Genomic DNA, 65,346 nt, shown 5'->3' on the forward strand with positions numbered 1-65,346 from the left:
TATATAAAAAATATTAGATATTCGAATGTATTTTAAGAAATCACCTAATATATTGTTAATGGTTTTTCAAATTGTTCTTATTTGAGAATTTTAAAATTGAATTTTAAGGTAAATAATAAGTTATATATAAAAAATTAAATCTATTAAAATAAAAAAATTGAAAAAGTAATAATTTAATTGGTTTTAATGGAATCGAAATTATATCAAATGGAATTAAATTGTGTTAAAATTTAGAAGTAATTTATTTAAATTTAAAGTAAATATATTTTGAATATTACATATGATAATTTCTATTTTATTTTTTTCATTTTTTTTAGTTAAATTAAAATAAGTCATTATGCATGTTAAGTCTTATTTTGTAGTTTTTCTTAATTATAATAATTAACAAGTTTAGATGTCACTTTTAAGTAATTAATAATTAAAAATTTCAAAATATATTTAATTTCATTTTTAATTAATAATTATGTATTTAAAATATATAGATATTTTTTTAAAATATAAATTAGAAATATGCTTTTTGATGAATTAGAAATTATTGCTTCAGTATAATTTTTAATTAAATTATAAAACTTAAAATATTTATCACTTGACTATAGGTATTTAAAATAAAATTTAATTTATTATATAATTATATTAAAAGCTTTAATTAACTTGATAAAATAGCAATTTTATAACTTTTTAAAGATATTGAGTAATTGAAATTTTTAGAAAGTTTATGTTTAAATTTTTAAAATAACTATTTAAGAAAAGAAGGAATATTAATAATAGCATAGAGTATTATTAATTAAACAAAACTATTAAATTTAAGTTTAAACTTACAGTAAAAGCAATAAATTAAAAAAAGTATATAATATTACTAAAAAGGCATAATTATATAAAAAACGATGAAGCTTTATAATTGATAAAATCTTGTAAAAATTTAGAAAAAATAGAAATATGTTTTATATAATATATATATATATATATATATATATCATATATATATATATATATATATATATCATATATAAACCTTTTTATTTTAAAGTTAAAACAAATTAAATTCTTAATTAGTATATTAAATACAATAACAGATTACATTTTTTAATAATTTAAAATATATAGACTTTAATTTAAGGTATTATTTTTTGTTTATTTTTATATTTAATTAAAAAATAATATAAAAAGACTTAATTAAATTGAATAAAAATTAATATAAGAATTAAATAATAATATAAAAAGTATTCTAAAAAACAATTCTTAGTAATGAAATCAATTTATTATTTATTTTTTATAATAAAAAAAATATATTTTCTATATAATATATTTCTATTTTTTTTTTGTTTTAATTTAATAAAAATGAAATTTAAATATATAAAAAAAATTTAATTAAATTGAATTAAAAAAAATCAAAAAAATGAATTAAAACGAATAAGAAGGAAAAGAAAATTTTAATAATAACACATCTTAAGAACAAAAAATTAATGAAACAGCATTTAAATTTATTACTGGATCTGTTGGGTTATTATTAGTAAAAATATATTAATAATAAACATAAAATATTAAAAAAAAAATGATAATAGGCATTTGGCTTAACTTACGCAGTTATAATTATGATGGGAACATTATTCCTTAACAAAAATTCAAGTTGAATTAATAAATAACATATAAGAATATTTATCTAAACTTAAATAAAATACATTATAAAAATAACCATAAAGTCAATTTAATCATAAATATTTTTCTTTTTAAAAAAAATAAAAATTAATATATAAAATTAAATTATTAATAAATCTATATTTATTTTTTTTTTTATATATATATATTTAATTATAAAATTAGTATTTTTTTTTTTTTTTTAATAATAATAAATTATTTTTTTACTAATTATTAATAATAAAAACTATATTTAAATGTAATGTAATTTTATTTTACTTATAGATTAAACAATGATTAAAATAAAAGACACTTAGATTATGTAATACATATAAATAAAAATATTATATTAAACTCGAAAATATAAACAATTTATATTTAATATTAATTATTTTTCTTTATATTTTTAATATTTATTAAATAAGTCTCTAATACTTTTTCATTTATTTCGATATATCCGATTACTAATTTTCACATTAAGCTTTTCTAATTTATTTTTAAAAGAAAATAATTCCAAATATTTATATCTTTAAATAAACAATTATTTTTATAAATATCATTTTCAATTAAAAGCATTTTAATTTCATATATTAAAGTAATTTTGTTGGATATATTTTCTAAATGAATACTCTCATTATTATTTTAAACCAAATTTTAATTATTTTACAAAGATTGATTTTTAAATTAATCTTATTATAACTATAAAAAAATAAATTTCCACTAAATATCACTTTAACTGTCTTTACTAGTAAAATTATATATTTCTTACATTCCATTTTCTAATATTTATAAATTATTTTAAACAAGGATTATATTAATATTATCTGTTCTCATTTTCTTCTATAAAATATGTATTTTTTATATTAAATTATTCATTATTATCTTTTTTCTTGTTTTAGTGAAATTATATTTTAATTTAATTAAATATTTGTCAATTGTGATATTCTTAAGCTTTTTGTTTTTATTTTTTGAGGTTTTTTTTTTTCTATTTATATTTTTAATTATAAGTTCTCTTCAATTTTTTCCTTTATAATCAAATTTTTCTTAATTTAATATTAGTTTATCTTTTAATGCCTTTGTTATTTTCTTATTTTTATTCTAATAGTAAAGTTAGTTATTCGATTTCTTGAATAAAAATTAATTTTTTCGTTTTAAAAACGATTATTTTCTTCATATAAAAGTATTTTTTAATTTATTTTCTAAGTTTTCTTTTAATTTAATATTTTTGTTAAATCCACATATTTCTTTTCATTAATCTCTTTTTTTTTAGTTTGTGTTTTCGTTTTATTTTCTAAATTTTATTTTTTTAATTTAAATAAAAAGTTACTATATATTTATTATTCCCTTGATAATATGATTATTTTATTTTTATTTTTTAATCTAAATTATTATTTTAAATTGAATTTCTTTTGAATATTACTATATATTACTATTATTTTTTATTTTTTTTTAAAAAAAAAAACAAACAAAAACTTATTCAATAAAAAAAAAAAAAAAAAACAAGAAAAAATTAATAAAGATTTTTTTTATAATTTAGTATTGAGTTTTTTTTTTAAAAAAAAAAAAATACAGAAAAAATTAACAAAAAACATTAAAATATGTAATAATATTTTAATAATCTTAATTGATAATTCATTTTTATTTTTATTCTATAATAGAATTTCTAAAAATAAATAAAATTTTATTAACTAAAAATAATAAAATAAATTATTATTACATATTAATATTTTTTTTAAATAAATATTATATAAAAATTAAAAATTAATTATTTATTGTTTCATAAACCCAGTTCTGATAATCCGGGATGATCATCTGGTCTAATTCCTTATGGCCATAAAAAAAACCTTTAATTTTAATTTATTTCCACATCATTAATTGAAGCATGTCTAATTTTCATTAATCCTTCTTAATCGAATTCCCAATTTTCGTTCCCATAAGCTCTAAACCATTTATTATTTTCTTCATCATACCATTCATAAGCAAATCTAACAGCAATTTTATTGTCTAAAAAGGCCCATAATTCCTTAATTAACCTATATTCGTTTTCTTTTTTCCATTTTCTTTTCAAGAAATTTAATACTTCCTCCCTTCCATTCAAAAACTCGTTTCTGTTTCTCCATCTTGTATCTATAGTATATGCTAAAGAAACTTTCTCCGGGTCTCTACTATTCCAAGCATTTTCGGCAATTCTTACTTTTTTTATTGCTGTTTCTAATGTGAATGGAGGTTTAATTTAAGTTATTTGGCTATTCATATTTTTTAGTAAAAATTATAATTTATAAATTCCTTTTTTTTTGTTTAGTATAAAGTATTAGTTGTTTATAATTTTTAATGTAATTTATTTTATTTATTTATTTATTTATTTTTAAAAAAAGATTTAATTATAAAAGAAATAGGCGAGAAAAATAGATAATGTTTTTAAAAAAAGAAAAAAGAAAAAAATTATAAAGAAGTAATTAATATATTGTATATAACAAATACACAAAAAGTAATTTTTTAAAAAATGAGCGGGTAATAAATTATTATTATTATTTTTTTAATTATATATTTTTTATTTTTTTTTTTTAGAAAATTTAAAATAGTATATTTATAATAATTTAATGGAAGATAGTATAAATAATTCTTAATAATAAATAATTTAAGGTAACGATTTTAATGTTTTTGATAATAATTTAGAAGAATAAATCCAAGATATTGATATTCTTATTAATTTAATTAAAGATGAAAAATATATTCCAGAAATAATTCCACATTAAACATCATTAAAAACATTAGAAAATTTATTTGAATTACTTCACTATTAAGTAAGATAATTAAATTAATCATAAAAAAATAATAAAAAAAAAAAGGAATAAAATATTAAAGAAGATGAAGATAATATAAATTAAGAAAAAAAATTATAACTACCCATAAATAAATTTTCAATTGATATTTTAAAAGAAGAGTGTGAAAGAATTAAATATATAATCAAAGTTTATGCAAGGACTAGATTATTTAAAGTAAAATTAATATTATTTTTTTATTGAATTATATATATTATCAATTAATAATAAACATAACATTACAATATAATATAATATATTAATATTTAATTAGATTTCAAATATTTAGCATTTATTAATTTTATTTTATTTTAAATTATATAAAATAAAGATTTAAAATATTGGATGTATTTAATTAAATAAGACAAACTTAATCTTTTAACAAATGAAGAAAAAGAATTTATTTAAAAGTAAAATATTAATCAATATTAAATTAAAAACTATAATGATTATAAAATAAAAAAAGTTACTAATAAATAAGAAGTAAAGTGTTTAATACACATTTATTAAGTAGATTACCTAATAATTTTAGAGATATAGGGATAGAATAAGATACTATAGATAAAACTTGTTAAATAAGTATATTATTAATTTTCTAAATAAATAATGATAACAAAAAACCAAAAAAAAAGAGTTAGAAGAACCAAATGAAGACAAATATATTTTTGCAAAATTTAAGATTGGAGGCATGTATAATTTTGATGGCGAATAAATGTATTCTAAAAATTCAATTATATCAGTATTTTTTTTATAATTAAATATAAATAACAAAGGGAAATAGAAGAAGGAAATGTTCTACATTTATAATATAAAGTATTAAAGTAAATTAATTATTTTTTATTTATCTAATTTTTTTTTTTTGTTACTATTTAAGATAATGGTATTTAAAGAATATTAAAAACGAAACTTTAAGCTAATAAAATAATTAAGGATACTTCTTTTGGACATAAAATTAATATGTAGAATTAGTTTGAAATTTCATGTTTATTTATTTATTTAAAATAATCAAAAATTTATTTTAGAAATAAAACTTAAAGTTTAAATAAATATAATATAATTTTTAAATATAAAATTAGAAAAAATAAATAAAATAGACATATAGATATATATATATAATTGCCATTTTTATATTTATAAAATAATATATATAAATTACTATTTATAATATTAATTTAAAATAATAATCAAATCAACTTATTATTTTATTAATAGTAAAAACTATATTATACACAAAAAATACGCATGTACTCATCAAAAAAACATAAAATTAAAAAATGTTTCCTTCTCCTATACATTTACTAGTCCAAGGACAATGATGGTCATATCCATCTATACATACATTACAATATTAGCAATGTACCCGATTTTTTATACATTTTACTTTGCAAATTTTACATATCCTAATTATAATAAAATTAAAAATATAAATTTATATAAATACTCTTAAATCTCAATAGATTAATTATCATCATCATATGCTATTCCAGGATCTTTTAATGCCGTATATGAGTAAATAAACAATTAAAAAATAGTAATGAGTATGCATAATAAAAATTATTGTAAAGAGCCATTTTTATAACTTTAGATAATAAAATATATTCCTGCACATCCAAAGGAAGCAAGTGTAATTATAAATAAAAACCCTTTATTAAATAATATTTTATAAAAAATGAAATAAAAAACATTAAGGTCCAAAATATAAAATTAATTTTCCTTTGAAAAAATATTTTTTTATAATTTTTTATTAAAATATTTGCAAACTTTCTTACTAATATTAGTCGTTTTCAATATCAAATTATTAAAATTCAGTATTCATTTTCATTTTAAATATAAAATAATTTTTTTATTATAAAATTTTATTTTTTTTATTGTTATTTTAAATAAATTAAAAAAATATTGTCAATTATATTTTAATTAATTTTTAAATAAATTTTTAATTATGTTCGATTTTCAACCCAAATATCAATGAATAGTAAATTTTCATCTTTTTAATTATTAATCTAAAAAATATATATATTTATTTTATTTATTATTTTGAAAATACTCCAATTAAAATAGTTTTTGGAACAAAAAATTTTTATTCCCATATTCTTATCATATTGGCAGCCTTAATAATATCATTCAGCCCATCTTCATTTTAATAGATAATATCCAATAGAATAAATTTGTATAATTATTAATTTTCAAGTTGTTATTTATACTCATTAATAAAATCTACACTATTCTTTACTACTTTTATGTTATTAAATTTCTTTAGTTCATTATAATTATTATGTTTGAATTCTTATATCATTTCGAAACTTTCAGTATAAATTAAAATATCATCTTAAATAAAATAAGCCTTTATTTAATAAAAAGTTATATACATCTTTTACATAAAATTAAAACAAAATTACTTTCTATTTCCAAAAATCATCTATAAACCATTTTCTTATATGTTTTTAAGTTCTAGATTAATTAATTTAATCATTTAATTTAGGATTGTAAATAAGTACTATATCACTTAAATTTGAGCAAAGAGAACTTTTCGTATATTAATCCTCTTTATTTTATTCCTAATAACAATAGTTGTTATTTATTTCTAATTCATTGAGATTACATTTACTTTATTTTTCATTTTATTATTTGTTAATAAATTATAAATTGGATTACTAAAATGATTAAATATCTTAATGAAACTTAAATAAATTTTAATTATTATTTTAAATAAGTTTAGTTTAGAATTTATTTTTGAGAATAATATGTTTTCTAATATTATTTTAATTAATATTTTATTATTGTTTATTAATATCATTTTTTATAAAATCCAAAGAATTCTATTTATAATCAATATAATTGATTTCCTTTTGACTTTAAGATTATTATTTTAAAATTTATTTTATCAAGCTTTTAGTTATTTTAACATATTTTTATTTTAGAGTAGTCATTTTTTCATTAAACATTTTATGAACCTATTAATCAGAAAAAATAAAATTATCTTTAAAATCAGTTTTTATATTCTATATGCCTTTACTTGTTAATTCCTAAAGATTAATCAATTTAACTTCTTTTATTGAGTTATTTAAATTTTTACTCGAATTTTACTAACTAGATAAATGTATTTATTCTTCACTATTATTTATTATTATAGAAGGCTTTTTCATTAAATTATATTTAGATTTATTTTCTTCTTATGCTTTTTTTTCTTTTCTAAACTCAAATGTTTATAGTTACTGTTTTGTTTGACGTCCTTAATAAAAAGGCGTTTTTGATTTATCCTCGCCAATATTATTTATAGACGATGCATTATAAAACTATTTCCTTTTATCTGAAATAGTAGGACTTTCGTTTTAAGTTATTTTTTTTTAAAATATTGTTGAAATTTCTGAAAATTTCCTTTTTTCTAAATGATTTTTTTTAATTTCTTTATTATCTTTATATTTCCATATAAAATTATTACAACTACTTTTTTTTAAAAAAAAATAAACTAAATAATTATACAAAAAAAAAAAAAAAAAAAACCTATTTTTATTTGTTGGTTCTCGACAAAAAGTTAAATTAAGTAAATTTGGATTTCGGATAGTATTTTTGAAATTCTCTTATTTAAAATATTAAAATTAGCTTGGTGAAATATTATTTTATTATTCGGCAATAATGGTTTTCATTTCAACTGGAAAATAATTCATTTCAACACATAAAACAACCTAATTAGATTCTAAAATGTTTACAATTTCATTTATACTATCTTCTAAATATTCTTGAATAAAATAATTTCCTTAAGACCTTTTTACTAAAAAAAAAGTAACAAATAGACTTACAAAAATGTCGCTTTCTCCAATTAACATATAAGGGCTTATAAACTCGTCTTCTTTAATTTATTTAAGCTTATCAAAAACTTAAAAGAAAAGCTACTTATTTAGAACATTAGATTCGAAAGTAAATTCGAAACTAAGTATATATTTACCATATTATCCGATTTCTTTTAATTTGCAAAATATTTGGATATTTTTTTTTTTTTCATTTAACGATTTCCCTGTATTACTACCAGTAGTATTCGAAAAACTCTAATTATCGAAAAAAATACCTTCAAGTATATTCATAATTAATAAATTAAATTGAACATCATCCCCAGAAACTTAAGAAGAAGGAAAAGATTCTTCAAAACAGAGATTTAACTAATTAACTTAAGTTATTCTTTTAACCATAAAAGCCTCTATACTTTATACAAGGCAGCTTTTTAAGTCAAATTTATTCTATAAATTATTATATATTCTTTTATTAAATTCTCTCATTAAAATGCTTATTGTACTTAAGTAATTATATTATATTCTACTTTCTAATATACATAAAGCAATATCTTTTAGATCATCTGTCTTTATTATGTTTAAAGATACCATATTACTCCATTTTAAATAATCTTTCTCTAATAAACATATATTTTCTAATGAACTTTAATATATTTTTTTCATAAAATTATCATTTAAATTTGTTATTTCTTATACTTATTTCAAACTCAAAACGGTTACTTAAATTAGTTTTTTACTTTCATATATTATTTATCCAATAATTAGTTTATATAATAACTATTGTTTATTATTTTAATTAGAAGTATTATCTTATGTAAATATTTAATTGTTTTTTTTATTTTTTACTAAAAAAAATTCTAATTCTTAACTTTCATTAGTTAGTAAAACATAATCTATTACTTTTTAAAGGCAACTCATTTGTTTTTTACAATCTATAATTTGACTAAAATTAACTATTTTTTCACCAAATTATTCTAAAAAAGAATTCGCATTATTCGTTTTATAAACTATTTTAAATTTTTAATCTAAAATAAAGAACTTTATTTATATATTATCTAATATATTAGTAACTTATTAATATCTTTTTTCAAATTAATTCATTTTTATCCAAAAACTTCGAATGTATTTATTTAAAAAAGAATATAAAAAAGTAACTATTAGAGATTATAAAAATATTTCAAGTATTTCTAATTAAACTCTTTCTTATAAAAATTTGTTTATTATTATAATCTATAAAATATTTAAACAAAATGATAATACAGTATTTGTTAAAATTATAACATTTTAAAACAAAATAGATATTATTATCAATAATTGTATTCCTTTTAAGCAAAATAGCTAATTTTTACTAATAATAAATAGAAAAGAAACTTATTAAAAGAAAAGAATAAAAAAGATTACAAATCGTTTTAAATAAATCTTTGTTTTTATACTAATTTAAGAAACAAAATAATAAACTATTATGGAAAATATCATGAAAAAGATAATTAAATATTATTATGAATCCTAAGCTTAATAAATATCATATAAAAAGAAATAAATAATAATAAAAAAAGTAAATTAGAACAATTAAAAAAGATAAATATTTTATTCGTTATAAATAAAATTAAGAAATAAGTTTTCATTTTTAAAATTATGAAAATTTCCGAAAATTTTATTAATATTGTACTAATCATTTTAATAAAATTTAATATTTTTATTCATATTATTCATTAAAAATATTTTATAGATTTTTTATTTAAAAAATTTATTAAAAATCTATATGATAATATTTTGATTTTTTATAAATTAATTTCATAAATAAAATATGAAATAAATATAAAATTTATTTTATTTTAAAATATCTATATGAATTTTACAATTATGTAAATATTAAATATATGTTTTTGTTTGTAAATATATATAAATATATATAAATATATATAAATATATATAATATAAATATATATAAATAAATAAATAAATAAATAAATATATAAATAAATTTATTAATTAATAAATATAATTAACATCTTATTATATGTAATTTTTTTTTTTTATAATTTCAATTTTTTTTTTTATATCTAATTATTTATAATAAATAATTATTTATTTAAACATTTTTATATATATTTTTTATAAATTTGTTTTTTATTATTTCAAATAATTTGATTTTTACTATATTTTTTTATATCTAATTTACAAAATGATAAAGTGTTTATTGCCAAAAAGTGTCTTACATTAAGTAATTTTATAATATATTTCTTATACTGAATCTAATACAGAACTAATATTACTTAAATAATTTTTATTTAAGAAAAATATATAATATATTATATAAATTTAAAAATAAAAAGAAGTTTATGTCTTAATAGCTTTTTAATACAATAAAATTTAATAAATCAATTACTGTTAGAGAAGCTCTAAACACTGCTTTAGATGAAGAATTGTAAAATGATCCTAAAGTATTTTTAATAGGTATTAAATTTATAAATAAAATAATAATTGAATTTATAAAATTTAAAAAGGAGAGGAATTAGGAATATATTAAGGGGCATATAAAATAACAAAAAATTTAATATAAAAACATGGCGCAGAAAGAATATGGGATACTCCAATATCAGAAATAGGTTTATATTAATAAATATATATATATATATATATATATATATATTATAATTATATTATATATTTATATAAATTTTCATTTATAAATTTTTTAAATATATATATATTTAATTATTTTATAATATATAATAAATATTTTTAGGTTTTACAGGAATGGCTGTAGGCGCTTCAATGCATGGTTTAAAACCAGTATTAGAATTTATGACATGGAATTTCGCTATGTAAGCTATTGATCATATAATAAATAGTTCAGCAAAGCTTCATTATATGAGTAATGGTATTTTATCTAGTCCTATTGTATTTAGAGGAATTAATGGAGCTTCAGCAGCTGTAGCTGCTTAACATTCTTAATGTTTTGCTGCTTGGTTTTCATCAGTACCTGGACTTATAACTTTAGTTCCTTATGACGCTGAAGATGCACGTGGTTTATTAAAGTCTGCTATAAGAGATCCTAATCCTGTAGTATTTTTAGAAAATGAAATCATGTATAATCAATAATTTGAAGTATCTGATTAAGTTTTGGATAAAGATTTTGTTGTTCCTATCGGAAAAGCTAAAATTATGAGAGAAGGAAATGATGTTACTCTTGTTTCTTTTTCTAGAGGTGTTAGCTATTGCCTTGAAGCAGCTTAATTACTTGCAAAAGAAAGTGTTTCTTGTGAAGTTATTAATTTAAGAACTGTTAGACCATTAGATAGAAAGACTATAATTGACTCAGTAAAAAAAACTCATCATCTTGTCGTTGTTGAAGAAGGATGGCCTTAGTGTGGAATTGGATCTGAAATTTGCGCTTTGCTTATGGAAAGTTCTGCTTTTGATTAACTTGATGCACCTGTTGAAAGAATAACTGGACTGGATATTCCTATGCCTTATGCTCCTAATTTAGAAGCCATGTGTTTACCTAATTCTGGTAATGTTGTTAATGCTGTTAGAAAATGTTTGAATTTGAAAAAATGATTATTTTTATTTTTTTATATTTTATTTATTTGTTTACTTTTCTTTCCTATTTGGAATATTGACGAAAAGTTTATATTTTATTTATTAATATAAACAATATTTTATTTTTTTAGATATTATAAATTTATGTATATTATATTTAAAAAAAATATATATTATTTTAAAAAAATTAATTAATTGTATATATTAAATTTATTAAATTCTAATTAGCAATATTATATCTTATTATAAAAAATCATTTGATATTTAACATATATTTATATAATATATTTTTTTATTATTTTTGTTCTATAAAAGCATATTGCTAAAAAAAAAAAAAAAAATCATATAAATTTTAATTTTTTGATTTAATTATTTTAATTAAAAGAACATTGCATTGTATTTAAATTTTAAAAAATAAAATTTAAAAAAGGATTTAGAAAAGAATTTGTATATTTACTTAATATTTTTAATATATTCTAAACAATACAACTTTTAGTTTTGTGGAGGGATTTACAGATTAAGTGCCTAAACACATAGAAAAACAAATAAAATTTAATAATAATTATCTTAAATTGGTAATTTGGGGATTTTATTGCTTTAAATTACCTAATAAAAATTGATGTTAGATATCTGTTATTTATTAATACCAAGCATATATTTTTTAATTTAAATGAACCTTATATAAAAATAAAAAATAGCTTTAAATTTAGAGTAAAATAATTAATCTAACCAATGGGATTTTACAACAAATGCATTTTTTTTTAAAAAAAAGACATAAGTTTTAATTTTATCTAATGTATAGTGTTCTTAATTCAGAAAAAGTGAATAATTAATAGAAGCTGAGAAAAAATAGAAATCTAAAAAAAAAATAACTAAAAATAATGAATGAATTAGATTTTTTTATAACAAAAAATAAAAAATAAGATAATTATATTAAAAAAAATATATATATACTTATTTATCTAAATATAAAAGTAAATTATACATAACCTATTTATTTTATTTAAATTAAGCAAAAGCATGTAAAACAAAAAAATTAAATTATTCTAATGGTTGGGCAGGAAACGGATATATAATATAAAAATATAATTTAATCATAAATATAAAAAAATTAAATTTTATTGAAATAAAATTATTAATATTTATAAAATGTTTGGAATTTTAAACAGTATTTATATAACTATATAATTTATATCAAAGTAAATATTAAAAAGCTACAAAAATAGAAAATCTCATAATTTAAATATAAATAAAAATTATTTAATGTAAATAAAGTAAATAATAAATTACAAGTTATAATAGTTTCTAAAAAAAAAATTATCTTCCACATAGCTTTGTTTATTGTTTTTAAATTTATATTTATTTTTTTTGTTAATATTTATTATTTTTTTCAAATATAAATATTTTATTTTTAAAAAATTGTTTTAGCTTTTCATTTAGCAATTTTTTAATTCACTTTTTAGTATATTCCAAATTAGTTCAATTGGATTATATATATTAAGGTGAATTAACTGGCGTATAGACATACGGTATTTTATTTTTTAATTTTTTTCGGAATTGTTTAGATATATGAGAAGATGCCTAATCAAATATTAAAACATATTTCTTATAATTTTATTATTTGTTAAAATAATTAAGAATATTAGATATAAATCCAATAAAAATACTACTAAAAAACCCATCATTTTAAGGCGATATATCCAATGATTTTATTTGGTGTCATGGCTCCCATATATTGTAATATGTGATAGTTTTTTTACTTTTATTATATTTTATTTGGTATCCAGTCATATTTTGGCTATTAATCAATATTTATTCCGGCCTCATCAATAAATATAGGTATATAATCATTGAGTAGTAAAGAAGTCATATCAAATGAAAATTCGTACCTTTAATTTATCGCTTTATTTGAATCCATTTCTGTTTTGCAGGTACTTACCTTTTTAAAGCTTAGATTGCATTTTCTTTTAAATTCCTTGTAAAAGCATATAAGCACATAAAATCTTTTTAAAGGTTAAATTTTGTTGTGTTAATTTCATTATTTTTTTGTATTTAAACCATATTAATTGTTAATTATTATATCATCTTTAATAAAACTACACATTAAATTATTAAATTTAAAATTTATCTGTTTTTACGTTATTGTAGAAGGTAAATTATTTTTTAATTTAGTTTGTATCCCTTTTATTTAATTTTTAGTTAATTAAGTTTAATATTAGATATATTTGAAATCATATTATTAAAGTAATTAAGCAGCTAAATTTATTTTATAATTTATATTTTCTTCATGTTTTTATTTTAAAGTATTTTATTTTTTCTCTTAATTATCTTTTTAAAAAGGTTTATTATATAAATCATTTAAGCAATCAAGATAGTTTTAAGCTTATAATTTTGATAAAGTTTTTAAGTTTTTGTATTTTACTATATATTCTAGTTTTTTATTAAAAGAATACTCTTAATTTTTCTCTAGTATAAAATCTATTAATATATATAGCTTTTATCTAATAAAATAAGCTAACTAATTTATTTATTTACAGACCATAATTATTCTTAATTTTTGTCGTGGTTTTATTGTTTTTTAATTTAATTATTATTTTTTATTTTTAAACGATTTCCTCCTTATTTAATTTTATATAAAATAAATATAATAATGCATGCTTAACCACAAATAGAATTAAAAGCACATATATATAAATATAAAACTCATTTTTGAATATTTGCAAATAATGAAATATTAATTTTTTTTAGTTAAAAAATTACTATTTAAACACGATTTCATATAGTTAAATATTCAATTTAATTAGTATTAATTTTATAGTATATATAAAAAATTTAATTAATAATTAATATAGAATGCAAACATAGTATGAAAACTCCGATTAATCGGAAGTTAATTTTTTTCTTAGATGAGATGCGATACGATGCTTGAAAAATTACCACATCGTTCGATATCTTATGTTTGATCTGATGCCATAGGCACATCTATACTATACTAAGTTAATATATATTCAATAAATAATTGCTCTTATTTCTTTATAATTTTATATATAATATTTTATATATTCATACCTCATTATATCAATTTTCAATTTAAATAAATTTTCACAAATATAATTTATTGTTCGAAAGATAGTTATTTATTATATAAACTATAGTTATTTTTATTTTTGAATATTTAATTAAAATTTAAATATTTATTTACTTTTGTTTATACATAAATTATTAAATCGTTAAATATTTAATAAACATTTTAAAATAAAAATTAATAGAGTTATTAAATGGACTCAAATATAAACGCCTTATAAGGATTTACATTGAAGGATTTGTTTTCTAAATTAAAATTAAAACTTTTAAGTAAGAGGCTTTTAAACCAGACTCATTCAAGAATGTTTAAAAATTTAACAGAACGTTAATATTGTTAAATAGATGATAAAGCAAAATATATAGAATAAAAAAAGCATTAAAGCTTATTAACATAGAATGAATTAATAAGAATTAGCAAAAAGAAATAACAGACAGTAGAATAACATTTAGAGATTTCAAATTATAAAGAAATAATAAATAAAAATTTAATGATTTTTAAAAGATTAAAAACTTTAATAATAAATTCAAAATTTATGAAATTAATTTATAAGATTTTATTAAGAATACCACTTTTTGAGCCATCATCACATTTTAAAATAATTTGGGATTTCTTGCATTTAAGTATAATTTTAACTTATATTTTTTTAATTCCTTTGCATTTGACTTTTGGATTCCCTTTTTCTTATTTTTAACCTTATAGATTTACTATTACTACTCCATTTTTACTTATACTTGATATTTTTATTAATATGAACACTTTATTTTTTAAGCAAGGTCTTCCTACTCTTAATAGATATTTGATAGTAGTTAATTATATTGAAAGAAGTTTATTTACAAACATACTAAGTATCTTATAATTAATAGTAAAAAAATATAATCTAATTAATATTGTTTTTTTTAAAAAAAATTTTTTATTAAAATAGTATTAAATATTAAATAATGAATCAGCATAAAATACAGACAAAAAGCAAATTTAAACCTAAGATTATTTTTTATTAATATTTTTTTTAAAATTAATAAGTTTTTAATAGATCCTATAAAAATTAGAAGAACACAATTATATATAAAAAAACTTAAAAAATTTAATAAAACTAGTCAAATTAATATTTACAATAGTTTTAATTTCTCATCTTTTGTCATGCTTTTGGATAGTTATAGCCTAAAATTAATCCAAATAATCATGGATGACAAAAATCGGAATATAAAACTCAGATTGGGATATTTAATATGTAGAAGCTTTTTACTTTACAACAGTGACTATGATAACTGTCGGATATGGAGATATTTTGCCAGTAAGCAAAACCGAAAAGATAATCTCAATTATAGTAATGATTATAAGCTGTGGAGTTTTCGCTTATTCTATGAACACAATAGGTTATATAATTTAAGATTTTTATAAAATAGAAAACAAAATAAGTAAGAATATGTCTATAATAAATATGTATATGATGAATAAAGACGTAAATAAGGATCTTTAATATTAAATAAGAGAATATTTAGACTATTATTGGAAAGAAACTAGCTAAAGAAACTAAAAAGATGAACAAAAAATAATAAATTAATTATCAGATAATTTGAAAGAGCGTTTATTAATAGAAGCAAATAAAATAATTTTAAAAGACTCAAAAATATTTAGAAATAATTTCAGTGATGATCTAATATAAAAGACAATTCCTTTAATACATGAATACAGATGTACACCATAGGAAATAATTTGCTAAGAAGGAAATGTAGATTCTTCTTCAATATTTTTTATTGAAAAAGGTTCGGTGGAAATTAATATAGAATAACAAAATGATACATCTAAGACACTTCATACTCTTTATGAAGGTTAATGTTTTGGAGAAATAGGATTTTTTAGTGGAAAAGCAAGAAAAATCTCAATAAAAAGTAGAGAATTTACAACACTTCTAATGATAAAAAGAAAAGACTTTCTTGATCTTCTTAAAAATTTTCATGATGATTATGAATAATTTTGTATGATTTAGGACAGTATTAATTTATATAAAAATTACTCTATTCTTAATATAAGATGTTTTTCCTGTGGAAGTGTTTAGCATTTAATTTAGGATTGTCCGCTTTTACATCCAAAATTTTTTTACGATAAAATAATTCATGATTTTAATTAAACTTTTTTCTAACAAAGATAAAGTTTGCGTAATAGAAGAATCAAAAAATAATTCTGCTTATTACAACTTATTAACTCTGCCTAAAAATGCTATCTTAATAATACATATTTATTTGATATTTATTATTAAACTGAAGATGAATAAGATGATGAACTCTCTAATAGCTCATATAATTAAAAAGATTAATCTTTGTTAAATAATGAATAAAACTCATTTCAAACTGAACCTGTATTAAAAGAAAAATTTATTTAAAGAATGTTTTTAATAGCCAAAAAAGTTAGAAAAAATATATAAAATAAATAAATGTAAATAAAAATCTAAAAAGATTAATAATAATAATAAAATCGCTTTGAAAAATTAAAAGAAGAATAAAATAGTAGCTAAATTTAGACCTTTAACGTTGAAGAGTTTGAAAAATTAATAAAAGAAAAAATAGATTAAGAAATAACTTAAAAATATGAATAGAAACATTAAAAAGATAAATAAATTACTAAAATTAGAAAAAAAACAATAAATATTTAACCATAATCAACAACAAAAAAAACTATTATATAAAATGTATAATAACGGTAATCACATGTTGCCAATTAATAATAATAAAAAAAATCTTTTAACATAAATATGTTTTCTAAATATGCAATATAATAATTAGAAAGATTGAAAAAAGAGAAAATTAAAAAATTTCACAAAAAAAGCAACTATATACCAGCATCATAATTTTAAATGCAAGCTTAATAAATATCTGAAAATAAAAAACTATTCTAATAATAAGAAAAGAATTATGAAATGTTAAACTATAAACTTCTAATTATGGAAGAAGCGATTTAAAAATGAATTAAATAAAAATTTAAAACGAAGAAGATTTCACTAATTTTGATTTAATGAAAAATTTCTATGTTTACTTTCCACATAATAATTTTGAGAATATAATCTAAATGTAAAAAAAGCCTAAATATTTAATTTTTAATATAAAGCCTTTGAGATTTTCAAAAAGATTTTAAACTAGATCCCTTCATTGTGCAAATTCAAGAATTTAAAATATTATTCATAAATACTAATAAGAAGAAATTTTATAATAATCCAAAAATTAATATATTATTATTAAAAAAGATTAAAACTAATAATTTACCAATGAAATTATTAATATTTAATAAGAAAAATTCGACTCTACTATTTTAAAAGTTGAAAAATAAATATCTTTAATTGAAAATATTAAGTCAAATAAAAAAAGTGTTTTTGGTTAAAAAATAATAATGCCTTTAAAAAATAGTAAAATACCCTCTGAACCTTCTATTTTGAAATTTTAATAGAACACAAATAATATTAATGTTAATTATCTAAAAACTGTAAAAACCTAAGATTATTTTATTTAAGCAAATTGAATAATACTAAAAAGAAATTAAAACACTCATATAATAAATTAAAAGAAAAGTGAATTATTTATTTTATAAAAAGTACAAAATAGTTTTAAAATATTAATTTTTTAAAAATATAATTGTTTATACTTAATCTTTTCATTAAATTATTTATTTATTTAAACAAAAAAATCATTAAATTGACTTATTTATTTAAAAAAATATATTTTTTTATTTTTGATAATAATAAATAGAATATAATTTTATATATTTTTTATATATCATTCTCATTAATTTTTTATTTATTTTAAAATTGTCTATTTATTAAATTTTAAGCTTTTAATAGTAAATGTAACTATAATCATAAAATTAATAGAAAATGTTAATAATAATATAAATTATATTTATACAAAAAATAATATTAATAAAATTTAATTAATTATTAAGATTTATACATATTTAAAAAAGTATTTTATTTAAATAACAATAAATATTTACACATACATAAGATAATCATAAAATAAAAATTATGTCATTTTTGTTTCTTCATAGTCAAAAATATATTTAAAAATACCATTAGGTTATTTTAGTTCTGTCAACTATATATTTATTTCATCAGATTAAACTAGTATTTTTTTAGTTATTCTGTAATAGTATGCATTATAATATTTAAATATTTTTCTTTTTTTATTAAATTAAAAATCAATTTTTTTCAATAATTCATTAGTTCTTTATTGACTATCAAGCACCTGTTTTCTGTATTTTTATATAATCAAATGATCTTAAGCATAAAATCTTTAATTATTAATTTCAATGAAATCTTAATTTATTATTATAAATAAAAATAATCATTTCAATATATTTTTATATTTTTTAATTAATTTTTTTTATACAAAGAAAAATAGTAAGTTAAATAGGAAAAAATCTTAAAAATATAATATTCCATTTTTAAATATATGACAAAGAATAAAATAGCTATTTTAAGTTATAGGCAAATTAAAGTATAAAATTATTTTTAAATTTATATATTTAAATTAATTAGTCTATAATGGTTTTTAATTATATTTTTATAATATTTATTTTTTTATATAGATATTTTAATTTTAAATGTTTTTTTTTTTAAAAAAGAACTTAAAAATATAAATAAAATATATTTTATTAGAATACTTATAATAATTTATATATTATTTTATTTTAAATATATTGAATAGTTTTTTTTATTATGAAAAAAATCTTATAAAATAAAATATAATATATTTTGTAATTAATATTAATAAATAAAAATTATAATGAAATATAAAATTTTAAATATCTTTTTTAAAAAATATATTTATTAATTTATTTTAATTTAATTCATATTTTTATTGTAATTTCTAATTTAATTATTAATAAAATTATTATTATTATTATTAGTATAATATTATTATTATTATTAATATTATTATTAATATTATTATTAATATTATTATTTTTAATATTATTACTGTAATTCATATCAATTATATAAAATAATATTTTTTTTATTTATTTATATAATTTTTATTTTTATAATTATTAGTATTTTGATTTTTACAAATAAATTTATTTTATATATAATAATTTTTATAAATAATATTTATAATTCCATTTAATTATCTTAATCTAATATAAAAATAATAATATTAAAATGTCTTGTAAAAATAATTATATTTATACATTATTTTTTTTAATTTTATATATTTTTTTAAGTTTAAGATTTTTGTAGTGTTCTTAATTTCTTTGGTGGAGTTTTATACGTTAATAAATTATATTTGTTTTTTTATTTATCAAAAATATAAAACAAAAATAGATTATTTTAGCTATTTTAGTTTAAGGTGGTCATTAATTCTAAGAATGGAAAATTACTGATTAAAATTAATCTAAATATGCCTTATATATATCTGCTGCGGTACTATATATTTTTAAAATAATTTTTACACTACTTTTAAGATTCATTTTGTATTAAGTTTATTTTTTATTATTTGGAAAGTATATAGAGAAATAAAAATTTAAAGATAATAAGATAATGTTTAATACGGATTTTATAATTAATTTGGTACAGATTCTTAAGAAAATTAAAACATTGTATAATATAGCTTTGGTAGTGAAATTAATAATTCTTAATAAATATCTTAACCTTATTTATTAAAATAAAATTAGCCAAGAATTAATTGATCAATATTATAATTAATTTTAAAAATTATAAAATAACAAATAATTTTTTTTAAAGACATTAAATCATTTAATTTTTTTTTTTTTACATATATCAAATTTTAAACATAAAATATTAAAAACTTAATTTCTTATATCGAAAAGTTTTTTAAAATTAATTACAAATCTTTAAATTTTTATATATCAACATATATCTTATTTTCTTTAAAATTAATTGATGATATTTAATAAATTTCAAAATAAAAATATTTATTTAAAAATTAATAATAGTATTTTTTAAAATATTATATATTTCTTTACCTGATTTTTTTTATTTTTTAATATTTAAATGAATATTAATGATAACATTTAAAATCTTAATAATTAAATAAGAAATTAATTAGAAATGAATTAAAGATTAAAAGAAAACAATCAATCATTAGAGCAATAAATATCTCTTTATAAATAAGAGAAATTCGGATTAATACAAAAGTAAGAATAGTTAGAAAACATTTTAGATGAAATGATGTAAAAAAATATTCAGTTATAAAAATTATACGAAGAGTGTGAATAATAAAGAAGAAATTTAGAAAATACTAAAGAACAGTATTAATTTGATATAGAAATGTAACTAGAAGAAATTGAGAATTTGAAATCACAATTTAGTGATAACGTGAAGAAAATGATTCAATATTAACAGAAATAAATAAAATAGGAGTAAGAGTTAATTGAATACAAATAATACATAGAAAGTCAAAAAAATGGAATAGACTAATGCGTAAATGAGAACCAGTAAAAAATAAAAGAGCTTTAAAAAATATAATAATAATAAGAGAATTTTATCGAATAATTAAAAAATGAGCTTATTTAATAGAAGAAAGACGAGTAAAATTAAAAAGAAATATTTGAATAAGAAAAAAGTTATTTTTAAAAAGAAATCTACTATTATTAATAATAAATAGATGAAGAAAAAGAGAAAGTATATAAAATTAATAAAAGCCTTGAAAAATTAGAAAATGAAAATTAATAAATTATTATTGATTACAAATGGATTTAATAAGAATTTGTAGAATAAAAGGATCGAATTTAAAATGAAATTAATAAAAATATTGATTTATTTAATTTAAATAGAAAATTCGAAAATACTATTGTTGAAAAAGATGATTGTATAAAAGAGTTAAAATTAAAAATTCAAGAGAATTAATCTTTTAATTAAACATAATTAATTTTAAATGAAAACTAAAGTAAAGAAGTATAATTTTTGAAAAACACTATTAATAAGATAAACGAAGAAACAAAAAATCTATGTAAATAAATTTAATAATTAAATGAATAAAAAAATGAACTTTTATAAGAGTGTAGAAATTTGGAATTCAATTATAATTAATTGTAAAAAAGGTGCGTTATATTAGAAAATTAAAATCAAGATTTGAAAGAAAAAAATAATATATATAATAATGAAATTTAATAATTAAGCAAATAAAATGAAATCTTTTATTAAGAATAACTTATATATCAATAATTTATTGATAAAAAACGCATTTTAAGAGAAAATAGACTAAAAGAAGAATAATAATTAAAATAAAGTTTATGTAACTTGAAACATACTCTTGAAAATAATTTTAATTATTAAAAACTATTATGAATTTATTTAGAAATAGTTAAATTAAATATTTAAAATTATAAAATTCAATTAATTGTATATTTTTTTTTTTATAATTTTTATTTTTACTTTTATTATTTAATTTTATTAAAATAATTTCTTTTATAAATTATTTAATTAAATATTTTAAGATTTATTAAATAACTCTTGCCACCAAAACATCAAATAAATATTTTTTCATTAATCATTTTGTTAATTTTGCCCATTTTTTTAATTATTTTTATTGTTCTAAATCTAATTTTATTCAATTAATAAAGGTTGCTATATTTCAAGTATTCTTTATTAAATAATATTGTCAATATTTTAGATATTTTAATTTTATTAATTATTATTTTATTATAAAGGTGCTTAGATATTATACATATCAAATTTATCTATATTATTAAAGTTATTATTAATATTAACATATATATTATTAAGGTTGATATTATTGTTAGTATTAGTAATAATTACATTATTTACATTTTATTTCTATCTTTGTAATATTGTCTCTTAATGATTTTGTATTAAATTTCCTTAACTTTAATAAGTTCCACATACATTTTTTAATACAAAAGTAATTACAGTTCTTCCTATTTAAACAGCTTTTTTTTCTTGATTTATTTCAATATTGTTTTTAAGTTTTATTAAGGTGCCAAATTTACTATTATTATCAATTATTAAAAATTGATTGTTTATATATTTAATCATTGAATGTGTTCTACTTACTGAAATATCAGAAATTCTAACTTCAGAAGAATGTCCCCTTCCCTTTTTTTTTAACATATTATTAAAAAAATGATATTATATAAATATTTTACAATTTTTATTTCTTTTTCATTTTCATCAGTATAAAAAATGAATAGATTTTTAAAAACTTTTTTATCTTTTTCTAATGATTCAAATATAATATGAGGTTTTTCTGGAATATCAATTTATATTAAATCCTTAATTTAATTTTTATATTTAATATGTTTTGGTAATTAAGTTTTGCAAATTTCACAATCGCTTTTTTTCCAACTTATAATTTAAACATTATCGAGTTTTCTAACCTTTAGTTTTGAATTAATCCATCCCTTTAAACACTCGAAATGGACAAATTCACAAGATCCTTTACAATTACAAGGATTAATTAAAAAGTTTTCTTCACTTTGATCATCACTTAGGCAAATTTTGCAAATTTTAGCATGCTCTGCATTTGAATTTTAAAGATTATCATTTTACTGGATATGCATCTAATAATTATTATTTATTTTAATTTAATATTTTTTTTTTTTTTTTTTTTTTAGTTTTTTTTTACAAATTATTATGTGTCAACTTTAAATATTTAATTTTAATTATTCTTTATTTACATAATTTAATACTCTATTCTTCCAAATTTGACTATATCACCTGCTTATAGTGTATATCCTTTTTGAACATTTTAATGATTTTTTAAGCTTCTAACAATCAAATAAGGTTCAAGTTAATTTTATGAATTTAATGTTCTTAAACTATCTTTTGTAGGATTTAATTCAAAAGTTAATGCTCCTATTTATAACAAAAATAAAAACACTATATATTTATTATTTTTATTCTATATTTACTTTAACTATTTTAATTAATATCAATAGCTGCTAAAAACAATGCATTTTGATTATTCAAATTACGAATATTGTTACTAATAATTGGTTAATTTATTATTACGAGATCTTCTTTATCTAACTATTATTGTTCGGCAACAGGCTAGTTTTCTATTAATATATTTTTTTATTATTTAATCCTAAATTAAAAATTTATTTATAATTAAAATGATACTTAACGCATATATTTCACATGATGATTCCACTTTTAAGTACTTTAAATCAACTTATTTGCTTTCATAATCAAATAATCCATGAGAATCTTTATTCCATGTAACAACTTTTAATTCAACTCTTTTTTTATAAAAAAATTAAAAAATATTGCGGTTTTTTTTTTTTTTTAGTAAATTCATTGTTTATTTTTAAATTTTGATTATTAATTACAGATATTTTAGCTACTTTTGCTATACTTAAACAGGAGCTTTTTATATTAGTTATTAGATTTTAAAATTTTAGCTCATTAATAGTATTATTTTTGTTCAAAATTTTATATATAAGAATTTAATTTTTTTTCTAAATTTTTTCTTCAAAAAAAGAAAAATATTTTATTTATATATATAAATAATTTAAAATTAATATTTTTATTAAATTATTCAATTTTTAAATTTCTGATAATATAATTATAATTTTATTTATTTTTTTGCTAAATAATTTATTACTATATATTTTTCTTTTATAAGATATTATTTAAATTAATACTTAACCAAAATTACCTTATTAATATATATATATATATTTATTGAAATTTAAATCATTTACTGCATATTTTATTTTAAAAATATTATTATGAATTAATTTATTAATAATTTTTTAATTAAGTGTATAACTAATAAAATAAAAAATCTATTTTACAAAAACATAAATAACTAAGACTTTTTAAAATAATACAATTGTAATTGTAATAAAGCATTAAAATATTAAATTGTAAAGTAAATTTAATTTAAAGTTTTAATTTAAATATATTTTTAATTTAATAATGTTCTATATATTGTTGTAAATTAAATACAATATAAACCTTAAATGTAAATATTCTTTATATTTTAATAATGTTTTAAATATTATAATTTTCATATATTATTTTTATTAAATTTAATGTCTATTTATATAACTAATTTTAAATATCTTTTATAATGTAAATTTATGTGTAAATAAACAAGTATAAGTTATATATTCATATTTCACTTAAATTTATTACATTTTTAATAAAATAGTTTTAAAAAAATCTATAAAATATGTCAAACAAAATTAAATTGATTATTTAAATAATTAAATTAAAAACTCTATAATACAATTATTAAATTAATTAATAAATGTTAAATATAAAACTGATTTTATTAAAAATATATATTATTAAACAAAATTAAACTAAACTTGAATAAAATTTCCTTTTTTAATTGTAAACAATTAAAAAAAAAACTATTTAATATTTTTATAAAATGATTAAAATATATCTATATCATATTAATTAAAACTTTTTTTAAAAAAATTTAAATAAAAAAATTAAAATTAAATGTAAATATAATTAATAGTGATGCAAACCAGATTAGATCAGATTATAATCTATTGACGCTATTTTCGAAAATAAATCCTATAATAGTATTTTTTGAAAAAACAGAATATAATTAATTTTTTTATTGTGCTATAAAGAAAAATAAGAATAATCTATACTTTTAATTTAAGATATTAAATAAAATACCTATACTAAATGTTTCAATATTAATTTTAATTAAATATAAAATATAAATATTTAAGAAAAATTTATAATAAAAGTTTTTAATTTTTTGTTTGTTAATTTTGAAAATTCAATTTATTTAATAGACTAAATACTATATATAAATATAAAAAAGAAGAAAAAAAAAATGATTCCTTATTTTTAAGTAAAAAAATAAAGCCTTTGTCTTAATAATGTAAAAGTTAAAATATAATAATTAAATTTATTAAATAAAATTAAATAAAATTTATAATATTATATAATTTAAATTGATTAAGTTTTGTGTAAATTATATATACTGATTTAAAGATAACTTATATACATATAAATAAAATTATTTACTTATTCTATGTACTTATTATACCCTTGTTTATTTATTTATTGGTTAGAATTATTTATGAATATGATATTTTAATTCTTATTATTTTTATTTTTTTTCATTTCTTTAAATTAACTGATTAAATGTAAATTCTAATGCTTTATATAGTAACCATTAAAAATAATTAATTAATTTACAATCTAATTTATAATAGAACGATAATATAATTATTTTAATTATAATTTAATTTTGATGTTTAAAAATAATGATTTTATTAAATATAATTATTAACTATTTAATAGTTTTATTAAAAATAAAAAATAATATTTCCTTTTTTATTTTAACATTAGATTATAAAAGTTATTCAATAAAATAACAAAAATTAAAAAATACTATAGATACTCCATTTATACTACAGAATAATAATTTGATATATGAAACTATTAAATATTAATTATATATTAAGTATTTATAATATTTAATTTTTCATTAAAATAACTTTATAAATTAAGATACAAATAATTAAATTAAAGAAATTATTGATTTAATAAAAATATATATCTATTGCTTATATTTATTTATTTATTTATATAATTTTTTGTATAAAAAAAAATAATCAATAGAAAATAAGCTATATCCATTTTTTTTCCACTTTTTTTGTTTTTTCTGAATTTTGTTTAAAAATTAAAAAAATCAATATGAACAAATAAAATATAAAAATACCCAAATAATATTTTAATTTCCTAATGTATATTAAATTGTTACTCTGTATACAAATGCTATTATTATAAGAATAAAAAATACGATTCGCAAATCCATTAAATATATATTATAGCAAAGTTTTCTCAATAGAAAAAAAAATTTAAAAAAGAGGGGTCACTTATTTTAATAAAAAAAATATGATTATTAACAAATTTTCATTTTATTATAAATATTAATATATATTTAAAATACATCATATTTTTTTATATTTAAAAACTTAAAATCTCATTAAATAATTATATTATTTTTTTATTCATATATTATAATTTTTTAAAATAAAAAAATATTTATATTTTTATAAATTTTGATGTATTTTTAATTATACTATATATTTTTATTTTATTAATAGTGTTAATAAATTTTTCTTAAGAGCTATAAATATTAAATTATTCAATAAAATTAAGAATTAATTAAATATTTGTTTCTTTAATAAGATAATAACAGAAATATTATTTATTATGAAAGTATTAAATAAATAAAACTTTAATTTATTTAATATAAATAATTTTGAGGTTATAGTTTTATTTTAAATATCAATCGAACTTATTTTGCAATATTTATTTAATATTACATAGAAATATAAATTATTAACATTTTAAATAATAATAACTAATATGTTTAATATGCTTGAAAAAACATTTTTATGGATATTAAAATAAATACACATAATTTAATAGTAAATAAAAAAATTTTACTTGCACTGATGTTTTTTATATTATTATTTTTTTAAATCTCGATCAAAAAAAAAAGCAATTGATTTAAAATTAATGAAAAAATAAAACAAATATCAGAAAAATTAATATTAAAATTTTAAAATAATAAGGAATAGTAACTATAAATAAGAAAATTTATTAATACCAAAGTAATTCACATGTTTATATTAGTTAATTACTAAATTGATTTTATAATAATGTTTTAATTTAAAATTAAACACTAAATTTTCCAGATTTAAATACTATTAAGTTCATTTGGAAATAATAAAAGTTAAAATAGAATAATTATAACTGAGTAATTAATATAGATTCGAATTGATTTTAGAATAATTTCGGAAAAAATTATATAAAATAAAATTGAAAATTATATTAATAATATATTAAATAAAATGAAAATTATTACAAAAGTTAAATAAAATTTTTATTTATATTATAAAATTATATATTTATCCAACAAAATATTTATTTAAAAATTACATATAAATTAATAATTTAAATAGACGCATTATAATGAAACTGATTTTATTTATATTTTTAATAAATTATTTTATATTTTTTATTATCATTAAAAAATCATTAAAATTAAAAAAATAATATTTTCTTTATATATATTATTAATGTATATTCTATTATTATATATATTTTTAATCATATTTAATATAATTTAATGTTAAGTTATTAGTTATTACTTTTTAATTTATCCTTTTTGTTTATTTTATTTTTAAAAATATTAAAAAACTATTTTTTGGATAACATTTTTTCTTATAAGACATATTATTAAATGAAATTTTATTGATATAATAAAATTAAAAAAATTAAATAAATACCCAAGTTTTATATTAAAAATGTAAATATTCCCATTAGAAATAAACTTATACAAATAAAATATTATTTTAATAAAAATTAAAAACATAAATATAATTATTTATAAATTAAATAAGCAAAATATAAATGAAGTGTATAAATTGCCTATTATTGTATTTTTTTAAGAGTCTAAGTATAATAAAAATACTTTTTTTTATTGAATTGATAAAAAGCATTTATAATAAAACTAATTTTTACATTTATATTATTTATTTAATTTAAATCGTTTTTTAAATTAAAATATTAAAATATGAATCATTTAATAAGAAATTTTTATATGTAAATATTCAGGCTGATGAAATGATATAGTTGAACTATAAATAGTTCTCTAGAGAAGTAATTTATGTAAAAATAATTAATTCTATATTCATTCTTTACCCATTTTTACTATAATTAAAAAAGAAAAAAAATCTTATTTTAATTTTTGATGAAAATAATTAAAAATAAAATATTTATATAGTTTTTTTAAAAATTGCTATTAAAAGGTTAAAAAGATTACAGATAAAAAAATCTTTAATTATATATATTAACTAAAAGAAAATGGAATTATATAGCATAACATTATACTTAATTATTATAATAATATCTTCTTTTGTCGGTTATTAAATTGTCTTAAAAGCTATAGTTAATGATTATGAAATAAAAAATTAAACAGCAGAAATTATATATTGTTTAATTTTTGCATTTTCATGTAATAGTTTTATGCTTCTGATTTTCGAAGTATTGAAAATTGGAAATGATTAGGATAGATTAATATTTTGGAAACTTACAATTTAGGCATTAGTATACTCTTGTATTATTTTAATTCCTTTTATTTTAATTTATAAAATTGTAAGAAAACTTTGGAATAATACATTAATTCAATTTTTAAATATAGGAATATTATATATTTACTTTATTCTTAAATTATTTGAAGTTTAAAAATATATGAAAGTTAATTAACTTGAAGAATTACTATAATTAGGAAAGCAAATAGAATTAATAAGTAAAAAACACTTTAAACATAACATTTGTTTTGTACTTTTTTTTTAAATCATATTAAAAAAAAATAATATTTTAAAAATAAAATATTTTATAAATTAATTAATTTAAGCTATGGTTGGAACTTATATGATAGCAATTTTATCAGGAATTGGTTGTGTGGAGTGTCCATATTATTATTTTAATTTCATTTATTCTAATAGTATTTTATTATAATTTTTAATCTATTAATTAAATTTTGATTAGTAAAAGATATTAAACAATCTAAGGTTTGTCATGAAGAAAATCTAAAATATTTGTTAAATAAAATGAGTGAAAATAAATATAATTAAATACAATTAGCTAAAAAAATGTAAAAAGGCGATTTCAATAAAATAAATAAATAAAAGGAATCATTTTTTATGAAAATGTAATTTAAAAAAAAAAAAAAATTATATTTATAAAAAAAAAAAATTCTTTATTATAAGGTTAAACCTATTAAGTTAAAATACTAAAGAAAAATATAATATAGAAGAAAAATATAATTTTAATTAAAAAGAAATAGAAGTATATTAAGAAAGTAAAATTGAAACTTTTAATAGTAAATATTCTAAAAATTAAAAAAAATATATACAAATTATATAATTATAATATAATTTGTAAATAAAGAAATAATAAAAATATATATACAAAAATATTTAATTAAAAATTTAATTATATGTAAAAAATAGATAAATAAAAATATATATATAAATAAATATATACATATATATATAATATAAATATATATATATAAATAAATTTTGGATTTGCTAATATATATATGTATATTTATTTAATTTATATTAGATTATTAAGAACTTTAAATAGAAATTTAAAGACATGAATATTCATAAACTTTTAAAGGAAAATTTTTTAAATTTCTTAGTTTTATAATGGGAATATACTGCATTTATAGAATAATAATTGTAAAAAATAATATATAAATAGATATATAATAAAAAAAAATTAATATTAACATCAATTTAGTCTTAACTTTATTTTTAATATATCTTTATATCTTTTAATTTATTTATTTATTTAGAGCATTTACAATTATACAATTGGAAGATAAAAATCGATAGACCCAATTAATAGAATTTTATAAAATATACTTCCTTTAGTCGGAATTATTATAAAAGATGATGATTATGATACTGCAATAAATTATTTATCATTTACTTTTTTAGGTATTTATTTATATTTATTATAACATATAAATTATAATTATTAAAGGTTTTCTAATGATAACTAGTGTTAGAACTTTTTGTATTAATTTAGTCAATTTTACAGGAATATTTATTGGTCATTTGCATTCAAGGAGTGTTGATACAGACATAATTGTTTATTTTTTAGCTGAAATAGTTGGAGTTTATTTTATTTCTACTTTAGTTCTTATTTAATATAGTGTCGCAGAATAATACTTGTAATTAAAAATATAATTAATTATAAGTATAATACATTAAATAAAAAGATAAAACTTAAAAATAATTACAGGAGATTTTAGTTTATAAATATATTACAAAATTTTTGATTTGATTTTCTTATTAAGTTCATTAGGACAAATGATATTTTTACTTATTTTTAATATTAATAAAAGTAAGCAATTAAAATACTGTAAAGAAGATATATTTCAGGATAAATATTGATTGTTTTTTAAATATTTATTAACTTAAATTTATAAAATAATTATTAAATTATGTATTAATATTTTCTGATTAAAAAAATAATAACCGCGTAATTATTTTTATATATAAAATTACATATAAAAATTTTATTTATAAATTATTTTATACTATTAAATATTTATAAAAAAAAACATCAAAAACAAACAAAAACAAATATTAATTTAATGCCGCCTAAAAAATAGTCACAAAAAAATACATTAGAATAAAACGGTTAGAGTTAATAATAAGAATTAAGTTCAAATTTAGTTAACATAAAATATTTATGGAAATTAGACATCAATTAATCAATAGGATATGGTATTCCTGAAAGTTATTAAATATCAGATAAAATAGCTTCGTTTGATATGGTAAAATTTAATTAAATTATTTAAAAATAATAATAAATAAAAGGACTATACATTAATTAAAACTAAAAGTGGTAAAAAATTCCCTTAAAATGAACATGATTGGATTCTTTGGGATTAAAAAGTTAAAACTAAATTAACTTAACTATATAAAGATGGATATTTAGTAGTCATATTTTCTAATCAAGGAGGAGTTGGTAAAGGACATACTACGGATAAATAAATAACTATTAAAATTACTAATATAGCTAATACAGTATTTTAAAATTAATATATATATTATAAACATAAATAAAGATAGGAATTCCTATTATTGCTTTTTATGCTAGAAAAGAGGATGCGAATAAAAAACCAAACAAAGGTAAATCTTATTAATATTTTTTAGTTATTATAACTAAAATACATAGGAATGTGGGAGTTTTTCTTGGATTAAGTATTAAAAGGCAATACTGTTAATTTAAGCGAATCGTTTTATTGTGGAGATGCAGCAGGAAGAAAAGGACCTCCTAAAGACTTTAGTGATTCTGACTTGTTAGATAATATATATATATATTATTATTAAATATTAATTATATTTTTTTTTTATAAAAAAAAAAGAAAATTCGCTCTTAATATTAATTTAGCTTTTTTCACACCTGAATAGTATTTTTTGGAAATAAAACAATAAATTTCTTAAGAATTTTTTGATCCTAAAAAACTGCCTACAACTGGTGATTTATTCAAAGAAAAAAATGTTGTATTGAAATCAGATAAATAAGAAAGTAATTAAAAAAATTAATTCTATATATATATTTAAAATTTTTAGTGATAATTCTTATTGGATCAGCAGGGTCTGGAAAATCAACTTTTGTATATAATCATTTGTAAGATTATCAAAGAATTAATAGAGTAAAAATTAATTATAAATTAAAAAATATTAAATAAAATAGGATGAACTAAAAACAATGCCTAAATGTTTATAAGTAGCTGAGAATGCGATAAAAAATAAAAAAAATATTGTTATTGATAATACTAATCCTACATCAGAAGCAAGAAAAGACTTTGTAAGTCTTGCAAAGAAATACAGTTAAAATAAATTAATTTTTTAATTAAATAACAATTAATAAAAATAGATATACATTTAAGAGCTTTTGTTTTAAGTGTTGATAAAGATCTTGCAATGCATTTAGATAATTAAAGAGAGACTAATAAAGAAAGAAAACATTTTTCAAAAAGAGTAGGTAGAATTCCTATTCATACCTTTTTCAAAAATTTTTAAGAACCAACTAAAAATGAAGGATTTGATGAAATAGCTCATATAAACTTTATTGCTGGTCCATTTTTAAATGACAAAGATAAATAAAACTTTTTTAGTTTTGGAAAATGATTCAATCTAAAAATATTTTAAATATTATTTTTATAAAAATAAATAATTTATATATTTTTCTATATTTTTTAACTTTAATATATTTTTTATTTTTTTTCTATTCTTTTAAAAAAAGATATTTAAATTATTAATTTATTATATTATATATATTTATATATACATAGTTAATTAAAATAAAATATGAGCAAATAAAAATAATAAAATACAATAGATGAAAATTTATAACAATAAGAAGAGAATAATTCTAAAGAATAAAATTTTACTTTATTTTAAATAATTTAAAATTTTTGGATATAATATAAAATCTAATAGTCAAAGAAATTAAAATTAATGGATACTTTTATTATTTATTGTATTTTATTAATATTTATTTAAACTGCATATTTTTTAATTGCTGGTAATTTTCCTCAAAATTCTCTTATTGTTGGAATTTTTACGCCATTAGGTTCAGCAACTTTAACTAGTATTTTTTTTAAATTAATTTTAATATAAATTTTTATTATTTTTTATTCTTTAAAAAACAGTATGTTTAAGATAATAAATTAATTAAAAAACTCAGTAAAAAAATATTAATAATGAACGATATTTTTGGGAATATTATATTTGCATGTATATGCTTTTTATGACAGGAATAAACTATTTAGGTTGAAAAATTAAATTAATTTTAAAAAATAGTAATTTTATATAATAAAGTAATTTTTTTTTTAAAAATAAAATATATATCTTTTATAATAATACAACTATTATTTAATATTTTCTTGATAAAATTTTCATTTATATTACGATAAAGATTTTGGTTTTATTTATAAATCATTCATATTCAAGTTATAAGAAATTGATTTTATTCTTTATGCATTAATACCTAAATTATTAGGTTATTGATGATTCATTTTATTTTTGCAATTATTATTTTTTTCAAGATTATCTAAAGGTAAACTAATTTTAGAAGGAGTTTAATTCTTTTATTATAACTTAAATTTTTAAGATCTTTTACTATAAACAATAATCTTAAATTAATAAACAATATAACCTTATTTATTTAAAATTTCAATTAAATATTCTCCTTTATCTTGTTTTTTAGGATATCCATTAAATATAATTGCGTTTTTCAAAATTTCATATTAGATCCATATATTATTGTTTTTGAATTAAGTTATTTTATTAAACGAAGAATTAAAGGTTATATTTTTATTTTTAGAGTGTTTTCTTTAATAAATATTTATTTATTTTATACAATCCTAATCTAAATGAATAGTTTCACCAATAGTGTTCATAAATAATGAAGGTTTTTAATCTAAAGTAAATCCAAATAATTCAGCTTTAATACTTTAACAAATAAGTTTAATATTATATTAAAAAATCTAATTGTCGATATTTTCATATTTAGATATTATATTTTGTAATAATTCTTCTACTTATTAGTCCTTAATTACATATTCATCAAATAAATATTTTTTATCATCTGTATTACTTTTGACGAATTAGAATTGATTATTTTATTAATTATCTATTTCTGATTTTTAAAGTATTAAATTTTTGTACCAATCTCTATATTTATACTTATTTAATGATTATTTAAGCATTTTATACGCTTTTCGTGTACTTTCATTTATTTTTAGAATTTAATTAATTACTATGCTTGACAAAGCAATAATTAAAGAAGAATTTTCTTAAAAATCTTCTTTACTTAATTTCGGATATAAAGAAGGCTTTTGGCTATAAATAATTTGAAAATCATTCAAAAGTTCATCAACATTTATTGTTTATTGATCAGTTAAATAGTTATAAATATAAAGTTGATTTTCTTATTCTTCTTAATAAACAAATATTTTTTTTTAGATTTTGTTAATCATATTATATGAATATTAATATATGTATAAAGGTGAGAGATTGATTTTTTTATGAAATTACTAATCTATTTAAACTTATATATCTGAATATACATAATAGTGCTTTAAAAATTTCTTATGTATTTTAAATCTAAGAAGATATGTTAATATAATTATTATTGCAGGAATTAAATATTTCAAAACTTCAAAAAATATATACTCTATAGGAATATTAGAAAACTCTATATCAAATTAGTCGTTTAAAGAAGAATATTTATCAGAAATAGTTATTTAAATAGTATATTTTTTTTTATAAGAATTTTTATTAAAATTACCCTAAATTTAGTTATTTATTTATTGTAATTCTTATAGTTTATTAATTTCAACAAATTAATTATTTTATTTTAAATAAAATGTATAATTTAATTGTAAACCTTCTTAATAGAGAATATGATTTTCATAAATTTAAATCGTAAATGGCTTTTCTACAGTTAAACCAAAAGGAAATTATTACCAATACATTTATTATGATGAATATTTTAAACTAATAGGTTATTTATATTTTAGAAACGTCAAATCTTTTAGATAAAATTTTTTAATAAAATTATTATTTATAAAATCTTAAACAGTAAATTATATTTATGTATGTTAATCAAAAAAAGAAAGTAAAACATCATTTAATAAAAAATTATTTATTTCTTGAATATTTCCAGATAAAGATAAATTTAATTTATCTTGAGATAATAAAAATAAATACTTATTAAATTATAAAGTTTAAACAAAAACTGGTACTTAATATTATTGATTAAATATAATTTATAAAATAATTTATACTCTATCTGAAAAAGTATGTATTATAACTTAATTTGATATTTTAAATTCAAAATCAACTAATAATGATTCTTTTGCAAAAAATTATAATGGTATAAATTTTTTTAAATTTATAAGAATATTAAAAACAAATTTAGAAATTAATATCTAATTTTATTCAGGCAGTAAAATACTTTAATCAATAAGAAAATATAAATCTTAATTAAAAAATTCAGTTAAATATCCATTAAATGATAAAATTCCTATATTTATCTAAAAAAGTTTGATTTTTTTTAAAAATAAGAATAATATTATAATATAAAAATAATAATAATATATTATATTAAATTACTAAATAATTAAAAATAGTTTTTGACATAGATTCATTTATTTATAATTCATTTTTTATAAAATTTTAACTCGAAACCTAGATAGATATTTCAATTATAATAATTTTAACACCATTGTTTTTTGTTATATTTTAGTCTATTAACACATATATTGTATAATCATTTTCGTCTACTATATTTATCCAAGTTGGGACCAAATAATAATTTCCATTTACAACTTATGCTATTTTTAGATTATTTTAAAATTTTATAGGGCTAATACAAATACTAACATTTTCTCCTATAATCAGAACATTTTTATCTTATGTTTTATTTAATATATTAAATAGTTATAGGTTTTATTTTTTTAAATAATCTTAATCGGTTCTATTAATTTAAATATGTAATTATACTGGATTTAGACATGAACATATTTTTACTCCATAATTAACAGTAAAAGCGAAAACTGATAAATCTTCATCAATAACACACCCATATGAATTTTCATTTTAAAACTATAGATTTCCAATTTCAGAAATTTAGTTTTCTATTATATTTATTGCGGTTATTTATCCTTTTCCATAACTTTAACTAATTAATAAAATATTATTATTTTATAATTGTTAATAAAATCTATAAACCCAACCTTAAAATTTTTATTTTCTTATCTCAATGGGTTACTTATATTTGTCTTCCCAGCTAATAATTGATAAACCTTACATTCCGTTTGCTAAATAATATATATTTTAATTTCTTATGTCAAACCTAATATATTCACAATAATTATAATTAATAAAATACTTTTTATAAAAAACATATTTTTTTATATTGTTTGAGATTTCAATTTTTAACTAAAAAAACTAAATCCCTTCATGAATTATATTAAAAGCTCCATACATCATTTATGAATCGATAATAACCGTAGATATTTTTTTTTAGAATAAAGTTTAATATGTAAATATAACCGAAATATTATCTAAATCTTATATATTAAATATCTAAAATCCAACTTATTCTTAACTACATATAATCATATTTTACTTTTCGTCTATTAAATATAAATCAGAGCAACTCCTTTCTAATTTTAAATTGTTTATTTCTAAATTAGCAATTAAATTTATTTAAAATTAATTTGCTTATTAAATAATCTAATAAAATGACAATCCTAAAGATGAGCTTGCGATTAAAATTTCTTTTTTATTTGAATATAGACAAAAATAGTAATAAACATTATTAAATTTTTCATTTAGAGCAAGTTAAACATCCGCTGGATTGTAGGTTAGATAAAAGAAAAGACCCTCATATCCTGCAGTGAATGCTATTATTCCACCGTTATTATTGATCTAAATAGAAGAAGGCTATTAAAAATTTATATTTATATAAGAACACTCATTTTTATTATAAATATTTAAAATATTCTTATTTTAACTAATAAAAGCTCTTTTGAAAACTAAAATATTATCGTAATCATTAAAATAAACATATTTATAATTTTCAATAAATCCAATAGAGTTAACAATTCCAAGAGTGTATAAATTTTATTAAAGCTAAGGGTAAAAAACATTGATTTATAAAGAACTAATATCATATATTTAAAGACCCTGATTTCTAAAGCCTAAATATAAATATTTTTCATTAAAATCAACAGCAAAATCAGATAAAGATCGGCCTTATTAAACTTTTAGAAATAAAGGAACAATTTATTGTACTGCAAAAGCATTTTGCCTTAAATATAAATTAGTTATATCTAATGATGCAAAGCCATAATATTTAGACATTAAGTATAATACATATTTTTTAGAATTAAAAATATATGTTTTTTATATGTCAACAAACTCTGTTTTAATATTTCTAACAAATTAAGGATTCTCTTTAACACTTATATTAAATATTAATAAGCCACTTCTTTCACAACTTTGAAAAGCATAGTTTGGTCCACTATAATTTGAAACTGAAATATGTACAGTAGAATTTATTATTTAATTTTAGCTTTCGTTTTTTCCAATAATTGTTTTTTATATGATATCAAAAATATAAAGTAATCCTTTAAATGGTAAATATATAATCTACTCGTTTTTACTTACTACTAATACATCAAAACTTATGTTTTAATTTATTAAAGTTTTAAATTCTATTAAATTTAAATCTGCTTAAATTAATTATTTGCTAAAAGTTAAGAAAAATACGAAGTTTTAAGTTACTTATGCATATTGTATATCTATTTATATATTTTTTTAACTTTAAAATTCATTATCTTAATCTTAATCTTAATCTTAATCTTAAGCTAACAATATAAGTTATTGTTTCTTAAATACTAAATATATATATTATTTTATATTTTATCCATTATTTTATGAAGTAAGTATTTAAGATGGATTCCAACCATATTAATATAAATTAATAACTTAATGAGGAATAGGATTAAATGCGGTTTGTTATAATTCTTCAATTGTAAAACATTTCATAACAAGGAAAATTTGATTTAAAAATAAAAAAAATATACATATATTCATTTTATTTCTAATTTAAATTTAAAAAATAATAAGAATTTATATAAATATCAATGTAAATGATATAAAATATAATTTTTGGTTTTCAATAATTGTATAAACTATAAAAAATTTAAATATTTTTTTTTTTTTTTATTTTTTTAAAGTTTAAAAATTTAAAATATAAAGTTTTATAAATTATTAATTTAAAATTGATTATAATTTACATAAGATTTTTTATTTTTATATTTATCAATAATCATATTTATTGTAAATATAATATCTATTTTAATTTTTCTTTATATCGTTTTATTTTTATTAAAATAATTCCTAATTAATCTAAAAAACTTTTTCTTGTTCAATATCAACATAATTATTATTTTTTTCTTCAAAAATAATCTAAACTTTTTTAGAGTTAATATTATTATTTTGTTATTAATTTAAATTATCATTTTAACTTTAAAATTATTAAATTTATTCTTTTTATAAATTGTCTTTTTATTCTGAATTTGTTTGATTTTACGCTTTTTGTTTTTTTTTTTTTGATTTTATAAAATTAAGAATTTCATCCTCGACTTCTTTTTGCTTATCTAAAACATTTTGTTATTATTTTCTATCAATTTCTTCCTGTTATAATTATTTCTATTTATTTTATTCAAATTCAAGTTATTAAATTAATTAATTTTAATACTCGCTTTTTATATTGTAATCATCTTCAGGTTCAATTTTTTAATTGATTTAATATTTTATATTTTACTTTTTTTCATCTTCTTCTTATTTATTATATACATCATTATTTATTTATTATGCTTATTCATTTGAATCTATAGATTATTTTTTTATAAAAATTATTAATAATAATATAAATTATACTTTTATCTTATTAAATGAATTTTGTTTACATTAATTCGCTAATGCTACTCCTTTCACAAGCATTATCTTTCAAACATTTTTACAAAAATTCTTAACAATCTACACTAATTTTATCTGGAATTTATATTTTTTATAAATTTCTAAAAGGAGAAACTCCTGTCAACATTTATATAACTAAACAACCAACATCCCAAACATCAGTCTTCGTATTAAATTATTACTTTTCATATTACTAATTAAAAATTAATATAAAATAAAATTATTAAATATTGATATCAATTTAAATTGATTTATAATATTTTTTAAATAAATTAATTTTTTATTTTTTACTTCTGGCGATTTATTATATAATTATTCATTATTTTATTTATTTAAGAATAAATTTTTCTGAATTCCAAAATTAGTTAACTTTATTGTACCATCAGTATCAATTAATGCATTACTTCCTTTTATTTCTTTATGAATAATATTATTTTTATGTAAGTATTCTAAACCTTATAATATTTATCCAACATATTTAGAAATTATTTTTTCATTAAAAGGACCGAATTTCTTGATCATATGACTTATAGAACCACCAGGTACAAACTCATAAATTATTTATATTTATTAACTGCTATAATTTATTTAGGAATTTATATATTTAACTAAGTTTCTATTCCTCAATTTCCTTAATTAAGCAAACTGTTTTTCAATTGATTTATAAATCATTTTTTAATTTATGCTATTTTAAGTAGGAGTTAATTTTAGAGATTTCACTAAATATTGCTTTCCTGTATTTAAATCAAATGATTAATATACAGTAGAATAAGGAGTCTATGAATATAATGTTCCATTCTTAAAGGGAATTTATTTTTAATTTGATTAAACTTTTATTTTATTATTGTTTTATTCATTTTAATCTGATGTTTGCGTTTGTTTTTATACAATTGTTGTCATTTAATTTGTATTGTTTTTTTTATTTTAAGATCCTTTTAAAGGATTAATAATTTATTATGTTTTCTTAAAACATGAACCCATATTTTATTTAAATTTTTAATTATTTATAATATATAAATAAATAATTAAAATATATATAAATTAATTAAAGAAAATAATATATATTTATTATATAAAAAATTACTCTATATTATCTAATTTTTATTATTTTTATATTATACATTTGACTAAGTCAAATGAATAATAAAAAATATAATATAACTATATTATGCAGATATCTATAAATAATTTAAGTTTTTTTTAAATTCTTTAATTATAATCATTATTTTGTTTAATTTCTAAGATATAAATATATTTTTATTTTTTAACTTATATAATTAATTAAGTTATTTAAAAATATTAAATGGAATAATAACTCAATCTATTTAACTATAATATATATTTTTATATTAATGAAAATTTATGCTTTTATTGCATATATATTAAAATTGTTTATAAATACAATAAAGATTAAATTATTAATTTTATGTATTTTGCATTTATTCATTTTTTTAAAATAATTATTTTCTAAAAAATTTTCCGTTAAGTATCTTGTTTAAAATATTTAAAAATAATATTTTTTCAAAAAAATCTATATTTATTAATTTATACTAAAATGAGTTAATAGTCTTTTATTGTAGAAAGACAATTATTAAAAAAGTAAAAATATTTTTTTAAAAATCAATTAATAATTAAAATGGTAATTTTAAAATGATTTTATTTATTTATAAAAAAAAAAAATATATGTAATTTGTTTATAAATTATGTTTATATTTTATTAGAAATAATTTTAATATAAATAATAAAAATAAGAAAAGATTGATTATTATTTGTATTAAATATTTAAAATAAAAAAAACAAAACTTTTAAAAAAAAAATTAATAAAAACAAATAGAAAATTTAATATTATAAAAATAAAATTAGGAAAAAATTAATATAAATATAAATTTATTTATTTATATATTTATATATTTATTTATTTTCATATATATATATACATATAGCTAATTTTTTATATATTGATTTATATATTTGATATTTTATATATTAAATTTATATATATAAAAGTTTATATTTTTTTTTTATTAATAATATTTATTTTTTATTTTTTATATAATATATCATATTTATATTTTATTGATTTATGTTAAATTATTTTTTTAGAGAATTTTTTTTATTTTATATTTTTATTTTTTTAGAAAAGAAGGATTAATATTCGTATATTTATAATTTATTAAATATAAATTTTATATATACAAAACATTATTTTTATTTCTTCTAATTAAAATTTATAGCATTTGTATTTTTAAAATTATTTTTTATTTTATATATTTTTTTTAATATTTTTTCATTTTTTTTTTAATAAATTTTTTTTTTGAAAATGTTAATTATATTTAAATTTTTAATTTTTTTTTTAAAAAAAAAAAAAATATTAAATATTAATTATATAAAATTAATAATACAATATTAGTATATATTTACATATTTAAAAATAATTCAATAAAAAATATTTAAATTATTTCTATATAAAAATTTTTTTTATTTCAAAATATTTTTTTTCTTATTTTAATATATATATATATAAAATAAATTAAAATTTAATCAAAATTATTAAAAAATATTTATTAAATAGATAACTTATAATAATATAATTTTAAAATGGATGACAGAAATATAATATAAAAAATTAATTTAAAAAATGATATTTAAAAATAAAGACAAAAGCTCCCTAGAATTTAAAGTAAGCCAACTTCAGTAAAGAAAAACAAATAAATAAATAATTAAAAAATAAAAAAATAAAAGAGTTAAATTAACAGAAGTGATATAAATGACAATCAAAAGATTTAGGATAATTTATTCCCTCTAAATATTCATTCAGATGATGATATAAATTTATTTGATGATCAAAATTAAATAAGAATATAAGGTAAAAAGGAAATTAAAAAGTAATTAATTTGGGAAAAATTTACTGCTAATACACGATAACCATTATAACATTATAGAAATTTTTAGGTAGAAATAACAGAAAAGCATGCCCCTAAAACACAATATAATAATGAATAAAAAAATAGGCTTTAATAAGCTTAAGAAATAATTAAAATGCGATAAAATAAACGAAAAGATGGACATTAAAAAAAGAATCCACAAACGACGTCAAAGAGTAAAAAAAGAAATGTTTCTAGTTTCTATGACACATGGAATTATTGAAGATGAAGTTCTTTTTTAAAAAAAATTAGAAATATTTTATAAATATTAAATAGATTAAAAGATTAAAATTAATTTCAACTGAAAAAGATCATGCCTTACTTTTAAGCGAAAAATAACTAAAACAAGATCATGAGAATTTTTAAAAATATTTGGAATAAAATAAATAAGCTAAATTAGAAGCTGAATAAAAAGCTAATAATGTAATGAAAGAAAAAAAATCTAAAGAGTCTGATATCAAATAAATTAATGTACGTTTAGGAACTCTTAGACAGGAAAAATAATAAAAAGATGATTATGTAGCAATGTGCACTTAGCATAAAGAATTTCTGGAAAAATTAACACCTAAAGAATGGCTTGAAAAAAAAGAAAAAGATAAATTAATATATATTGAGAAAAAAAAAAAAGAATGGATAGCAAAATAATAAAAAAAAAGTATTGAGTCTGATGATTAAAATGAAAAAGAATCTAAAGTTGCTGGAGGAGTTAAAAAAAATAGTAAAAATATTTAAATAAATGATAGTAAAGATAAACATAATTTAGAACATATATTTTCTTCATAATTTGAAAATGATTATAAATTAGGTTATTTATTTTTTTATAAATCTATGATTTTTAAAAAATAAATATTGAAAAAAGATTTTGAGTTAAATTATGAAATGTATTTCAAATAACCGAATTAATTAGTTGATTATTTTGATGATTTAGAAAGAAAAAATATATTTTAAATACAAAATTTTTAAGAAGATTAGTCTGCATTTGATGAATTTAAACAATAATTTGAAAGAGAAAAAGATGTAATTTATTGAAAAACAATATTTTATTTTTATATAAAAAAGTATATATATAAATATATATATATATATATATATTTATATATTTATCTATTTATATAATTATTCATTTTGATTAAACAGTTTTTAAATCAAAAAGCTTTAGTTTTAAAATAAAATAAAATAAATTTGCAAAAACAAGTTGATGAATAATTAATTTAAATAAAAGAATTGCTAGCTAGAAGTGAAGATAATAAAGTAACTATTAATAACGATCGACCTGAATTAAGAAAAAATATAATGGATTTATATTAAGAGTTTAACTCAGAAATTAACTTGCATGACGTTGAATCTAAATCAACCCTTGATATACTAGCTGTTTTAATAAAATATTTTTTTTTTATTTTATATTTTTTTAAATTAGTAAATTGAAATATTTTTAGATAAATAATAAAAATTGATATAAACTTTCCCCATATAAATTGTTTATAAATAAGTAATATAAATATATACTATATTGTATTGTCTTTGATATAATTAAATTTTAATTAAAGAAAAAAAAAGCTGAAAAAGATAGAAAATTTACTTAAAAAGAATAAAAATAAAAAGAACAATAAGAAGACGAAAAAAAAAAAGTTTTAAAGAATAAATAAAAAATAACATAACCAACTAGGAAAAAGTAATTTATTATTTTATAAAATAAAAAAAGAAAAAATCAAATTCTAAATTTAAAAAACAGAGAAGGAAGAATAGATATGACGAAAAGTGCTCCATTAACAAAATAAAAGAAAAAGGAAGTTAAATAAGTCAATAACGAAGAAGAAGAAGATAAGAAATATTTTCTGGAAAAATATTAATTTATATGAATAAATCAAATTATATTAAAAAATTAGAATTACAAAAATTTTATTGGTTGTTTAAGTTTTTAATATTAAAATATTAAATTAATAAATTTAAAATAAAGTAATTTTGTATTTAAAATACACATAAATGATAGTTATATTAGGATATATGTTTAGTATTTTTTATACAATATATTATATATAAAGATTAAATCACTAAAATAATAATAATATAGTATAAAATATATTATATTTTTTAAAGTTTAATTATTAAATATATTCTTTTTATAAAAAAATTATTTAAAATTTTTATGTTTAATCTTTTTCATAGAAATATCTTGAGCAGAATTTCTTTATATTAATTACCTTTAATTATAATTCTGTCTCAATATTATTAAAATACCCTATATTTCTAATATAAACAATAAAAAAGAAATAGATATATCAAAATTTAAAAATTATATTATACATTTAATACTCGTAGATTTATATACTTTATATCATTTTTTATAAATTACTTTTTATTCGTAGGAGGTTCTTAACAAATAAAAACATATAAACTATTATTCAAAAAATAATTTAAATAAAATATAAATATTTATAATAGACTTTAATTTTTAAATCAATCTTTTAATAAATTTAATATTTAAATTGATAAATGATTAATTTATCCTATTATAAAATAATGTCTGTTATTTTAATATATTGTTAACCATAACATCATTATATATAATAGCGACTTCAAATATATATATATATATTTAAAACAGTTTTAATAACTAATTATAATATTAATTATTTATATTTTGAATAAACATTTTTAATAAAATAAATATGAAATATTTATATATAAATATGTATTAATTATTATAAAGCATTTATAAGTTTGAATTTTATTTATTTTAATTATATAAAAAGTTTTAAAGAAAGTATACATTTTTTTTACTTGTTCTGAATGAATTAAACAAGTTTATATAATTTTCAATTAGTTAAAAATGTTATTTTTTATAATAGAAAATTTATTTTTATTAATTACGTATAAAATCTATTTAAATAATAAAATATCATATAAACAAATTTGGACTCTTATAATTATAAAAATAAAATAAGTAAATAAAACACTTACTTATGGTCATTTCTCAAACTGATTTTCATTAAAATACTTTTAAAAAGAGTAGGGGAGAGATAAATTATCTTTGAATATTAGCAGTGAATTTAGGCAAAATCAAAAAAATAAATATATAAATATATTTTTTATTTAATTTAAATTTTAAATGATGATATAAAAAAATGATTTTATATATTTTTTCAGATTTCAATATATGATATTAAAAAATATATAAGAAAGATGATTGAAAGTTTAAAAATATTTATTTTAAAAAATATAAATTTAATTAGTTTATATTAAAAAATATTATATAATTGTTAAAAGAAGAAAAAAATTATTCTATCGATGTATATATTTAATAAAAAATAAACATAGTTAATTTTATTTATATTAATAATATTAAATCATTATGGTTTTTTTGTTAATTTTAAATTATATTAAAATATTGATTAAAATTTTGAATTTTCTTTTTAGATTGCTGAAATTAATAAATTGAAAATTCTTAATATATTATTTTAATATAAATATTATATGTATTAATAAATATGTAATTTAAATTATTAATAATTGATTAATTAGTTATTTAATACCTTTTTTTTATTAATGTATTACTTTTTATCAATTTTATTTTTTCTGTAATTTTTTAAAAAATACACAAAAATTATTCTAATATATATTAAATTTTTATGTTTAATTATTATATATTGTATTTTTGACTCAAAAAAATTTCTGCATAATTATATTAAATTTTATATACAATTTTATTTATGTAATTTCTTTTTATTTAACTTTATATTATTTTGTTATTTATTTTGATTTTACAGTCACTATTCTTTTTTAATTTAATATTTTTTTTAATATCATTTTTTCATTCATTTATTATCTTATTTTACTCAACTTAACTAAAGCATTATAATTAATATTCTTTTTATAATATTCAATTGAATTTAAATAATTTTTTACGATTTATTCTTATTTTAATGTTTTGTTTATTCTCATATTGCTAATTAGAATTCTTTTTAATTATTTATTTCTTTTATTGAAACAATTTTATTTTTATAATGCCCAATCTCATATGTATAATAACAAAATATTTGTGGCACTGATATTTTATTTAAAAAGAATCATAAATAAAAGGAATTAACAATTGAAATAAAACAGACAAAATATTAATTTTTACAGACTTTTATAAAATGAAGTTAATAATATATAATAAAAATTTAATTAAATTTGTTAATTCCAATGTATATTAAAATTACAGAATCAGAAATTTATTATAAATTCAAAAAAGAAATTTTTGTGAAGGCAAAAAATATAATTTAAATAAAAATTTAGAGCATATAAATTAATTAATTTATTATATAATATTATTTTTTTTATTGAAACATATATAGAAAAAAAAAAAATTTAATATAAAAATATAAAATAAAAATAAATAAATAAATAAATAAATAAATAAATAAATAATTATTAAATTATTAATTAAATAAATAAATATAATTTATATAACTTATACTATAAAAATACTAAAATAAATAAATATTTTTTTTTTTATTATAAATTAATTTTTTTATTTAAATCTTCTTGAAAAATAGCTTTTTAAATTTTTACAGTTTTTATAATCATATATTTACTACTTTTATGATTTTCGAAAAAAAAAAAAAACTTTTTAAATTTTTATGAATTTTTTTTTACATAATAAATATAATTATATAAAAAATAATCTAAAATTAATTAAAAAATCTAAAAAATATAGGAATTGTATAATTTGTCTAATTGTTGTTTTTTTTTATTAAATAAAATATTTCTTTATTATTAAAATTTTTTTGTTTCTTTATAAATTATTTAACCAAATTTTTTTTTAAAAATCTATTTATAATATTAATAATATATTTATTTTTTAATATTGAAATAAAATATTTTTGATTAAAAGTATTTTTATTTTTATTATATATATATATATATAATTTATTATCTTTTGTTAGAAAAATAATTATTTTAACTTTATTTATTGAGATTCTAGTTTTTTTTTTTTAATATTTTATTTGATTTAAATAAAGCATAGAATTTATATAAAAAAAAATTATTTATATAAATTAATTTTTTGTATGGATTCAAAAAGATACATTGTAAATTGTTTTGATTAATATGATAAATAAATTTTTAGTTCAAAATAAAAAGAAAGTCGAATAATATGCTTGAAAATTTTGATAGAAAGTAAATCAAAGATAAAAATATTAATATTTAAAAACTATTAAAATTTTATTTAAATTTAGATATTACTAGATTTTATTCTTAAGTAAAAGTAGGATAAAAAAGCAAAATTTGTTCTAATCCTTCTAAATAAAGAGTTGACTATAGTATTTTTGATGGTGCTGGAGGATATTTAATTACATATATGAAACTCTATTTCTTTTTCAAAAGAATGAGCCAAGATGATTTATATTATTTATAAAATTAACTTAAAGTAAATTAATTTTACTTAGATAAAAATAAGTATTTAAATGATGCCCTATAATAATTTTAATCCATTTAAGCTATTATGAGTAACTAAGATAAATTTGATAATATAAGTTTTTTTTTTCATAAAATGGAATATATTTAACCGCAATGATTATTTATAAAGAAAAAAATGATTTTAATAATATTAATAAATGTTTTCAGGAAATATTATCCTACACTGAATTTATTTTAAATATTAAATAATATGAAAATGAAGATCTTTATCATGAAATATTATACGGAACATCTGGATATTTGTATAATTTATTATATATATAATAAAATCTAAAAGAAAGTTTAACTCATGAGCAATCTTAATAATTGGAAAGATATATATGCTAAATATTTGATTTAATAATAAGAAATGGCAATAAATAACAATCTCCTAAATAATAAAATGAGTATAGGCTTATTTACAAGTTTCATGATTCAGAATATTTGGGAGGAGCTCACGGTTTATTTGGAATATTATATATATTAATGGTTGCTTTAAAAAATAATTAATAAAAATTAAATTATGCTAGCGATTATATTAAAAAATCTTTTGTATATTGTTTATAGTTTCAGAGATAAGATGGAAATTTTCATTCTCATATGCGTTTTTCAACTAATGAGCCTTTAGTTTAATTTTGTCATGGTTCTCCAGGAGCTATTTTACCTTTATTACTTGGAGATTAACTGTTTCCAGAATAAGGCTTAAAATAAAGAGCTATATTAGCTGGATAAAATATATGGAGTCAAGGAATTAATAAAAAAGGATATGGGTTGTGCCATGGAATATCTGGAAACGGTTATGCATTTTTAGCTTTGTTTAAGAATACTTAAGATTTACAATGGCTTTATTATGCTCATAAATTTGTTTAAATTTAAGAAAATCAAGACATTATGAATATAATAAATAATTATGAATTTAAAGGAAGATATGTAAAAGGAATATCAGATTATCCTTTTAGTTATATGATTGGACTTGCAGGAGATATTTGTTTTAATTGTGATACTCTATAAGAATAAGTATCTTAATTTTATGGATATGAAATATGAAAAACAATATAAATATATATACTTTCATAATTTGAAAGAAATTTAATTTGAAAGCACTTTTTGCATATATTGTTTGGATGAATTCACTTTCATCCGAAATAATTCCAAATATTTTTTTTGAAAATTATTTTATTAAAATATATGTGATCGTTCTTAAAATAGATTTAGCCTGTATATTCATCATTCATTTTTTTGCAATAATAACATATTACCGTATCTGTAATTAAAAAAACACGCCATTATTTTAATATTTAAAAATACAGCTTATTGCTATATGGAATTTTTAATAAATAAATGATATAGGATTCTTCTTATTTTTTTATGATTTGGAAATTATTTCATTATTATATTTTTATGTTTTTTTATATTAAAATCTTAAATCATTTCCTACTTATTTATTATTTTAATTTTTTTATAATATTAATATTATACTTTTGCGCGCAAAAAATATAAAGAAATAATGTTTTCAAAACTGGAATCAATTGGATTCACATTATTTCTTATATAGATAAAATTAACATATTAAAGAAAAAATATAACGATTTTATTTTAACTAATAGTGTTTCATAATTTAGTTTATCAAATCAAATTAAATGTGTTGGAAACTTTTTGATATTTTTCTTTGCGTATACACAAACCATTTGATTTAGACTCAATTTTTTACGGTAATTTCTTTTTTACAATAAAATTAATATACTCGAAACGATTTTTTTAAACTCTATATATAAAATACATATTAAGTAAAAAATATTTACATAATAGTAAATAAATATTTAAAGAGTACAAAAATCGAATATATTTTTGTTTCAACTATTAATTTAAACGTCGTTTTTAAATATGATTTTCTTATATATCCAATAGTTATTTTTATAAGTAATTTTCTATATATCTTATTCCGAAAACATAAGAAATAAATTAAAAAATATATTTAAAAATTTAGTTTTTAAAAAGAGGGATATTATTAATATGGTAATATATATTTATTTTTTTTGAATATAAAAATTAATGTATTTTTTTTTTTTTTTAGAAAATATATTATTACATAAAAAATATCAAAATATTTTTTATATTAAAATATAAAGTTCTTTAATTGAACTTTATATTTAAGCTTACGAAAATTGTGAACTATTTTTTATCCACATTTTGCACAATCGAATATCTGTCACCTAAAATTTGGTAACTTTGGTTAACTTAAAAAGTTTGCAAATAATTTCGTCGCAACTATATATAACTACGATATATATGAATTTTATAATTTAATTATTTATTTTATATAATAAGCAATAAAAGTAAAAATATGAATTTAAATTAAATATAAACAACTTTTAAATAATTTTTAAGATTATATACAAGATAAATTTATTATTTAATTTTGAAAATTAAATACTGAGAAAACAAAAATGATTTAAATTGAAATTTTTTATAATTGCCTTTTTAAAGTTGATATGTAATAAATAAAAATTTTCTCTCAAAAGTTATAGTTATTATGAAATAATAATTTTTGAAATTTCTAAATTATTATTCTTTATTAAACTTATAAAATTATAAAACAAAAAAATAAAATTAAAAATATATTAAAAAAAAGGAAACAATAAATTTAAGTAAATTTAAAAATTAAAGTTAAAAATAACAAATTAATAATTTATTTTTAAAAATTTTACATTCTTTTCTTTTATTAAAAATTTTCATTTTTAACAACAACTTTTTATTTTATAGCTTTAAACTTATTATTTCTAGCCTATTATAATTTTTTTTTGGAATTTTTATTATGTTTAACTTGAACTTTCTTACTTATCTATTCTTTAATTATTTATTAAATTTATAATATTTTATATTGTTATCTTTTTACAATTGTTTGGCTAATTATATAAACATTAATTCAATGTTATCATTATTTTTAGCAGATACTTCAATAAATGGTATATCAAACAAACAGGCTTTTATATTTTGTTTTAAATGATTGTTTATATATTATTTATTAAAAACTACCTAAATTTAAACCTTCATCAAACTAAATTACTCTTTTATCATTTAAATCAGATTTATTTCCAACTAATATTTTTTTAACATCTTCCCGAGCAAATGACTCAATTTAATTCATCCATTCTCTTACATTTTCAAATGAGTTTCTATCTGATATATCATAAATAATCGCTATTCCGTGTGCTCCCCTAAATTTAATTTTAAAGTATATAAAAAAAAAAAAAATTCTATTATCACTTATAATAGCTAGATGTAATTGTTTTAAATCTTTCTTATCCTGCAGTATCCCACTTATTGATTATTTAAATATAAAAATATCAATTATTTACAATTTATAATTTTATTTTCTTTTTCTCATATTATATTGTCTTAGCCTTCTATTAAATAAGTAATATTTAAAAAAATATTTTAATAAAAAAATACATAATCAACTCCAATAGTGTTATAAAAGCTATTTACAAATAAATTATCCTATATATTATTAATATTTTATATTTGTTAGAAATGATACTGTAAATCTCATCAAAACACACGATTTACCTGCTCCTGAATTACCAATTAATAAAATTTTAAATTAATAATCACTTTTATAAATATATATTAAGATTTATAAATTAGATTTATGATATTTTAATTACACTAATTCATTATCTATACCTATCCTTTGATAAAAATTTAATAAAAGTATTTTTTAAAAATTACATTAATACTAAATTTATTATCAATATTATTTTTAAACTTAATTAATAAATAAATTAAATAAATAATTATATATTATAACAGATTGAAAATAATTGAAAATAAAAAAAGTTAAAATATTTAAAAATATAAATAAAAAAATATCTTTAAAAAAAATTTTCTTTGAATTAATTTAAAGATATATAATATTTTATATTAAATGGTTAAATATGAATTTTTTATTAAATATATATATATTGAAAAAAAAAGATATACTAATATTTATTTAATTTATTATAAAAAAAAGCAGATTCTATAATAAATTGAAAAACAAAAATATAGAAAAATAAAATAAGATATATATTAAAATATATATTTAATATATATGAATATATAAAAATATAATTATTATAAATATATTTTTAAATACATATTTACATATATTTATATATTTTATTATATAATATATTTATATTTCTTTATTTATAAAAATTTTCTTAGAAATTTATATTATCTTTTTATACATTTTTTAAAATAAAATAAAATAAATATCTTTATATGTAAAACTTGATTTTTATTAAAAATTTTAATTTTCAATATTTTTTTGAAAATAAATATTCTTATTTAATAAAACAAAATTTTATTATATTAATATATTACTAAGAAAATTCAGATTTTTTATATCTATTATATTAAATATTTGAAATCTAGATATTTTTTTTATATATATAATTTAATATAAAGTTTTAAAACTAATTTTAACTTAAATCAATTATCTTATTTTTTATTTTTTATAGTTTTTTCATTATATATTTATTCATAATTTATTACCAATAAATAAATTATAATAGAAAAAAAATATTAATTAAATAAAAAGATAAAATTTTTATAAAGTCTAAATCTAAAATTAAAAATTAATGAATTAATTTTACATTATTAATTATCAATAAAAAAAATATAAAAAATCAATAATTTTTTTTTTTTTTAATGTTAAGATAAATTCAAAATAACTATAATTCTCCTGTTGATATATCGAAGACATCAAATAATGTTTCATAAACAGATTCACCATTTGAAAAAATAATTGTCAATCATTCATAAATTCCTAAAAAATAGCGTTAAGTTAAATTATGGACGCAGGAAGAAGATAAATAATTAAAATATTTAATATCTATATATAATTAAAAATGGGATAAGATAGCATAATAAATGGTAAATAGAAATATTTCTTAATGTTCTTAAAGATGGAGAAGAATAAATCCTTAAAAAATGCGGAATCCTTGGACTCCTGAATAAGATAAAATGCTTCAAGAACTATATAATTAATATGGTAAAAATTGGGGATTAATATCAGAATATATTAAAGGAAAAACTGGCAAGTAAATAAGGGAAAGATATATAAATAAATTAGATCCTATGATTCATAAATAGGCTTGGACTGAGAAAGAAGACCAAATTATATTAGATTCTTACATAACTAAAGGACCTAAATGGTCATTTATTTCATCTAAGCTAGATGGAAGGTCAGAAAATATGGTTAAAAATAGATTTTATTCACATCTAAAAAGAATTTATTTAAATAATCAAAAAATATAAGATGATTAAATTTAATCCTAAGCATAGATAGAAAGAAAATTATCAACATAAGAACACTGCTAAAATTTATTTTTTAATATAAATTAATTTAATATTGGTTAAATAAATCCTTTACAAACATATTAAAATCTATAAATATAACAAAACAATACAGACTATTCGCAATTATTCTGTTTAAAAAGTCCGAATTCTCTAAATATTTAAGAAAAAAAAAATGCTTTATTATCTAATTATATTACATTTAATAGTATAGTTAACCTACAGACTCCGAATAGTGTACTTACTGATAATATTAACAATATTCTCTTAAATTAAATGAAAACTAATTAATATTATAATTCAAATGAAAATAATGTAAAAAAAAAGGAAAACATTATAATATAATGAAAAAATTTATATTATATAAAATACTTAAGAATAAATTTAAATTTTTATAAACATATAAAATTGATTTTTTAAACTTGTATAAAAATAAAAATTACATATAATCTATAATTTAAATTATTTAAACTATTAAAAATATATTCGGAATATAAAATACTTATTTTTTAATTATGTTATTTTTTTCATTAATTGTTATGAAATATTCATTAACCAAATAATATTTTATTATTAAATTAATTGCTTTAATTTAGTTTTAATATAATTAAAAAATTATTATTATTAACTTCTTTATTATAAAACTAAATAAATGAAATAATATAGACTATTGGTTTATTCATTAGGTAATTATTTAATTATTTTATTTGAGTATAAATTTTATTTTAACATTATTTAAATAATAAAAATTCAATTAAAATAAAAAAGAAATGACTAAAAGAATAAATTATAAAATTATTATCAAAAGTTAAAGAAGAATTTAAAATTAAAAAACGTAAACTCTAAATAGAATCTAAACTTAATATTATTTCTTTTTGAAGGCGGAGATATGCTAGTCTTAAAGTCTAAATAATATTTAATTTTTGTTTAAAGTATTAGAATTTTTCATTAACTTAAAAAATTTAATTTAAATATGTTTCTCATTTTTGTGGAAAAAATTAATAGTTTCTAAATTTGATTTTTTTAATTTAATTTTTGAATATTAATTAAGTTCTCCTTAATTAATTTAAGGCAATTATAATTTAAATTTGATAAAAAAAATTTGAAGTAAAAATTATTAATGAAACAATTAAGAATAACTTAATCAAAAAAATAATATATTTTTTTGAAAATGATATATCTTAATTTAAATTATCTAAATATTTTAAACAAAATATAAATTTAGATATTTAACTAAATATATAACAAGAAGAAACTTTAAGTAAATCCTGATCTTAAAATGGTTTTATATATTTGTGCTACTTATTAGATGAAAAAAAAATTATATTATGGAAAAATATAAGATTAAATTTCTTTAATATATAATAAATATTTAAATTTTTAAACACATTATATAAAATGTTGTGTGTGCTTTTGTAAAAAAAGCAGATAATCTTTAAGTAATTAAAGACTTTTTTCAAAAGTTTTTAAAATTGATTCAAATCATGTAAATCCTATATTTTCAAGGGTAAACATGTTATAATAAAATATGTGATTATAATAAGACTATTAAAGTTTGTAATTTGGCTTTTAAATTAGCATGAAAACTCTTATAATCAATTACATAGAGTTTTTCAAAAATTATATTTTTTGACGAGGGATTTAGGTATGGCAAAGTAAATCAATTTTTTTTAGATTAGTAAGACTAGTTAGGAAATTAAGACAATTTATGGTAAATAAAGTTCCTATTCAATCTATGATTAAAAATAAGCTTTGATAAACTATTATATGTAAACAAAATAAAAAATCATCATTTTTAATTATAATTATTTAGAAAAATATATGTTTGAAATATTTAGTGATAACTGTTAAAATAGATAATATTCTATATTAATTTAAAAAAGTAAATAATAATAATAATTTTAATATTAATTGAATAACTTTTCTTTTCTTAAAAAAATTAATAATTAAAATAAATAAAAAAATTATGATATTTAGAATATTTAGTATTAATAATTTTATTTTATTTTTAAAAAAAAACAAAACAAAGTCAAGTCATTTTCGATTTTATAAATTTATTTTAACAATTTTAAAAATGTCTTTTAAAAAAAAAATATTTTGAAATATTTTTTGAAATTTAGATTTTTTGAATTTTTTGAATATTGAAAAATTTTAATATATTGTAAATAATAGGGTTAATACGGATTAATTATACATATTGTTACTAAAATGCTTAAATGTAACTAACATTGGCCTTATAATGATTAAATTTACATTGAAATTTAGGTATTTTAGACCAAATGTGATTTAAGCAATTAATACCAATCATAATATAATATTTTTAAAAATAAATATATATAAATTTACTTTTTAAATACATATTAATATATAAATAAAGTTCTTTAGTATATCTTTTATAAATTTTTAGCAATCTAGAAAATTTATTAATAATCTGAATTATAAATTAAATTTATATAAAATGTTTTTTAAAAATTTAAATTTATATTTTATAATGCTTTCAATTATTTATTTTAATCATTTTTTATAAAAAAAAAATATAAATTCATAAAAAATATATTCATGTACTTTTACTAAAATAGTTGTAATGTATTGTTAAAAAAATAAAATTAATTAAATTTAAAAAAAAGGATATTTATATAATAAAAATATTAATTAATTTAAAATGGATCATACAAAATTGTATTTTTTTTCTTTTCTTACACAGCTCAAGCTATTACCATAGGAATTTATCAAATATATATCAATAGCTGTATAGGGATCACCGCATGCAGGCAGTAAGGATTGACATCGTAGACCGTTTGGCTCGCTTTAGATATGAATATTGCATAAACCAAACTCTACGGGCTCAATTCTGGTCTCACCTTTTATCTTAGCCGGCTAAATTCTGAGTTAATTTTCTGCTTTCGCGTGCGTCTTGTTGGAATTAAATCATACATCTTAATATAATTTTTAATTTTTTATCTTTTAATAATATTTTTTGTTTGAAATTTAATTTAACATATTTATTCTCCTCTCCCTTTTAATTGTCTTTAAAGTTAATTTTTATATAATTACTTTTTAATAATTATATTTTTTATTTAATTTTAATTATTATAAGGTTAAAAATTTTTATTATTTCAGTAATATAATTTATTTTTCTATAGATATTTATATATTAATTATTTTTTTTATAATTTAAAACCTCAACTTATTTTTTATATATAACTTAACTTAAGGTCTGATATGTGAACCGGTTTGTGCTATAATAAAATACCGATAAAAGCATTTACATTATCTCACTACTAGCACATTTCGATGCTTATTTTAAAAAAATTAATTATGTCAGGTGTATATTAAATTTTTTTCGAACAAGATAATGTTTTAATAAAAAATAGATTTATGTTAATTATCATTTGTTTTAGATGCTTTTTTATTTTTCCTGTATTTTTTTTTAAATATTAATACTCAATCATATAAAAAAGACAATTGTTGATTTTACCTTAGCTTTTATTTTTGTTGACTAAGTTTTTTAAAAAAATAGTATACTTCAAAACAACTAATACATATTTATTTAAATAAATCTAATTTTATTCAAAAATTAAAACTTAATATTAAAAATATGAATATATCAGTGATAATAACGATATAAATTCCTGTATTATCTGTAACATATATCATGTAATCTGCAAAAAATATTAAAAATTACAAACAAACAAAAATATAAGAAAAAAAATATTTCCTATTTTTGAGCAAAGTTGATTGTATAAATATAGTGGTACACAGAAAAAAAAAAATATTCAGCTTAAGATATTATATATATAATGCCTCTTATAAAATTATTTATTACATTTAATATTTATTATTTTATTTAAAAATTATATTTTTTATTATTTTAGTATTTTTTAATAAAATAACAAAAGTAAAAAAAAAAATATTTAATTAATAATAATATATAAAACTTTTTATTATTTAAATAAGTTATATATATTTTAAAATTTATTTTATTTAATATTTTTTAATTTTTAAAAACTCAATCAAAAAAAAAAAAAGTATTATTTCCATTTTTTATATTTTTTATCTTCTTATTTTTTTATTAATTGAAATTTTTTAAAAAACACCAGAACTAGGGATATATATATACAATATATATAAAAATATTTTTTATTTAAAAATAAAATTGATGATTTAAAGGTTCATACATTAAGACCATACCGCCTCACTTCCAACTTTTTTTAATAAAATAAGGTCTTAATTTTTTTATTTTAAGAAACTCAAAAACGGATGTACCGAGTTTTTAGCATATGAAGATTTATGGTATAAAATTTAATTTTATGAATAAAAAAAAGTTTGTTGATTGATTAATAAACCTAATTGAAAAATTTAGAAGAATTTTTATAGGTATATTATTAAGTTTTTATATATTGTTTATTTTTGATATTTAATAGGTCATTACATACTTTGTTGAATTTAAGAGTCAATATTCAGCATAAGGCATAACATAGGAGAAAATAATTCTTAATACGACAGAGCAAAAAATTTAAACAATGTATAAGGCTAAATTTAACGTAGGAATATTTCATATATGGCATATAATATACATAATAAATATATAAAAATATATTTATAAATTTTTAAAATACACATTATTCAAATTTTAAATGTTTTTATACAATAATATTATTATTGTCTTGGATTAGTCAACATATCTAATAAATATTCTACAAATTTATATATGATATGTATCATATTAAATAAAAGGATATACTTGCTAAAAAGTTATTTCTATATTATTATAGAATTTTTTTTATTATTTAAATCTATAATTTTAACTTAGATTTTAATTTTTAATGAATAATCAACATTAATTATAAAAAAAATTATTTAGGGTAAAAATCTGATTTTTTATATGTTAAAACAATTACCGATTTGGACTATTAACTATAAAAAATATTTTTATTATAACATGTATGTTGATATAAAAAATAGTTATAATTTTTTATATAATTGATAAAATTTATAAACATTAATTCGTAAATGTATTAAAAATTTAATTTTTTAATTTTTTTATATATATATATATATATATATATATATATATATATATATATAGATATTTATTATAATTCATTTACAAAAAATACAATTTTAAATATTTAATTAAAATTTTTCTATAAAAAATAATTAAATACACATATAAATAAATATTAAATAATTTAATAATATAATTGATTAAAAATAAAATAAATGATTATTTTTATATTCATTAACCATATAAAATTTATTAAAATAAATCATTAATTTTAGTTTTATTCTTATAAATTGCTTTTTTAGTACACATTATACTTTAATTCATTTGCTGTATATATTTTTGGAATATCAAATATGCTTTTTCCTTTTTATCTGCATCTTTCAATATCTTTTTATATTGATTTTCCCATTTTCTATAAAAAAATTATTTTATATATTAAAATCTATTACATTCATAGCATATTCTTTCCACCATATTATAGTGGGAGGAACAATTAAAAAACTAGCAATTCCTAATTTAAAAAATAAACCTAAATATTTATTTAATGATTTAATATCGTATTTCATTTATAACTTTTTTAATTAAAACTAATATAATTTATGATTTATTATAATATTATATTTTTATATATAATTATTTTTTCTTTCATCTAAAATAATATATTTCTATTATTTTAAATTATATTTTTTAATTTTTTTTAACTTTCTTTTTTTTTTTTTAATTTTATTCATAATTTGATTTTTTTCATTTTTTAAAAATATTCTTGTTAGTAAATTTCTATTCATTCATTAGTTATATAGGTAGTTTTTTTTAATTTTTTTTTTAATTATATTTTTTTCTATTTTCTTATACTAATATATTTATTATTAATAAAGAATTATAATTTTTAAATAAAAAAAATAATTTATAAATTAAAAAATGGAAAATTTAGGTCATTATATATTATCAAAAGGCGTTATAGGGTAAACAAAACTAATTTTTATTTTATAAAATTAAAAAAAGAACAGTTGTAAGTACATTCTTTAGGGAAATATAAGTATTAGGATTAGAAAATATTCCAAAAGTATTTAATATTAATATTTTTATAATTTACAAATATGTTATTAAATTTTAAAGGACTAACCTTTGATTATCTGTAGCAACCATAATAACTAATTTATTGATGCCCTTGTATACTTATTATTTTATTTTTTTAAATAAATTATAAAAGTTAATTTGCAATAAAATGGATAGACCTGTAAAATTTATTATTGCAGCAAAGTCGACAAGAAGACCTATTATTGGATAAGTAAGCAAGATTTTAGGTGGTATACCAGTTGAAAGGGCATAAGATTTAGCGAAAACTGGTAAAGGTAAAATAATTTTAATTAAAGATGGTTTTGTCAAGGTAAATATATACTAATTTAAACAATAGAAAATAAATATAATTATATAATTTTTATTTATATAAAAAATAATTTAATATTTATAATATAATATTTTTATAAATTTTATTTTTAAAAAAATATTTCTTAATAATATTTACGTGATATAAATTATATTTTAATTATTAAAAGGGTGTAGACACCTAGTTTACAAAAGATTTCTAAGTAGGATATATAATATTTATTAATTAAATTGGTAAAGAATATTTGATTCAATCCATTATTTCTGATACAGAGTTAAAAATAAAATAAGAAAATCCAGTTTCAGATACAGAAGTAGATTTTAAATACTAAATTATTCCTAAATTAGATTAATCTTAAATGTATGATAAAGTATGGGATTCTTTAGTTAAGAATGAAGTCGTTGGTATATTTCCTGAAGGAGGTTCACATGATAGGACTGGTTAACTCTAAAAAATATTTAAATTTTTAATTTATTTAAATTTATAGATTTTCTTCCTCTTAAGGCAGGAGTTTGCATTATGGCCTTAGGTGCCATGGCTCAATTTGGAATTTAAGTTAATATAGTTTGTTGCGGACTTAATTATTATAACTGTGATAAATTTAGGTCTAAAGTAATTATGGAGTTTGGAGTTCCTTATTTGATTCCTAAAGAATAAGCTGAATTATATAAAACAAATAAAAGAGAAGCTATTAGCAGTCTTTTGCATGAAATTTAAAATGTAAATTTATTATCTTTTATTTATTTTTACCAAATTTAAATTCTATTAAAGAGACTTAAGGATGTGACAACTTCAGTACCTAGTTATAATGAATTAATGCGTATTTATATGGCTAGAAGAATTTATTATCCTGAAAATAGAGAATTGACACCAAAAGAAGAATTAGAATTGAACCGAAGGTTTAAAAAATATTTTGTTGCTATTTTATATTTTTTAAAAAACTAGATTTGCTAAAGGGTATTCTGAAATGTCTGATAAAAAAGAAGTAAAATAATTATTTAATAAAATTGGTGAATATAGGAGTTATTTGAAAATTTCTGGCATGGATGATTATTAAATAAGACATTATAATAATTAGTTTTCTCATAATTTATCTGTTGCAATTTATTCAATTTTTATGATTATTATTTATTTATTATTCTCATTACCTGGAATGGTTTTAAATACTCCATTTGGAATTTTATTAAATTATTTGTCAGAAAAAGAAAGGATTAAAGTATAATTTTATAATTATTAAATATATAAATAAAAAAAAATAGTGCTAAATTGCTTCTAAAGTTAAAATTTTAGGAAAAGATGTTGTTGCAAGTTATAAAGTAATGATTGCTTTTGTCGTTTTTCCATTTTCTGCTTTATTAATGACTTTATTATTTTGCTTTTTCTTTATTCCTAATTTTTTACCATTTCTTTTGCATATAAGATACAAAAGTTCATTAATATTCCTAATTTTATATCCAATAATATATTTATATGATGGTAAAATACACTGATAGATTATTCATGCACTACAAAAATTTAAAAGCAAATGTAACTATTTTGTTTAACAATTAACAATACAAAAATTTGGTAGCAATAAGATAAAATCTTCAAGATTAAGTAAACATTTTTAAGTTTTTAAAATTTAAAATTAAATAGATAAGAGAATAAGTTAATTTATACGGTAAAGACGTTATTTAAGGATTTTAGGATAATAGAATCGTTAAAGATAAATAAGCCTTTACCTCTCCTAGTAAAAACAAAGATTCTAAAATCGAAAATGTAATAAAGAAAATATCATCAAATGAATTAATGGGTAAAATATTCAGTGTTTTAGAAGATTTAGGCATATGATTAAAAAATATTACTAAAATAATAGTCGATATATAAATTCTATACAAATATAAAATTTTGTTATGAATTTAATAAGCATATTTATTATATGTTATTTTTTATTTAATAATTTAAATAATATGAATAATTTAATTAATAATAAAAAGATAAATAATATAAATTTAATTTAAATAGTTTAAAATAAATTATTTATAAACATTATATTTTAAACATATGTTTTTTATAAATATTTTAATAAAAAAAAAATTAATTATTTATTTCATTAAACAAAAATGCTTAAAAATTTATTTTTACAATTACTTGATTTCGATAATAAAAATAAATGAAAAAGGGACAATAAAACAAATATAATACGAATTAAAAATATACGTATAAATTATACAATATTTTATAAAGTTTACTATTTTAGAATTTTATATTTTTATTTAGATTAATAATTTTTTTTTTTCATATAATTAATAAACTAAATATATTTATAAAAAAAATTCATTAAATTTATACTTTTTAATTATTTGATTAATTATCTTTAGAAAATTTAGATAAAATTATTTTTAATTATAATTTTTATATAATAATAAAATTAATTTTAAACATTTTTATTTAAAAAAATAAATTCTTTTTTATAGTTAAATCTGAAACTATATAAAATGGAAGGAGAATGTGATTTTAATTATTAAAAAGATGAAAGAAACATGCGTACAAAATCTGATAACCCTAAAAAAAGGGTTAATATTTCTGAAGTAAATAGAAGAAATGAATAAATAGAAAAAAGAAATGAATAAAAAATTTAGATGTATTTAAAAAAGAAGATAGCTAAGATAGTGAAGAAGATTAAAAAGGTAAAAAGAAGGCAAATGATAAATAAATCAACACAAAAATGACTAAAGAAGAAAAACATAAATTATATGAAAAAGATATGGAAAATTGCTAGAAAACGATAAAAGGGAAACAAAAATCAAAACTTAAAAATAACATAATTTGAACAAAAAATAATAACTTTAACTAATAATCTAAAGAAAGTATATTCCTTGAGCAATAGCAAAAATTCTAATTTTCTTATTAATATATATATTTAAATTCCTTTTGCTTAACTTAAAAAGCTTAACTTTTTAGGAAAAATAAATTTTATTTGTAAATAATAAAGAAATTTTATATATATATGATTATTTTTATATTTTTTAATAATAATTTTGAAAATTATATTTATTTTTCTTTAAATAAACTTTATTGTTTTTTTTAAAAAGCATCGTTTGTCACAATTATAAATATATTGTAAAAAATTATTTTTCAAATATTTTTATAAATAATATAATTAATTAATTTTAAAAGAATAATATATCCTTTATTTTAATTAATAATTTAATAATTATATAGTTATTATAAATACGTAATAAAATCAATTATTTTATTCTTTAATATAAAATTTAAATTTATATCAAATAATACTTTTTAAATTAATATAAAAAATATTCTTGCATGTTACTTAAAAATAAAAGAATTTTCGATGTCATTAATTATAACGAGTTAATTAGGTTTTTAAAAATTTTAAGTTTTTTATATAATAATAAATATTATTTATATTGTATAATCTTAAAATATTATAGATTTATTTTCATATAAAATTTATAATAATTCTCTTTACATATATTTTAAATTTATTAAGTAAAAATAATTATATATTTAAATTTCTTATATATTTAATACTTATTTATATAAAAAATATGATTTTTTGATTTATTGATTAACAATAGCAAAACCAAAATTTATTATTTTAATTTATGATTTTCGAAAAAATGATAAATTCTTTATATTTAATATTTTTCTAATAAAATATAATATATTTTAAAATCATTATAATAATAATATATATAATCTTTTTATATAATAGACATTAATAAAAAAATATTTAATATTCTCTCTATTATCATATAAATAATAAAATATATTATAAAATATTTTTAAAAAAATGAAAGTGATTCTTGAATTCGATAAAAAATAAGTTGAACTTGAATAAAAAGTATTAAATTTTGTAGAATTAGAAGAGATAATATATAAGAAATTTCCAAATGTATCTAAAAGTAACACAATTTATTATTTTGATAACGAAGGAGATAAAATAAATATTTCTTGTGACGAAGATTTGTATGCAATTGAATCGGAAAATGAAGTAAATATAATTATAGATAATAATTAGTAATAAGAAGAACATGAAGAAGAATATAAAGAAATAAGCAAACCTGAATCTAAAGAAAAAGGCTAATAAACTATTTCTGAATAGAAGGATCATTCGATATAAGCTATAGCAGATTTTTAAGATAGTTAAGCCTAAACAAATTTAGAATAGAAAGACGCACAAATATAAATGAAGGTTGAATAAAAAGATTTCTAATAATAAAGTAGTAAACAAGAATTAGGAATTAATGCTTAGAACAATGAATAATTAAAATAATAATTTGAATATATGAAAAAATAATAAGAAGATTTTGAAATAAGAATGAATGAAAAATTAGCTCTATAAGAGAAATATTTAATGAAAAAAATGATATTAACAATAGAAGATAAAATTAAGGAATTGTAATCTAATGAAAAAAAAGAAATTTAATAATAAAATTCTCAAATTAAAAATGTTTTTGAAAATTATGCTGAAAAATTTGATAGTTTACTAAATATAAAAGATTCTAAAGACACTGAAAAATAGTTTCATTAATTATGTAGCGGATTAGTAGTTGAATTAAGCAATGTATATGATTTGCATTTTAATAGAGGTAATAATAATTAATTATAACATTAAAAATTAAAAGAATAATAATTAGAATAACAATCTTATATATATTAGTAAAATATATAAAAAGAAAAAGAATAAAAATAATAATAAGAATAATAACAATAATAAGAATTATAACAAATATAAAAAATAAAACAATAATAATAATAATAATAATAATAATAATAATAATAATAATTATAATAATAATAATAATAATTATAATAACCTGTAAATGAAAAATAAATTTAAAAATAAGAAGAATTGTAAAATAATAATTTATAAAATATTTAAAAACATTCTTAAAATGTAGTAAATAAGGCTAAATAGTTAGCTTCTATACTTTAAAAAAATTATTCTATTTTATTAAATTATGTTGAACACAATTAAAATCTACCAATAGATGAATTAATAATTAATGCAATGGAACCATAAATAATATAAAAATATTCTATGTGAAATGAAAATTAAAAAATACTTTTTTATTTAAAATAAAATTTTTAATATATAAAATAACAATCATAATTTTTATTATATATTTAAATATATATATATATATATATATATATATTTATTTATTTATTTATTTATTTATTTATTATTATAAATTAAGATATTTTATATATTTATTTTTTAACTTTTTGTTAATGACTATTTACTTATAACATATTTTTATAAATTAATAAGTAAAAATAATAATTCACAATTTTTTTTTTAATTCTAAACTTTTATTTTTATTAATATTTTTTTTCAATTTTTTTTTTATTGTTTAATTTTTAATTAATATTTTTATATATATAAAATAAAATAATATTATTTATTTAAAATATTTTTTATTTATTTACTCTTTCATTTTTTTTTAATTTTTATACAAATTTATTAACAAAACTAAATTTTTTGTATAATTTAGTATTTTTTCAATAATACAAACTAAAAATTATATTAATTATAAAATAATAATAAATTAAAAAATAAAAATTATTATTTATCTAAAATATAACTTTTTTATAAAAGTAATTAACAATATATATGAATAAAAAAATATATTATTTCTGTTTTTTAATTGATATTTTTTATAAAGTATTTAAAAATTATAAAAAAGGATATATCTATAATGCAATATATATTATAATAAATATAAAAATATAAATAATTAAATATTAATATTTAAACATATAACAAAATATATTTTTTAATAATTTATATTTTATATTTATAAAATAATATATATATAATATTTTTTCAAGAGACAGCAATTTAATTAACTTTTTATTTAATATAATCAAATTTATGATTTACTAATTCCTATAGAGCCTCAACCTTATATTTTTTAATATTATCAAAGTATTTTTAATCATAAAACTTAGTATTTAAATCAATGAAGTTATCAAAAAACTCTTCAATTAAAAAACAATCAATCATTTCATTCAAATGCTAAAAAGTTTATTTAGTTTCGTTTTATAATTACAAAAATTAATTATTTGATTATCCGTATTACATTTAGTATTAAAATAATTCATTAGCTTTTATTTAAACTTCATTAATATAATTAAATAGAATTTATTAAAAGAATGTTTAATCGACTTAATTAATTGTATTGATTTCATTTTTTAATTAATTATATTCTTAAGCATTTCCTTATTATTTCAAAAATCTGTTTATTTCGCATTTAAAGTTCTCAAAACACCTTAATTAAAGGAAGTTCTCTATTTATTATATTCTTGAAT

At 15.5% G+C, this 65,346-nt stretch overlaps 10 protein-coding genes across 10 annotated transcripts, besides 61 other annotated features; 6 read left to right on the forward strand and 4 right to left on the reverse strand. All coding sequences in view use genetic code 6, as the record gives it.

Annotated features, from left to right (window-relative positions):
• Positions 1-226: 226 nt before the first annotated feature.
• Positions 227-268: a microsatellite.
• A 674-nt stretch (positions 269-942) lies between these two features.
• Positions 943-1,009: a microsatellite.
• Positions 1,010-3,412: 2,403 nt separating this feature from the next.
• Positions 3,413-3,889, reverse strand: IMG5_155480 (hypothetical protein; the record flags this gene model as incomplete). The annotated part of the gene is made up of 1 exon (XM_004030629.1): positions 3,413-3,889. The coding sequence occupies one exon, from the start codon at positions 3,887-3,889 to the stop codon at positions 3,413-3,415; it is 477 nt and encodes a 158-aa protein (XP_004030677.1).
• Positions 3,890-3,971: 82 nt separating this feature from the next.
• Positions 3,972-4,000: a microsatellite.
• A 1,561-nt stretch (positions 4,001-5,561) lies between these two features.
• Positions 5,562-5,640: a microsatellite.
• Positions 5,585-5,629: a microsatellite.
• Positions 5,641-7,209: 1,569 nt separating the features above from the next.
• Positions 7,210-7,248: a microsatellite.
• Positions 7,249-9,756: 2,508 nt separating this feature from the next.
• Positions 9,757-9,803: a microsatellite.
• Positions 9,804-10,135: 332 nt separating this feature from the next.
• Positions 10,136-10,220: a microsatellite.
• Positions 10,139-10,224: a microsatellite.
• Positions 10,145-10,227: a microsatellite.
• A 140-nt stretch (positions 10,228-10,367) lies between these two features.
• On the forward strand, positions 10,368-11,922 carry IMG5_155490 (pyruvate dehydrogenase e1 beta subunit, putative). Its single transcript, XM_004030630.1, has 4 exons — positions 10,368-10,466; positions 10,579-10,699; positions 10,750-10,851; positions 10,992-11,922. Exons 1-4 carry the CDS (start codon positions 10,428-10,430, stop codon positions 11,804-11,806), a joined length of 1,077 nt encoding a protein of 358 aa, XP_004030678.1. The 5' UTR covers positions 10,368-10,427; the 3' UTR covers positions 11,807-11,922.
• Positions 10,866-10,920: a microsatellite.
• A 6,593-nt stretch (positions 11,923-18,515) lies between the features above and the next one.
• Positions 18,516-18,578: a microsatellite.
• Positions 18,579-19,737: 1,159 nt separating this feature from the next.
• Positions 19,738-19,826: a microsatellite.
• Positions 19,750-19,839: a microsatellite.
• A 40-nt stretch (positions 19,840-19,879) lies between these two features.
• Positions 19,880-19,909: a microsatellite.
• Positions 19,910-22,245: 2,336 nt separating this feature from the next.
• Positions 22,246-22,278: a microsatellite.
• Positions 22,279-22,365: 87 nt separating this feature from the next.
• Positions 22,366-24,331, reverse strand: IMG5_155500 (hypothetical protein; the record flags this gene model as incomplete). The annotated part of the gene is made up of 6 exons (XM_004030631.1): positions 24,174-24,331; positions 23,965-24,083; positions 23,754-23,900; positions 23,468-23,697; positions 22,989-23,402; positions 22,366-22,938 (listed from the first exon to the last, which is right to left on the reverse strand). Exons 1-6 carry the CDS (start codon positions 24,248-24,250, stop codon positions 22,366-22,368), a joined length of 1,560 nt encoding a protein of 519 aa, XP_004030679.1. The 5' UTR covers positions 24,251-24,331.
• Positions 24,332-27,897: 3,566 nt separating this feature from the next.
• Positions 27,898-27,948: a microsatellite.
• Positions 27,949-28,698: 750 nt separating this feature from the next.
• IMG5_155510 (sap DNA-binding domain protein) lies at positions 28,699-32,555 on the forward strand (the record flags this gene model as incomplete). Its single annotated transcript, XM_004030632.1, has 14 exons — positions 28,699-29,143; positions 29,252-29,437; positions 29,788-30,086; positions 30,203-30,347; positions 30,394-30,583; positions 30,758-30,774; positions 31,047-31,192; positions 31,236-31,445; positions 31,487-31,550; positions 31,597-31,720; positions 31,787-31,950; positions 31,995-32,077; positions 32,119-32,254; positions 32,302-32,555. 14 exons carry the CDS (start codon positions 28,699-28,701, stop codon positions 32,553-32,555), a joined length of 2,463 nt encoding a protein of 820 aa, XP_004030680.1.
• Positions 29,860-29,913: a microsatellite.
• A 2,932-nt stretch (positions 32,556-35,487) lies between the features above and the next one.
• Positions 35,488-35,542: a microsatellite.
• Positions 35,494-35,532: a microsatellite.
• Positions 35,543-35,575: 33 nt separating the features above from the next.
• Positions 35,576-35,605: a microsatellite.
• A 2,023-nt stretch (positions 35,606-37,628) lies between these two features.
• Positions 37,629-37,662: a microsatellite.
• A 113-nt stretch (positions 37,663-37,775) lies between these two features.
• Positions 37,776-37,806: a microsatellite.
• A 1,020-nt stretch (positions 37,807-38,826) lies between these two features.
• On the reverse strand, positions 38,827-39,824 carry IMG5_155520 (protein serine threonine kinase, putative; the record flags this gene model as incomplete). The annotated part of the gene is made up of 2 exons (XM_004030633.1): positions 38,827-39,117; positions 39,216-39,824. 2 exons carry the CDS (start codon positions 39,822-39,824, stop codon positions 38,827-38,829), a joined length of 900 nt encoding a protein of 299 aa, XP_004030681.1.
• Positions 39,825-39,933: 109 nt separating this feature from the next.
• Positions 39,934-40,002: a microsatellite.
• Positions 39,936-39,974: a microsatellite.
• A 795-nt stretch (positions 40,003-40,797) lies between the features above and the next one.
• Positions 40,798-40,860: a microsatellite.
• Positions 40,805-40,924: a microsatellite.
• Positions 40,810-40,845: a microsatellite.
• Positions 40,862-40,923: a microsatellite.
• Positions 40,875-40,938: a microsatellite.
• Positions 40,886-40,938: a microsatellite.
• Positions 40,916-41,002: a microsatellite.
• Positions 40,932-40,978: a microsatellite.
• Positions 40,936-41,002: a microsatellite.
• Positions 41,003-41,183: 181 nt separating this feature from the next.
• Positions 41,184-41,228: a microsatellite.
• A 315-nt stretch (positions 41,229-41,543) lies between these two features.
• Positions 41,544-41,576: a microsatellite.
• A 409-nt stretch (positions 41,577-41,985) lies between these two features.
• On the forward strand, positions 41,986-43,707 carry IMG5_155530 (leishmanolysin peptidase, putative; the record flags this gene model as incomplete). Its single annotated transcript, XM_004030634.1, has 6 exons — positions 41,986-42,078; positions 42,125-42,653; positions 42,708-42,865; positions 42,986-43,219; positions 43,339-43,520; positions 43,581-43,707. The coding sequence occupies 6 exons, from the start codon at positions 41,986-41,988 to the stop codon at positions 43,705-43,707; spliced, it is 1,323 nt and encodes a 440-aa protein (XP_004030682.1).
• Positions 42,896-42,948: a microsatellite.
• Positions 42,908-42,963: a microsatellite.
• Positions 42,919-42,968: a microsatellite.
• Positions 43,708-44,511: 804 nt separating the features above from the next.
• Positions 44,512-44,557: a microsatellite.
• Positions 44,558-46,187: 1,630 nt separating this feature from the next.
• Positions 46,188-46,247: a microsatellite.
• Positions 46,221-46,288: a microsatellite.
• Positions 46,289-47,020: 732 nt separating this feature from the next.
• Positions 47,021-47,054: a microsatellite.
• Positions 47,055-47,313: 259 nt separating this feature from the next.
• On the forward strand, positions 47,314-48,330 carry IMG5_155540 (hypothetical protein). The gene has a single exon (XM_004030635.1). It carries the CDS (start codon positions 47,424-47,426, stop codon positions 48,180-48,182), a length of 759 nt encoding a protein of 252 aa, XP_004030683.1. The 5' UTR covers positions 47,314-47,423; the 3' UTR covers positions 48,183-48,330.
• Positions 48,331-49,887: 1,557 nt separating this feature from the next.
• Positions 49,888-49,964: a microsatellite.
• Positions 49,965-50,019: 55 nt separating this feature from the next.
• On the reverse strand, positions 50,020-51,435 carry IMG5_155550 (Ras-related protein ric1, putative; the record flags this gene model as incomplete). Its single annotated transcript, XM_004030636.1, has 8 exons — positions 50,020-50,072; positions 50,324-50,505; positions 50,555-50,607; positions 50,647-50,694; positions 50,741-50,788; positions 50,829-50,901; positions 51,020-51,026; positions 51,426-51,435. 8 exons carry the CDS (start codon positions 51,433-51,435, stop codon positions 50,020-50,022), a joined length of 474 nt encoding a protein of 157 aa, XP_004030684.1.
• Positions 51,434-51,484: a microsatellite.
• A 720-nt stretch (positions 51,485-52,204) lies between these two features.
• On the forward strand, positions 52,205-52,878 carry IMG5_155560 (myb-like DNA-binding domain protein; the record flags this gene model as incomplete). Its single annotated transcript, XM_004030637.1, has 2 exons — positions 52,205-52,531; positions 52,840-52,878. The coding sequence occupies 2 exons, from the start codon at positions 52,205-52,207 to the stop codon at positions 52,876-52,878; spliced, it is 366 nt and encodes a 121-aa protein (XP_004030685.1).
• A 1,795-nt stretch (positions 52,879-54,673) lies between these two features.
• Positions 54,674-54,715: a microsatellite.
• Positions 54,716-55,665: 950 nt separating this feature from the next.
• Positions 55,666-55,715: a microsatellite.
• A 726-nt stretch (positions 55,716-56,441) lies between these two features.
• Positions 56,442-56,493: a microsatellite.
• A 1,181-nt stretch (positions 56,494-57,674) lies between these two features.
• Positions 57,675-57,723: a microsatellite.
• Positions 57,724-58,229: 506 nt separating this feature from the next.
• Positions 58,230-58,280: a microsatellite.
• A 162-nt stretch (positions 58,281-58,442) lies between these two features.
• Positions 58,443-58,476: a microsatellite.
• Positions 58,477-58,517: 41 nt separating this feature from the next.
• Positions 58,518-58,557: a microsatellite.
• Positions 58,557-60,610, forward strand: IMG5_155570 (hypothetical protein; the record flags this gene model as incomplete). Its single annotated transcript, XM_004030638.1, has 6 exons — positions 58,557-58,808; positions 58,849-59,025; positions 59,195-59,465; positions 59,513-59,745; positions 59,797-59,924; positions 59,971-60,610. 6 exons carry the CDS (start codon positions 58,557-58,559, stop codon positions 60,497-60,499), a joined length of 1,590 nt encoding a protein of 529 aa, XP_004030686.1. The 3' UTR covers positions 60,500-60,610.
• Positions 60,611-62,521: 1,911 nt separating this feature from the next.
• Positions 62,522-62,563: a microsatellite.
• Positions 62,564-63,288: 725 nt separating this feature from the next.
• Positions 63,289-63,329: a microsatellite.
• A 384-nt stretch (positions 63,330-63,713) lies between these two features.
• Positions 63,714-63,847: a microsatellite.
• A 299-nt stretch (positions 63,848-64,146) lies between these two features.
• Positions 64,147-64,249: a microsatellite.
• Positions 64,152-64,190: a microsatellite.
• Positions 64,188-64,219: a microsatellite.
• Positions 64,250-64,428: 179 nt separating the features above from the next.
• Positions 64,429-64,459: a microsatellite.
• Positions 64,460-64,538: 79 nt separating this feature from the next.
• Positions 64,539-64,590: a microsatellite.
• A 132-nt stretch (positions 64,591-64,722) lies between these two features.
• Positions 64,723-64,759: a microsatellite.
• The last annotated feature ends 587 nt before the right edge of the window (positions 64,760-65,346 follow it).

Source organism: Ichthyophthirius multifiliis (genome assembly GCF_000220395.1).
Source record: "Ichthyophthirius multifiliis unplaced genomic scaffold scaff_1120509251182, whole genome shotgun sequence".
In the NCBI taxonomy this organism is placed as follows: Eukaryota; Ciliophora; class Oligohymenophorea; order Hymenostomatida; genus Ichthyophthirius; species Ichthyophthirius multifiliis.